The sequence below is a fragment of the Colossoma macropomum genome, unplaced genomic scaffold (assembly GCF_904425465.1).
Source record: "Colossoma macropomum unplaced genomic scaffold, Colossoma_macropomum, whole genome shotgun sequence".
NCBI lineage: Eukaryota > Metazoa > Chordata > Actinopteri > Characiformes > Serrasalmidae > Colossoma > Colossoma macropomum.
In genome coordinates this window covers 30,233,560-30,301,327 of record NW_023494784.1, presented here as the reverse complement: position 1 = coordinate 30,301,327, position 67,768 = coordinate 30,233,560, and the positions used below count along the sequence as shown (strand labels likewise).

At 36.7% G+C, this 67,768-nt stretch overlaps 3 protein-coding genes and 1 pseudogene across 3 annotated transcripts; all 4 read right to left on the bottom strand.

The window, feature by feature from the left end:
- Positions 1–26,880: 26,880 nt before the first annotated feature.
- LOC118806608 (up-regulator of cell proliferation-like) lies at positions 26,881–38,498 on the bottom strand. The gene is made up of 4 exons (XM_036568088.1): positions 38,388–38,498; positions 36,689–36,760; positions 36,519–36,566; positions 26,881–32,231 (listed from the first exon to the last, which is right to left on the bottom strand). Exons 2-4 carry the CDS (start codon positions 36,714–36,716, stop codon positions 27,556–27,558), a joined length of 4,752 nt encoding a protein of 1,583 aa, XP_036423981.1. The 5' UTR covers positions 36,717–36,760; positions 38,388–38,498; the 3' UTR covers positions 26,881–27,555.
- A 3,268-nt stretch (positions 38,499–41,766) lies between these two features.
- LOC118810661 lies at positions 41,767–43,599 on the bottom strand (annotated as a pseudogene).
- A 49-nt stretch (positions 43,600–43,648) lies between these two features.
- On the bottom strand, positions 43,649–44,640 carry LOC118810274 (up-regulator of cell proliferation-like). The gene is given in 1 exon segment (XM_036573910.1): positions 43,649–44,640. A coding segment is annotated over 1 exon segment (519 nt). The 5' UTR covers positions 44,197–44,640; the 3' UTR covers positions 43,649–43,677.
- An 11,347-nt stretch (positions 44,641–55,987) lies between these two features.
- On the bottom strand, positions 55,988–63,805 carry LOC118810656. Its single transcript, XM_036574605.1, has 5 exons — positions 63,665–63,805; positions 61,901–62,184; positions 59,024–59,093; positions 58,406–58,447; positions 55,988–56,625 (listed from the first exon to the last, which is right to left on the bottom strand). Exons 1-5 carry the CDS (start codon positions 63,803–63,805, stop codon positions 56,362–56,364), a joined length of 801 nt encoding a protein of 266 aa, XP_036430498.1. The 3' UTR covers positions 55,988–56,361.
- Positions 63,806–67,768: the final 3,963 nt, after the last annotated feature.

The following is a 67,768-nucleotide window of genomic DNA, read 5'->3' as shown; positions in this document are numbered from 1 at the left end:
ACATTAGTATACACCAGTATTGCACCATTTCAATGTACAGTTTTTGTACAGTAATATAATTATATAAGTTATAAAAATTAAAGCAATGATGTGTACAGTTGTACACATTTCCATATATGCAATTTGTGAGTCTGGGTAGATAAATGAGATGCAGGGTACACAGGGAATATATATATATATATATATATATATATATATATATATATATATATATATATATATATTCCAGATTATACAAGATATGGATAGGTATGTCCTACAAACCTGACACAGCCCTCTTTGTATGGACTGTTTTGTTCTGTTCTCTTCCCAGGAAAAACATTTGATTGGCATTGTGTAATGGATTCCCAATAAAGACAATGTATCACCTAACACTACTGACAGTCTGTGGCAGCAATAGAATAGAACAGAATAGAATACCTAATTCTATTCTATTCTATTCTATTCTATTCTATTATACTATATCATTTTCTAGAATGGAATATTGTATTCGATACTACTGCATGTCTACTTAGTGTGACAACTGTACAGTTTGAACCCTAAATGAATGTAGATATACAGAACCTCAGTAGTGAAACTATGTAATATTGTCTTAAAAGGTAAGGAACAAGTACGCTCAAACACAGACACACAGTTACAGTACTGTCTTTTTAGGGTTTTGAACTGTGCCTAACTGTAGCTAAATATTACTATATTGCCTACACCTCAATCTGAATGTGACCTTGAAGGGCCCATATTATGGAAAAACAATTTTAAATCACTTTTTTGCAATAAAAGAGTTGGATACAGTATGTAATCATTTCAAAATGTCCATATATGGAAACTAAGTTGCAAAAACAGGCCATTTTAAATTTGTTGTTTCTTTCATATAACAAAAACCAACACATTTACATAAATCCACCTATTCAGCCTACAGCAGTTTAGCTCTGCCCATTCATGCTGAAGTTATAAGGAGTGTTTCAGTCCAGACTGCTTTTTAAATGAGGTGCAATGTAGGGCAGCCAATCAAAACAGAGACTATTTACATATCTCACTCTTGAAAGCAGACTAACAAAACAGCCTGTTTAAGAGATAAAGAGAGGATGAGAAGGGATCATGTAAAATGAATTCTTGTTAATGAATTGTTGTTGGTGCATAAAACATACTAAGTGGACCTCAGGGGAAAAACTGAAATGCAAGAAAAAACTGAAATGCATGAATAAAGAAATAAATTAATAAATGTCCAAAGGGAACGGAACAACACTATGGCTCTAATTCTGTGGTTTGGTAGTTTGATGTTGAAGTGACTGTCAGAAGTATTAAAAATATGAGAGGAAATAAAGTCCTGTTTTTTTTTTTTAAATAAATAAATTGACAGCCATAGCGCATACACACACACACACACACACACACACACACACACACACACACATTCATGCAAGCATATGCGCACTTCAAAACACATCAAGCTCTGCAGTGAATGCAGACATGCATCTAATTCTGCCTCCATGCTGAAGTGCTGAAGAGTACTAGTGCTTATGTAGCATTATTAGGCCCTCAGAGAGAGAGAGTGAGAGAGAGAGAGAGAGAGAGAGAGAGAGAGAGAGAGAGAGATCATTACTCCGTAGGCTGAAGCATTAATATTAATCCAACCTGCAGGCTACTCTCCGTGGCTCAGAGGTCTTCTCTTTCAGCTTTTACTCTTGTTCAAAAGCACTCTCTGTCTCTCTCTCTCTCTCTCTCTCTCTCTCTCTTTTGTGAGGATGTGCAAGCATGTGTATGTTCATGCATTCGTGAGCACTGACATTTCAGAACTAGAGCAGGATTGGTTTGATTATGAATAGGAAACGTCTTCAGTGCAGTGTGTTTCTTCCCTGGATTCAATGTTTCAGTGAGAGGGACATTCTACTCCTGTGCCATGTTTATGCACACAGAGACCTCTAGCACTTGTGATTTCATAGGCTTCTGCATTCTGTTCAGGTGCCAAAGCTCTGCTTCAATATGTGAATATTGCTATATTGAATGGCAGCAATTAAACTGCTGATTTAATCTATAATGATATTACTGAAGCAGTTACTGTGGCCTGTAGCTCAGTGCTTAGGTTAAAGTGTTAAAGTCAGTGTCCATTAGAAACACACACTTACATACAAGACACAGAGTCATTTGTCATGTTATACAGAGTCATCCTGCTCCTGTTCCATGTTGTAGCACATACACAGTGAGCCCTCATGTTGCTGTGTGCTTCTGCTGGCTGTTCAGAGGCAAGAGCTCTGCTGCATGCCTGCAGTGTGTGTTAGTGTGGGGGGATGGTCAAAGTCATCACACGTATTATGTCCTGCCAGAGCTGCTATATGTAAGCAGAATTAGGACCCGTTCACATATATCTGGACATTTTTGAAAACATATTTTTTTCATCCGTTTTCACAAACATTCAACCACGCCATGAAGGTTTTCTGAAAAATATCCATCCACTCGAGAATGCAAAAACGTTCCATTCCACCTTAAATGGTGCAGCAGTTACATTCAGGCACATGTACAGACTTTCTTTTTCTGTTTTCATATTTGTGGTGCTGCAATTATAAATATTTGAAAGGTGTTTTGAAAAGCTCTGTTTTTGGGCACCTAAAATGCTACTTTCATGTGGACAGGAGGCCAAAATGCAGAAAAAATGATGTTCTCAAAAATATTTGGATTCATGTGGACAGGGCGTTGGTCTTTTAATTTAGTATTAGAATAGAAGCAGTTACATTTACTCAATAATAGATTTGTACTTTCCTGAGCATTTTAAAATGCTTTTACTTCTACTTAAGTATATTTGTGAGGAAAGTAACCTACTTTTTATTCAGTTACATTTTACATTTGTCATTAACATTTAGTCACTGATTCTTTTATGGGGGTTTAATTTCCTTATGTGACAGCATCTGCACTACTTTTTGACTGGTCCCCCATCTGACATTTGGGGTTATTATTATTATAATTTAGACCGAGAACACATCAAAAAGAAACAAACTTCAGTTTCATATGCTGATAGATACTGGATGTTACACTGCACTTCTGTAAGTTATTACTCAGTACTTAGTCAGCTTTTTGGCCTCTTGCTTTTGACATTTGTACTTTGACTCAAGTTTTTCTTTTTTTAACTTTTACATACTTACTTCATTTTATATCACCAAAGTAATAATAGTTTTCCTCACGTATTGGAAGAGGTGGAAAATATTTGACTAATTACTTTTTACTCCATACATTTTAATTTAGACCTTAAAAGTGCTCATTCTAAATCTCAAAGGCCAAGAGATTTGGCTTTTTTTCTCCTGGCTTGTACTTTTCTCTCTCCCTCTCTCACTTACTCACTCACTCACTCACTCACATTTAGCAAGCTAAAGATTCTTTGCATTTACCACTCACATGGCTTTTGGTGCTTTGCATCAATGACACTGTGTCCCTGTTATCAAAACATCCAACCAAATTCATATAATTGTAAAATAAATCTGACCACCAATATGACAATTTGCCTTTGTGCAAGAGCTTGTGCCAATGATTAGTCAGCATACCACACACCACCGCATCACCCAAATATATTTTTGGCTCCAAACTTTCACTTTTGAGAAGGATTCTGAGGAAGTACTCATATTCTAACTTCAGTACAGTCTCTATGAATGTTTTCCACCCCTGAGCAAGGTTGTGTAGTAACGGAATACATGTAACACATCTTACATAGTCAGGACACAAAAAAAGTACAGTAATCAGATCACAGGTATGAGGTGAAAGAGGGGTGATTACTAACAGGATTACATTCTAAAGCAAACTCATCAACTTCTACAGAAATTTGCTATTTTAATGGTAAATATGTCACATGAGTTGTGTAGATTTAAAGAGTTTTTAGTTTGGGGGGAAGGGGGGAGACAGTCCTGCTGCCAGGAGAGAATTCTGAAGAGCCTCCCAACGCAGCCGTTCGCAGTTTTATTCAGCCAATATATAGAAATTTTAGTAAGTATTTTATTTTTTGTCAGAACAGAAATTTGCAGCGTTAATGTGTGTAAATGATCATTATTTGTAATTAAGTCGATCAGCTCCCACCTGTTGTTAATGAGGGGTCCTAAAATAAGATTTATACCAGATTGATCTTTTGACTTCGACATGATAAACAGGTTTTTTTTACAAGGAAAATAAGGAAAAATCCAAGGGGAGCAGTATAGCACTATATTACATTTAATCCAGTGTACTGGATCATACTACACTGATTTTGGTCTAAGAGCTTTTAGTCTAAGAGCGCCAGTTTTTTTTTTTTTTCCTGGGAAGCAAATCTTGACTTCTGAACTTCAAGGTTTGAGTATACATGTCTAAACTGAAACAAATTATACTGTTATACAAATTTGTCATCTATATGTTTGAAATGCATTGAAATTTCCACATATTGCTCCACTTAGGTTTGGCCGTTTCACTAAATGTAAGATAAGTGACAATTTCTGTGATATTTTTAATTTCACAGAAATTTAAGTCAATATTTAAGTCACCTTTCTTTCATTCTGATTCACAAAACAGTGTAGTACTTGTGTTTGGCATACATCAAGTTAAATTCTTGTTGAAAAGTCTTGTTGAAATAATTTTTTCTCTTTTCTTTAAGTAATCCAAAACTAATGGAAAGTAATCTGATTACATAACTTTAATACAGTAATCCTTTGGATTAAGTCACACTAATGTTTTTACCAGGTAATCATTAATCTGTAACGGAACACTTTTTTTTAAATTAACCCTGCCAAACCTTCCCCTGAGTACGGATTTAGGCTACTACCTAATAAACAGTTTCATTCATAGAGTGTGTGTTTTTGTGGAGGGCAGGTTTGTGCATAGTGTGTGTTACTGTGTGTGGGGTGAGAATGTGTGTTGTTTGGCATCAGAACGCTGAGAGCCTCTCATCTGTCCTCTTCATCTCCATCTCCTCCTCTGCATTTGTGTGGTGATGTTTGAAGCATGTCTGAGTCTCAGGCAGAGAGTGTAAAGGTTAAAGGTAAAGGTGCAGTGGGAAAGTCTATTGATCTTCCTCAGCTGAAATGCCAACCACACACACACACACACACACACACACACTCAACAACAAAAAACATTGTAGACTGTCATATATCGTCACTGTCAGGACAAAACCCTGTCTCCATTTTTGCTGTATTTACATTTTTCTACATACTTTTAAAACTACAGATGTACTTTACATTGTGTAAAAATTTCATGATAAATGGACCAACAGTAATGATCCAAAATTACTTGGAATAAAATCTTTTAAAAATTTGACATTAATTTACACTAAAAGTTAAGAACATTTTTCTTTCTCCTCTAAAGTTTCCATTTTGAGGAAACAAGGTTTTGTTCTGAAAGTGGTATAATATATGTGGGAGGACAATCACAGAAACACCCAACATGAAACTTAAACTGAAATGTCCTGCCTTTTACTCCACTACTTTCTGTGCCAAGTGTGTCATTACTCATTACTCTGAAGTGGGAGACAACATAATTTTCTTTCAAACTGAAGCAAACCAACAGGGGCCCTGAAAAATTATTAGAACATTAGGTCATTTTTGTCAACACTAAATTATTAAACTTATCATCAATGATAGTGTGTTTTATTTACAATGCATTTATAAAACTAATTGTTTCTGTTACTGTTCTTTTTTTTGGCAAGCATAAATATCCAATGAGCTTCAGTATCCTAGTAGCCCTGTCTTCTCATCTCCATACCCCTACCAATGAACCAGCCTTACTCCCAACTGAAAATGGAGGTGAGCAGCATTGTGTTGAAAGACATGTCAGTTGGCACCTCGCTAATAATGTCTGACAACAGCAGTGAAAAGCACTAGCTTGGCTTCTTAGTTGATAGCCAGCTGGCTATTTAAAACAATAGCATGAGGCTTTAAAATTAGCTAATGTTAGTGTGATAATCCCTCAATATAAAACCTAGTGACAGTATAGCAACAGTAAAAAAAAAATTCACACAGATCTCCTGCTACAGGGTGTTATATTTTCAGGGTTGGGCGTGGCCTTAGTGGTGGGGTAGTGGGGTGGTGGGGCTAAGTGTAATATTTTTAATGGAATCCAAAATACGTAGCAGCACCCCTCGTTGGCTGATTTGTCCATATAGAAGCCAGAAAGCTAGCTGTAGTCATACAGCTACAAAAGTTAACTGTAAGTTTGTTTTTGATTGATATCATTTTTTAATAAGCAAAATATTTTGCTTATTTGCAAATTAGGTTTATCATATCTGCAGCCATGAAGGTCTTCATTCATCAAAAATAATAGTAAAGTTATTTTATGATTGCTATAATAACTCAGGGTACTTTTTGGTATTTGAGGACATTTAAATGTAAGTACCTTTGTACTTTAACTCCAGTAGAAAAATAAATAGAGGACTTCTACTTTTACTTGAGTAATATTTTACAAAAGGTACCTATGACTGTACTCAAGTACACTACAGACAGTAAATTAAACATGTTTCCTTGTACTTAGTAAGATCTGAAAACCCATTGATAAGAAATACATTTAACCTAGAAGTCAATGGGCAGGTGCTGATGCTATTTTAAATGTGTTTATTTTAAATGTGATTGAAATATCTACCTCTTAAGAAGTACCACCACTCTTTTACCTTTATAATTATCATTTGTTTTTCTCCTTTTTTTTCTTCTCTATGTTCTTCAATGCACATTTAGAAGTGTTTGTGAAGTGATACTGGAACATTGTGCCTCTATTTCTTTTATATTTTATGGAACTGGAGATCATCTGTACTTCTATATAACTACCTTTGTGTTCATGAAAGCACTCTTGAGTATGTTTTACAGCTGTATGAAAGCATTGTCATCTTGGGAACATAGAAACATCACGATGGAACAGTGTTTGAATCATACACTACACATGGTCACATAAAATGACCTCACATTTTTGGCCTTTATACGACTGTGTGGAGAAGACCCTAGACCTAATAACTCCCATGACTGCACCATTACAGATCCACCACCATGCTTAACAGATGGCAAAAGGCATTCTGAGTTCAAGGAATTCTTTGGCTTTCTCCAAACATAAAGCTTTCTACATGTAGGCAGAAAGGGTGAAAGATGACTCATCAGACTTTATTACTCTTTTCCATTGCTCAGGGGTCTAGGTGGCTTTGTGCGTCAGCCTTGGATACAAGTCGTTTCTAAATGGCAGTCCTGCCATAAATTCCTGCTTTGTGAAAGCTCACGATATACACCTTTGCTAAAACTGGCTCTCCCACTGCTTTTTCTTTGCAGACTCAAATTGTCTGTGGCATGTGTTTTCAAATTACCATTGGCATATTTAATAATTCTTCATGTTGCCTCACGTTGCTTTGGAAACTTCCATATCAAAGTTCAGATGTGTTTTTTCTTTAATGTTTCCTTTATATTGTCCACCTAAAAAGAATGTCAGCTTCTCTGGAAGCTTTCCATCATTCAGCCAATGTGTTCCCAACCCTGAGCCAACATTTACCCAACCCTAAGTCAGTGTTTATCAGCTTTTCATGATTAATTGAATTCTTTGGAATGAGATGGGTTTATGTTTATGCTTGACATTATCTGCTTTGAACAACAGAGAGAGCTAAGAGAATTTTTTTAAGATATGATTTGCATGTGAGTATTCAGCAGGCATTTGTACCGGCTCATTTATATATGCAGAAGCAGAACTAATCTCTCTTTCTGTCTCTCTCATCCATCCCATCTTTGATCAAAGAACATCAATTAATAATTTCTAAGCATGTCAGAGAGAGCGAGACAGACAGACAGAGAGAGAGAGGGAGAGAGAGAGAAAGAGAGAAAGAGAAAGGAAAAGACAAAAGAGGAAGGATAAAGAGACGACTACACCTAATCAATTATTTCTGCTCTTTTTTTAGGGTTGAACTTTTTTGGTGTTAATTTTTGCATCCTCATTTTCTGTGTAAGAACTTTATAGCATCAACAAAGGTGCACATTTTAGCTCCCACCTGACTGCAGACCCAGACAAATACATAAGTGGCTCATTCGGATGTTTTCTTGTTAGTGAGTCTGGTGCAGTTCAACCTACTTTACGGTGGGCAGCAGGGCTGAGTTATTCCACTCTGTCTGGCCCTTCCCTCTTTTTTTAGGGCATGTCTAAGAACCTTTTTCCTTTTTTCTACACAGAGCAACCAGAGAGAAAAAGAAATGGCAGATGATGAGAGAAAAAAGGTGTTGTTACGGTTTATTGTCTTTGACAAAAGATTAGATAAGGTAGGTCAAGAAACAGCAGGACGTCAAATATAGGGCTCTATGAAATAACATACTACTCTATTTTATAATTCCCTTTCAACTTGCAGGAAACAGGTACGTAATTAATGGAGGACGCTTGCCAGTTAGACGCTGAAATCAGGAGGATTTGAATAAAACTTGCTCTGCTGCTGCTGCAGATCAAAGCTCTTTCATGTCTGACAGATGCATTATCTCTCCATCAGAAAAATGAGCCTCAAACTACTGCTTCACAACAGTCTTTCATCTCAACGGTCTATATACGGTCTGGGCCAACTCCCCAGAGAGGATGTATGTACTGTACCTAATGTAGCATGCTGTTATTTAAAGGTTTCTATTGCTCCCCTGAATATTGCAGACAAATAGAACAAGAGTTCTTCTGTCTGTCTCCTTTCATACCTAGCGACAGAAAACACAGACCTTTCTTTCATAGGCTGGGAGAGGACAGGAAAAAGAGGGAAGAGGAGAAGATGGGAGAAGGGAGGAAAGGAAAAGAGAAGAGTAGAAGATAGGGTGTGATAGAACACATACTGGAGAGGAGCCTGGTCCTCTAATGATTGATCCAAGATGCAGATGTAGGAAGAAGTTAATTGGCATGATTTGATTTTGACACAAATGTAGGAAGAAGTTAATCGGCATTATTTAATTACTTTTTCCCATAATTAAAAAATATGATGACAATCACCGTCCTTGCAGGGAAAGACTCTCCAAAATTACCCTCCATCACCAAGTTGCATGTGCCTCTTGCCTAAATGAAATAATATATTATTAGGATTCTGTGTGATTGGGTATTTATAAAGCTTTACCTTGTAATTATATTTTTCTGGTTTGAATATCGTGAAACTAAACCTCTGGAGGACCCTGGCGAGCTTTATGCTATAATTAAATTCATAATGAAAGCATAACTCACATCGTGCCGTGAGTATGAGCACTACTTTCATGTCGATCACAGTGATCTAATTATAGCTGGATTCTGGAGACTAAAGAGCCTCGACTGGCCCTGCAGCAAACACTTTTGGGATTTGCAGAACATTGGAATGGAGATTAAAAGAAGAGACTTTTTTATGCTGTTGTTTTGTTTCTTTTCTAGTGATAATAATGTGAACTAAACTCAATCTGCACTGGTAAAAACTGATTCTTCTGACCTGGTCTCGCACAAAGGCTGAAAATTCTGAAGGAGAAGTTCACTTCAGAACTTTTGGCTAGTCTGTGGATGACAGAGCTCTGGGATCAAGCCTCTAGAATGCTCTGAGCTGGAGAGTGATTTCACATTGGCACAGTGAACAATTCTGTCAGTCAGCCAGTCACATATTAGACTTCTATATGAAGTGCTTTGTTGCTTTCAGAGCCCTCATAATGTTGATTTTCTTAGTATTTTTAGTACCTCAGACATAGCAGGGTCAGGTCTGCCCTTGTAATTTATGATTTTCTTCATTAATACAAACATAAACTCGTCTTTTAGAGCTTAACACACTTTTTCAAAGTGAAGGGGGATAAATCATCTAGACAAACTGTAACTGTAGTTTGTGTGCTTCATCCTGACATTTCTGTGCATGTGTAAGCTTCAGAAACTCAGCTGACAGTGTAAAGTAGTGCTGCAGGCAAAGTACAGAGAGACAGCTGCGCTTTACACACACACATACACATGTAGAGAAAGTCTTGTAATAGTTTTAAGATTTTTCAGTTGAAAGGAGTAGATAAATACAGCCTGAATATCATTGATGCCCTAAAAAAACCTGCATATCTCTACAATAGCAACTTTATATGACATAGAAAAAAGTTTTCACTAATGTATGCTAATGTAATGAGATTTTGTTCCAAATAATGTTGGATTAATTCTATTCACCCATTCTTCATAAAATCTGGAGTTACAAAGTCTTGATATGAAAGCTATGATATACAGATTAGCTAAATGCCTAAACCTATACCCAACTATGAGCATAGGCCATGCTTTGAATTGAACATTGTGGTAGTAGGAGTGATTGTGGAACTGTTGGATGGAGGAAAGAATTCTGAGAACTAGTGATGGTGAAAAGAATAAGAAAAATTTGGGAATAAAGTTCTATGCACTTGAGAAAATTCTTTATTAAAGATAAGTATTTATCTATGCTACAAGTTTTCATTTGCCCCATAAAACATAATAAATATAATAAATGCAATTAACTTTAATGTGAATAGCTGTTAGATGGTCAATTTAGATGAGATAATGTGTTCATTTCCACATCTATCCTTAAGGAAGCCCTGTGTCAGCTATCATATAATACCTACTTTGGCTACTTAATACTCCTTTATGGTAGAGCTCCACTTTGTAAGATTTAGGGATCTGGAGACCTCTCTGGTGGAAATGTGCAATTGCACGCAATGTGCAGAAGAACATTTTGTAACCTCATTAGCTTTTCAGATGGAAAGAGTACTCAAAGTGAACTCAGTCAAAACTTGGTGATGTCTTTGGAGCATGTAAGTTAACTATTCTTCTGTATAATGTTGATTTTGCATTTGAGACCTAAACATCAACATCAATTTTTGAGTCTATGCTTGTGACATAAGACGTATGACGTGGTCTAAAAAAAGGTGCAAAATCAGATGTGACACCTCTGACATTTAAATTGTTATTTCAAGCTTTACAGAGTTCACACTGACACTCAGTAATCCTACTTACTTACTACAATGCAGCTTTAAATTAGGTGTGCTGGTGATGGAATTAAAAAAAATCCATGGAGGAGAGGACAAATCTGGAACCAAACTTTACTCTTCTAACTAGCTCAAAAGATATCAACTACTAAAAAAAAAAAAGAAAAAAGCAAGAAATTTTGTCAGTTTTTATTGTATTTATGTTTGTTTTCAATGGTTTGCAGCAGTTAGCAGAAAGTAGCAGGGAAAATAACGGAGTATTTTGATAAGAAACATATGGGTATCATGTTATATGTAAGTGCCTTTCTTGAAATTCTTGAAAATTGGCCACTCAGAAATTGTTTTTTTTCTGTGACATCAAGGTAAATATAGCAAAGGTGCTCTCCTATTGGTTAGGTTACTTCAAAAACTGAAAAGTCCTAATGTGCTAGATTATCTATCAGCATAATTAAGAAGTGACAGAGGAGTCAACCAATCAGGTTTTGTTTTCCAATAGGTGGAACCAATTTCTTAAAAAAATGTCATTCTAGGTCTGGAAATCTTGGGCAGGAAGTCCCAGTCTGCAGGCAAATTGGGTTTGTTTCTTAAACCAGATCTTCTGAGACGACTGTCCGCACTGTTATTTGCAAGTGATCAGATCAGACATGTGTGGCCAAACATCACCAACTGATCTGCATGGACTGCTGTGGTAATGATGCAGGCTGGCGATGTGGATTTCAAACTTGGATGCAGTAGAGATGGAGGTCTTTCATCTCTCTCCAAACTCTTCAAAATTCTCTTGCATAAGCACTCTTTTTGAATCCCAGTGCTTCTGTCACTCTGGATTTGATATCATCGTTGTTTGCTGTGTTGTGAATAACACAAAAGACACTTTCAAATCTGATTTGAGTGTCCACAGCATCCAGATTAAGAAAAGTCGGTAAAAATCTGATTGGAATCACATTTCAAACCATCTCCAAATGTGGTCTGCATCCAAATTTTTGTGGGTTTTTTTTTTTTGCTGTCCAGACTATCAAAAATCCATCTAGATAGAATCTGGATATGCCAAAAATTGGATATGGGCTGGCAGTCTGAACATAGCCCTGGATACATGACTTAACTGTGAATATGAGTGGCAGCTTAATCATTGGGTTTTTTAGAAACAGAAAATAGCGGTTGCAGCTCTATACTAGGCCTCTCTACTGAAAGAGTCACTGTTAAACTGTTACAGTGTAAAATGAATTATAATATGTCTGTCACGGGCTTCATGTCATGATAGTGTGTGGACGTGGGCCACTTCTGGCACAGATATGGCTTTGCTGGCCCACTGTTGGCACTGGCAACCTTGCACTGGCAAACAGCATCCCCCAGTTCTTTTCGTATTGGACAGGCTTAAGTTATCTCCCTAAACTGAGAAAATTTGCTTTGTGAGATACTCCCCTGCATGAAATTACATTACTGAAACTATTACATTACCACCTCTGGTAAAACTGATCCAGCTCAAATAAGGCTTTAAATAACTCCTTTATTTTAGGCTAATATACTAGCATAGTAACAAAAAGAGAAGAAGAAGAAGAAGAAGAAGAAGAAGAAGAAGAAGAACTGCAACAACAACAACAGGTCTTGACTAATATTGTGTTGTTAAAAACTGTTGACCTGGGCCAGGCCTGTATCTCCTAACTGCAATGTGAATTAAATTAAATTGCATTTTAAAAGAAAAAGTAAATATGAGATATATATCCTGACTATCCTGTACATCCTTTATCATTATCATCAAAGTTAAGATGCAGTCCCAGTTCCCGTTCTTTTTTACTGACAGAGCCAGTGGGGAGCACCTACCTTCAAAAAATAAAACTGGGATATTGTTAACTTTAATTATATGAATTTCAGTGTTCAGTGTTCCACTGACTAAAAATATAAGAGCTTGTTGGCTTAAATGTATTCTTTACATGGAACTGATGTAAGTCAGTCAGGTTAAAGTGATTAAAGATGTCAACAGGTCTGCTTTTCTGTCTGCTCATGTGCGCATGCATGAACAGAAAGTGACAGGATCACTATGCTGGAGGCAAAGAAACGGTGGGCTTTTCTTTCCCCTCCGTCCTGTCAGGAGCTAAACAGGTAAGTGTCTCTTACGTTACAGTGTTGGTATTGTAAGATTATTATTTGTTAGTAAGGTAAACCTCTGTGGTAGAAGCATGAAGTAATTTCTTTGCTGTAAATATATTACCTTAATGTGACATTCGCTAGCTGGCTTAGTTAGCTAGCTTAACTAACTTATTTTTATGCTGTTTGTGTAGCTAACTAGCGCAAAGCTGTTACTGATGGCGCATGAGCACGTTAGCTAGCTAGCGGGTTAGTTTGCGGTTAACGTGTTAGCACATTAGCTAGCGGGTTGGTTCACGGTTAGAGTGTTAGCACATTAGCTAGCGGGTTGGTTTCTGGTTAGCTTGTTAGCACGTTAGCTAGTGCGTAAGTTTGTGGTTAGCGTCTTAGCACGTTAGCCAGCAGGTTGGTTTCTGGTTAGCTTGTTAGCACTTTAGCCAGCGGGTTGGTTCACGGTTAGAGTGTTAGCACTTTAGCCAGTGGGTTGGTTAATGGTTAGAGTGTTAGCACATTAGCTTGTAGGTTAGTTTCGGGTTAGCTTGTTAGCACGTTAGCTGGTGCGTAAGTTCGTGGTTAGCGTGTTAGCACTTTAGCTAGCGGGTTGGTTTCTGGTTAGCTTGTTAGCACGTTAGCTAGCGGGTTGGTTTCTGGTTAGAGTGTTAGCACTTTAGCCAGCGGGTTGGTTCATGGTTAGAGTGTTAGCACGTTAGCTAGTAGGTTAGTTTCTGGTTAGCTTGTTAGCACGTTAACTAGCGCGTAAGTTCGTGGTTAGCGTGTTAGCACGTTATCTAGCGGGTTGGTTTCTGGTTAGCTTGTTAGTACGTTAGCTAGCGGGTTGTTTTGCGGTTAGCATGTTAGCACGTTAGCTAGCAGGTTGGTTCACGGTTAGAGTGTTAGCACGTTAGCTAGTAGGTTAGTTTCTGGTTAGCTTGTTAGCACTTTAGCTAGCGCGTAAGTTCGCGGTTAGTGTGTTAGCACGTTAGCTCGTGGTTAGCGCATTAGCTCAGAGGGAGGACATAAGGTTCTTTGGCTCAGAGAAAAAGGTCTTTCATCCATTTTTTAAGGAAACCTGATTTAATAAAAAAAAGTAAATGTCCTGTCATTTTATTTGTTGTTAGATTTATGTTGAAAATGAAGGTAAATGCAAGACTAATTTACAGTGATCACTATTGCTGAATACATTTTGAAGAAACCCAATATTGTACTTTTAAATGTGTAGGCCAGTCATGATGGGAGGTTGTAGGCTGGTGGTAAATTGATAAATGGACTAGTTTTTAAAAAGGCTGAGAATCAATAGCCACATAGTAGCCAACTCTGGGACAATTCCAGTGTGGACTGCTTACAAATCTGGGCCACTTGTGCAGTTCAGATTAGGCCCAGTTGTGCATTTAATTTTTGGCATGACTTATGGAATTACTCTGGTGTGTATGTGGCCCTGATCTGGCAACCATGGGTGGACTGTCCAAGCTCCGTCAATCCATGCAGCAAGTGGGCCACAGAAAAATTGGAGGGGATTTGCTATCTGAAAAAAGTCTGGTGCTGATCTGTTCCAGATACGGCTTACATCTTGTGGTCAGTTTCTGGCCCAGATTAGGCCCAGTTGTATGTTTCACTTTTGGCTGATGTGTGGCCCAGATCTGATACATATGTGGCCCACATCTACCAAGCGTGAGTGGTCCACCCTAGTGCCGTCAATCCATGTGGCAAGTGGGCTGGATGAAAATGGGGGGAGGGGTGTGGGCCAGACCTGGGCCAGAATAATTTTGCCATCTGAAATCAGTCTGGTGTGGATCTGTTCCAAATATGGCCCACATCTTGTGGTCAGCTTCTTGCCCAGATTAGGCCCAGTTGTGTGGTTCACTTTTGGCTCTTGTAGTCCTAATTCCGGTATGTATGTGGCCCACATCTAGCAGTCGAAGCGGTCCGCCCAAGTGCCGTCAATCCATGTGGCAAGTGGGCCGGATGAAAATGGGGGGTGGGATGTGGGCCAGATCTAGGCCAGAATAATTTTGCTATCTGGATTAGGAAACTCAAATGCCTTTTTTTAATCTACAGCTGCCAAATGTTCTGTCCAGCCTTAAATGGAGCAGCAGTTACGTTCTGATGCTACCGAATTTTCTCTCACTGTAAATGGTGCAGCAGTTACATTCTGGTGCCAAATAATTTTCCTTTCTACCCTAAATGCTGCAGCAGTGCCTAAATACCCCAGAATGTAAGTACTGCACCGTTTAAGATATAACGAAAGATTCGAATAAGAAGATAACTTCTTTTTAGAAAGTGTTCATGAGACTTGTCATTAGCTTAGTGCTAGCAGATTACTACAATCGGAATGCTAACAGAATTTAGCATTAACATTGAGGTGGGTTTTTTCCTCATGTTTTGACTTTTATGCCTCAAAGTGAAGGCCTAGCTCTAATAGTCATGGTTTGCCACTGGTATTGTGTATACTTTTGAAGTGTGTCAGCAACTAAGTAGCTTAATTCACCAATTAGAAAGGGTATCTGGATGGTTTTCATACAGTGTAGTCTGTAGATCCGTTTAGTTCAAACCTGCATATAATATGCTGCCCCTCCCTTACCTAACAGTATGTCTGATCCTGCCAATCAGGAACTTCTGAAGAAGTGAATTAGCTGGAGCCAGTGTTGCAGATTATGGTTGGAACTAGACATTCCAGGATGAGGGTTGGAGACCACAGCTTTAGATGCATAGATTGGGTGTTCTAATTGGTGGCTGAGTGGTTGAGTGTTTGATTTGGAGCTGTGTTGTGATGTGATGAGATGTATTCTGTTGATGTTTCTGATAATAAACTCTGGATGTATGTTGGAGCTCCTGGAGTTGGATTCTGGGTGTCTCCTCCTCTCACTCTCTGCTCATTAATGATAAATGAAAGGCCAGACTCAGCAGGGCATTCAGTGGATAGACTGATCTCACTGGATGGGGTGCAGTATTAGCCCAGGGGAAAACACCTCTCAAAGGGAGAGAGAATATGGGGGAAGGGTGGTGGGCTGAAAGGCTAGGGTAGTGAGTTAAAAAAAAAAAACTTATAGTCTACCATCTGATACTTTACATTACATACATACATATATATTTTGAATTTATTCCCATGTAGTAGTTCATTGGCTGCAACCTAAAATGAAATTGGATCTAAACAAAAAATAAAAGGCTCAGGCCTCAGATGGCCTCTTTGCTACAGAACTGATGCTTGTTTAACTGATCATAGCTACCAGAGCTGTCATCACAGCTGTGATGTTATTAGCGATGACACATTCTCTCTCGTGTTATTATGCTTTTATACAACAATAAAAGTAAAGCAAAAGAAATGCTGAATATTGAATGAAATATACTATATTATTGGCAGTTTCTTCCACCAAAGATGTAGTAGCCTTTTGCATTATGGATAGAGCCATAAAATTGTCACATTTTCAGGTTCAGCTTTGTCAGTGTTGTTTTGTTTCTGCCATTTTGTAAAGCATTTCACAGCCCATCTTTTTTGCTGTACGGTATTCTGTTTGTTTCTGGCTAGTAGCAGTTCTGTTACAGCTTCTGACTATAGGTCTTACACAGGCTTGACTGCCCATTTTGGGCTGTGATCCTTAATCCACTCCCACCCTTGTTTAGCATTTGTCTCGCCACTGGCATTCCCACACAACCGCACTGACACAGAGAAACAGCCACCAAAACAAACGTGTGACAGAGCTAAAACAATTTCCTTGGAAAAAATGCAGTTAGAATTTATACATTTTATTTGGTAAATAACTTAATGTTGTATGATGTAGGGAAGGTTTTATTATATATATATATATATATATATATATATATATATATATATATATATATATATATATTGAGTTTGCATCATTGATGCATAAGTGATGATATTCATAAATGCTGATATTTTCTGCAGCTTATTTGTTGCCCGTCTGTTTGCTTCCATGTGCAGCCAATAATGCTCAAGCCCACCCTCCCAGCAAGTTATAATACCTGCCTGCATGAGCCTGCAGCCTGTTGCTTGCATAAACAAGGTGCCTAAAACTTTATCCTTGCTGCAAATTTTTTTTACAGATATGTGGGACCCGTGGGTGAACTCGCCTTTTACAGACCTCTACTGCCAATCGGGTTAGGGGCAATAACAGGTTTGGAATCTTTGAAAATATTATCTTACACAATCATTCTTGTGTATGTTATCTAATGTTATCAGCTTGGGTAGAATGCTTCTCAATCAGATTGAGCTTTGCAACTAACAAAGTACACACGCACATACAGCTACATACAGAGCTAGTTTGTGAAACTCACAATAACCAAAAAGCTACTCATATAAATGATAATATAAATGCTCTTTCTGCAGTCTGTGTGTTAGGAGTAGGAGTGTTATGGTTGTTTTCATTTGAGGTCATTTGAAGACTTTGGTGTGTGTGCCGATGGTGTTTGTTATTCAGCTCAGATGGATGCATCATTGCCAGTGAGACAGCTCTGTTCTGGGGACTCAGTAACTACTGCTGGCTTTAACAGGCAAAAAGCTGTTCTAGAGAAAATCCTCTTTGTTTTCTCAAGCCACTATTGCTATTAAACTTGGTCAGAAATAGCATTCAGAACCCCAATTAGAACAAACATCTTGCACAGACAGAAATACACACACAGACCAAACAAAAACATATATTTTTAGATTCTTTTGAGTTTTATTATTTTAGTCCTCAATTTACAGTCCTTCTAAAATGGCTTTTTTTCAAGGAAACACTTTTTATGGTAGGATTTCATCACTGAAATTCATGTTTATCAAACTAATAACTGTGGTAATCTTGGAAAAAAAAAAAAAACTTGCTAAAATTATCATAAGCAATGTAATCAGCATAAATAAGTGTTATATTTATTCAGTGCACCTGTTAATTAGCTTTGCTCTTTGCAGGGAAAAGCATTAGTGAGTCATTAAATTATGATTAAGGGCAGAGTAATGCCTGTTGCAGTGTAATAATGGCAACACACACACTACAATTAACTGTAGTTCAAAGCTAAAAGGTCTCAGCCACACATGAGTCAAAGTAATTTACAAATAAGTGGCTCCTCATGGAAAGAAAAGAAGACAAATGCTTACTGTATCATGATGCATTGCACTTGCTGAATTGAAAAACCAGAAGCTAAATGTGGAACTGATTTCTCTTAACAGAGCAGATTTACCCCTCATAAGCACATTTCCCCTTAGTGCTGGATTGGTTAATTAACTGTTTCTGTGATCAGCCTCTCCTTCACATGAGGCACTAGTCTGGACTGCCGAGATGAAAGCAAGTTTAAATAAGAGCTTTCAGTATGAGCTTCATTCAGTTCAAACAAACTGAAGAGCCAGCAGGCCGTAGTCCTTCATGAGAGAGAGGAGAGAGAGAGAGAGAGAGCAAAAGGGGAGGATAGATATAGACCAAGAAGGAGAAGACAGAGAGAGAGAGAGAGAGAGAGAGAGAGAGAGAGAGGACAGCAGACAGCTCACAGTTCTAAATGGTAGGCTTCAGGCAAAAATCTTAAGTTAAAAGAACAAATGTTGGAATTCATAAACCACAGACCAAAAGAACCCCCCTGGGAGGGAGGGTGAGGAGGGAGAGGGAGAGGGAGAGAAGGAGAGAGAGAAGGGGAGGTAGAGAGAAGGGGGAGAGAAACACAGTGCAAAGAAAAAAGAGTAAAGGAGTAAATAAAGTTATAGAGTGAAAGAGATATGCGAGAGAGCAAAGAAGTGTGAGACAGAAGCAGGAGGAGTAAAAGAAAGAATGAAAGAGAAACAGCAAGAAAAGGAGTAAAAGAAAGGATGAGAGAGAGAGAAAGAGATTTGCTGATAGCTGCAGCTGTGTATCTGTGGACCTTTTAGTGCAATAGGGACTTTAGTGCAACATGGGACTGTAATTGATGCAGTACTGTTAAACTGTTGAATATTGTTTGAACTATGGGTGAATCTTAAACACTGTCCTACAATTATTTACCATTCAGCATATTGCAACAAAACCTTGTTTTCTGAAACTATAGCTTTAAAGAAGAATGAACAAATACCTAAAACTCAATAACTCAGCCATTTTACATTGTCACATAGTTACTGAATAACAAGCCACAGGATTTAATAAGTCTAGGATTTTAAGAAGCTAAATTTAATGTAAGCTATTAAACAAGATTTTATCAGATTGCTCTCGGCCCATTTTCATTCTCTTCTGCTCCCAATACACCCAATGCAACTAATGAATTAATTAACAGGCCCTTCCTGAAGTGGACGGGGTGTGTTAGAGCAGGGAAAACACTATAACATGCAGGGCAGGGGTATTCCATGATCAGGAATGAGAACCGCCGTGCTAGATCAGTGAGTGAAGGAGAGAAGGGGAGGAGAATTGTGGTGCCAAGGCACAATCAATAGTAAAATAAACATAAATACATAGACAGAAATGTGTGGAAACCCACTGAGATTATAGCTAAAGGCAAAAAAGGTGGAAAAACAGTATTTTGGACCTAAATATCGATCTCACTCAGAACAGACAGACAGACACACACATGGAAATTAGATTCTCCAGCTTCACATGTGAACACTCCATCCTGAAGTCCTGAATGAGGGGATTTCCTTGGAATATACATCATAAACTGACCTTCTGCAAATTTCAACAAGGCCAATACATATAAACATACTCAGAACTTCTAAAACACTGGAAATCACTTGCGCCACACTAATTCGACTAATTCGATGCTCTGTCTTATGTTACCATGGGTGGTGCTCAGCAGGGGCTTACAGGGCTTAAACCCTGAATATTTCTAGCAAAGTCCTAAATAATTTTTCCAATTTACCTTTGGTTTATCAGCATTTTTGTCATCTATGAGCTGAGCTGCTTTTTACTCATTCCACCCTCTACAGCATGCAAGATGCTACTTGCAGTAATGTTAACATACACTGACATCACAGACATAACTAGGTATTTGGAAAAGAAAAAAAGTCAATTCCCAGAGATGGCCCCAGAGCAAAATGCTATTTCAGGTATGCACAATTTTACAGTGATAGTTGCCGTTGTAGTAATAGAGTTAAAGCTGCATGATGTAACATTAGTAGTTATATATTAGCCAGCTAATATTTTAATGGCATAATGGCACACTATATATGTCTGTATGAATTTCATGTTCTCAGAATAGTTAAAATGTGTGATGCTAGGAGGCTGATAGCTGATGTAACAGAACCGGCGTTTGGTGCTGTCCTCCGAGCACGTTCAGTTGTCTAATGACATTCTGTTAGGTCTCAGAGGAAGCCTGCGGTAGCTTTCGCCCTCCTAGCACTGGTAGTGGGTGGAACTGGATGTGTCTAAATTGGGGAAAAAATTGGGAAAAAAAAAGGAAAGCAGTCACCTTAAATGAAAAATATAAACAAAAACGACCTTCTCTATGGATTTGGCCTGTTTCGTCCCCACCGTACTGTTGCAACCGACAGTACAACATATTGCTGGCATGATTTAAAAAGCTCTTATTTATTTAGCTCATAATTTACATAGCTTGAATTTTCAAACCAGCAGCAAGAAATGCCCAGCCTAGCGCTAACTTGATGAAGGCTAACATGGGAGGATGTAACATAGGAGGAGGGTAGACACTTCTAACCACTAGTTAACTTCAAAGCCCACCTCCTCAAAAGCAGTTTAGTGCAGCTATAATGATAACAAAATTAAAAACAACAGCAACTACACCAATCCCTTTTTAAACGGGGAGTGTGGCGGCTCCCGAGAGCCACTTTGCATGGCCACACCCCTCACAGCACACAGTTCCTCACAGCAATGCATCCAATGGTGGATGCCACAATATATTGTATAATAATACATACAATAATATCATAACTGTCAGCCAAGAACTTCATGTAATCTCCAAAATGGTAACTTTACAGGAGAAGGAAAATATTCTTAACTTTTAATAGAAGTGTAATCATTAGCATTTCTATTGGTCCATTTATCATGATGTTTTTGGCAAAATGTAAAGAGCAGCTGGTATTTTCAAATGATGTCAAAAATGGAAAAAGGCCAAACAAAGGAGATATGAAATTTTTTTCTGACAGAAGTGATGTATTACTTAATAATGTGTTGCTAGTCTGTCTTTCATTAGGCTAGTAAGAGAGCATTGCTTTCTAGTACTAATCATGTAATCTATAATCAAGTAGAAGTATTACTATAGTATTTGAGTTTCCCAATAAGAAAATGTTTTAAAATATTATGTAATATAATGTCCTATTATTTTATAATGTTATACAATATAATGTCTGCATTGTGTAAGCACTGATATGTAATATGTCCCACATGTACTATATATATATATATATATATATATATATATATATATATATATATATATATATATATATATATATATATTCTGATATTGTACCTGTTTTATGTGTTCTTTGTGGCATTTTGTAAAACACACACACACATACCTCTCAAACAAACACACACACACCCCAGATGCAGAGCTAGGATTTCAGGATTTGAAGGAGAATCTGGTCAAGGTCAAATGCAGAAAATTACAGCAGTAATCCCCTGGCATCATGCTGAGGAGCTGCCGGGGATTTTTATTTCTGTAGAAGCTGAAACAGAAACAGTGCAAGAGTTTAGCTCACCCCCCCAGGAGTCTGCACTAAAGCACAGACCGGATTTACAGTGGAGTGATGCCGGCATAGCTGAGACACGTTTATGCTGCTGGCTAATCACTGGGTCAATCCACTACACACGTTTCACTCATACAGGATGGGCGGGCACGCATTGAGTGAAAAGGTCGTTTACAAGATGCAGTGTCAGGTGGTTTGAATTGAGGAAGCAGTGAAAAACTTAAGCAAAGTAAAGTAGTAATGACCTGCTGCCACCAGGTGGTGTGTTATTCAACAGGAAAGTGTTTCTGTGTTTGTTGTGGGTGATGACAGGGCTCACAACAGACACATATACTTACCCCTGCTGCTTCTGGAATGAGAGGATGGAAGAGAGACAGAGAGATTTGGGGTTTGGAAATTATGTATTATGTATAACTGTATAACAGATTATGCATATGATACATCTCAACTTCGTTTATCATTTTACACTTTAAAGTAACACAATGCAACTTTACATAAAGTAAAAAGCTATTGTCATATTTGACAAGATGTAAAAAATTACTGATGAATTTACCAAAATTATAATAAAATCTCATTTTATTAAAATACATTAAAAGCAAGAATGATATTTTTTCCCTTTAACCACTTTGGAGATAAAAGGTTTTATAACAGTGATGACTGGGGGGTAAGCAACATGGCAAAAATATCACATCACAGTACTTTTTTCCTGATACATGATACAGATCACAATAATATTTAGAGCACAGTATTGCCACATTTAAAAACTGCCTTGTTTGGGACTGACATGTTTGGAAAAGCATATTGTTTATTACAATAAGACAATTCATCACAATAACAATAAAATATCATCACATTGCCCACCTCTAACCCATGACCCAGAAGGATAAGCGGCTAAGAAAATGTGCGTGCATGTGTGTGTGTGCGTGTGTGTGTGTGTGTGCCCACCTCTAATGATAAAATCATAATATACATATATATATGTAATGTGTACATAGGATATAATTAATACTTTTGGTGAAACAAATACAGAGTAAAATCAGAGACCACCCTTAATTTATTTCATTTTAGTCAAAAAAGTCAAAGGTACAAATAAGAAGATATTTCTGAGAAGATTAGATATAAGAGAATCCTCTTGCATAAGAAAGGGGAAAGTCAAAAGGAAATAAGTGAAAAAACAAGAATTTCCAAACTCCAAAAAAAAGCACATGAATATCCCTAAGCCTTTTCAGGTTGGACAGCCTGTCAGTTCTGTCAAGGCCAGTGTGAAAAGGTTTTTGCAATATTTTCTTGTTACAAATATGAAATAACTTACAAGCAGCTATCATTACTAGGTATGTGCACAGGAACACAGTTAACTGAGGTGCCATTTTCAAATACTACATTTGGTTTGGCTGAGTACTTAAAGCTGTCTATGTATGGATTTTCCTAAAATTAATAGGATTTGTACTTATGGAACCAGAGATGCTGAAAAAGTGATTGGTCACTGTCTAGCTTAATAGAACAGAGTCCAGTATAAGACTGCACCACTATTTTAGGTACTAGAGCAATGAGCAGTGGCATTGAACTCCCAGGTAGCAAAACTATGACCATGCCATTGGTTGCTCTCAATGATGCTAAAGGTCAAGAAACAAATTATTCATTGTAAGGGGGGTGGGGGGACACATACTTTTTCACATGGGCTGCTCACATGAGTATCACTTCATTCACATGGATAAAATAAAAAAAAGTCTTTTTTAAAGTTGTTTAAGTTATTGTCTAATATTACCTTTTCCTTAAAGATTTAAAAGCATTCACTGTTACAGTTTTGCAGAAATATAGAGGGTCAGAAAGGGGGCTGAGCCACAGCTTTGTGTGAAACACTTTCCTGTGTTTTCTGCTGGTTTCAAGTGTCAGCACTCCCTCTCCAAATCAGAAATGTGTGGCTCCAGGGCTGTGAGTGAACCCTCACCTCATCTCTGAATTTGACTCAGGGATGTTTATGTTCACTCCATGTGCCACATTCTCATTTCTTTTACAAGCTTGACTGATGTTTTACGCAATTTTTTAGATCTCTGTAGACACATAAATAGCAAATACCAATCTCCATAAACATGATGTATTGGACTCTAAGCTACAGCTTGTTCCTGTCCTTGTACCACAATAGTCTATTCAGTCTGTACACTTCACTCCTGTTCTGACTTTAATATAACACAGCAGACTAGAAAATGACTGTGATGTAATAATGAATCTACAGCTGTATTCTCTATGGCACCACCTTCAAAACAACACTAACTCGTTCACACATCCTGTGATCTGTAATCTGCATGTAGTTAAATAAATGATAAATGCATGTTGGCAATATATTTCCTTAACAGTGTGACTTTGAAATACAATATTTTGTTTGTAGCTTGGCTATAAAGAATAATTAAATGAGCTTAAAGATTTTTAAACAATTTATTTAAAAAATCATAGTAGTAAATGTAAGCTGAAAGTGTATTAATACTGCCAATTGAACAATTTGAAATATAGGTTTTGTCAAGTTAGGAGCAGTTATGTAGCTAGCAATTGCTAATGTTTGCTAAGTTTGGTAGCTTGGTAACCAGCTAGCTGAGTGATCATCTCTACAAAATAGCGAACTGATGGTCTAACTAAAGGCTTATTTAAATAATTAATCATTGATCAACTAATATGAACATCTATGGAAGTTTTCAATTACTAGAAAATTACTAACTTCCTTAACTAGCTGGCGTTAGTAAGCCTGCTAACAGACTAATATCCATCTTATTACCAAAATGACCTAATCTGTAAAGCAGCAAGCTAAGTACAACGGTAGCATGAGAAAACTAGCTAGCCAGCTAAAATACATACATACATACATCATCATCATCATCATCTAAACCGCTTATCCTTCTGGGTCGCGGTGGGGTGCTGGAGCCTATCCCAGCTGTCATTGGGTGGAAGGCAGGATACACCCTGGACAGGCCGCCAGCCCATCACAGGGCAGACAGACAGACATACACATTCACACACTCACACCTAGGGGCAATTCAGCATGTCCAATCAGCCTGACTGCATGTTTTTGGACTGTGGGAGGAAACCGGAGTACCCGGAGGAAACCCCGGCAGACATGGGGAGAACATACAAACTCCACACAGAAACAACCCTGGTCGCCCAGCCGGGAATCGAACCCAGGCCATTCTTGCTGTGAGGCAACAGCGCTACCCACTGCGCCACCGTGCCGCCCACCCAGCTAAAATAATATAATTTTAAACATTTAATTTTAGAAATATTAAGAGTAACTGCAGTAAGAGACAGTGAAGCAGAAGTACAAACAGCACAGAGAGAGGAACAACAGCTAAATACACACATACAGCTGCACAGGTAGATTTTTTTTTTGTTTATGTCCTACAATGAATACATATTAAGAAATGAACATGTTGGAGCTTCCTGTTTTTTCCTACTGCTTTACCCTTTACATTATATGTAGCACAATATATTTATCCTATCATCTTACTGTAATGTATAATAGTACAGTTAGGTCCCCCACAATAACAAATTTTCATACAGATGTAGTAAAATAGATTTATACTATGAAATTAACTTCTTCTGGTGCTTATATCTTTTTTTATATTTTATCATAATTTTCATCAATTTAATCAATATGCTTATGATATTAATGTGTCTTATGTTAACTTGGCAAATGTTAAACAATGTATTACACAAAATGGCCATTTTTATACCTACTTAAATTTCATATATGTATACAAATATTATTGTTTCAAAATATTTACAATATTGATATTTGATATGATGTTGATGATTGAACTGTGGTGAAGTTTCCATTCCAATGTTTACTGTAATATACAATTCTAAACTAAATTATTAAATTTTAAATACATTTTTAAACTATTGTTTTCTGGATTTACTGCTGCTAAAAAGACAGTCCTACAAAACTGGATTACCCCTGGACTTCACTTGGAATCATTCTGGGCTGTTAATTTACTTAACATAGCAAAACTTGAATGCATGGCTGTGCGACTTAACCATGCTAAGCACATGATTGTTGAAATGTAGCAAACTTTTTTGTTGCGTATTTTGGATTTCCTGCAAGGTATACGTTGAATATGGACATTTCATCCCTTATTTAATTTTGTGATGTACCTATGATCATTATTGCTGTCTATGTCTCTGGTTGTCTGTTGCCCCCTATCCCCTTGTTGTTTGTTGTTTTGTGCAATAAAAATTCTTGATCACAAACTTTAAATACATTTTAAGGAAAGTGTGGACCAACACGATTGACTTGAGTTAAAATGTGAGCATGCCTGAATGAACTGGTCAGGATGCCATTTAATTTTCATATACCCTTTGCACAACTCATGTTATAGATACTACTACTGCAAAAATAACAGCTACTGCTACTACCACTACTGCTACTACTAGTACTTTATAAGTGTCTTTATAATACAGGGTGATTCAAAAAGATCCATCCAATTTCAAAATGATTTCTTTCGTTTGTAAATCATTGCAGAACAATGCAGTAAATTGTAAATGGTTGAAGTGAGCATAAACTTTATTATGTCATTTTAAAAGTGCTCAGTATGGGCCCTCTCCAGCTGTACGGACAACATCAACACCATAGTCAAATTCATCCCATACTCAATTGAGCATGTGGGGTGTCACTGTACTCACGGCTCTTTCAGTGCGATTTCGGAGATCATCCAGTGTGGTTGGGAGTGGCACATAAACAGAATACTTAACGTATCCCCACAAAAAAAGTCACATGGTGTGAGATCTGGTGATGCTGGTGACCTTTTTCTTGGAACTGTTGGTACCAATGACGAATGCTTTGTAAAAATATGACGCTTTAAAATCAGATTAATCTTTTTGAATCACCCTGTATAATGAGTGTCTTTATAATATAATTGTAATGACCAATATTCACGTTTTTAAATTAGGGTTTAGAGAACCCTTTCATGCCATATGTGCTTTAGATTAGATCTTATATGTGAATGGATGTCTCGTGAGTCCATCATCTATGATGTTGTGTTAGCTATAACCAGGTAGTAATGCTTCACAAAAAAAAAAAAACCTGCTGGAAACCCTTTCTGTCAATGTTATATTCATAATACATTATACAGGCAGGTATAATGTGTTATACACCCAACATAACAGAATTACATACGCAATTATAATCACTCATATGTTTTGTTACATGCACAACACATTATGAAGTAGCAATATGTGACAAGTTTTATTAGGTCTTGTATTAAAGTGCATTAAAATGTAATAAACATACAAATATCAAGTGTTAAAAAATTTGAATAAATAAAAGTATGATCAAATAACACATTATCAGTGATTGTTTTATCAGTTTTATTTTTGAAACCCTTTCATATATGCTAACAATCAGCTAAACTAACAACCAGTTTTTATTTATGAATTGATACATTCATGATTTATACATTTTTGTGTATTGTGATACTTTTACATAATATATCCAGAATAATGTTTTAAAATGATTAAATACAAATGTAACAATTTAATTATCACCACAAGCACACATGAAACTGCCTAAATAAAAGTTAAAAACCTTTGTTGAAGTGTTTGGTCTGTTTAATCTCTTGCAATGCAACACACAAAGTGATATTTTTTTTTTTTTTGCAACTGGCAATTATACATTTCTGAATATCCTTTCTGATGTTAATCATTTTCCTACATATTACTAGCATAGTATGTAGGAACTGGTTAAGATTGGTTAAGATTTTCGAAATTCGGTTAGTGACAGTCCTTACACACCATTTAATCTAACATTTGCTGTAAATATCATTTAGTATGATCTGTTTTAAATTTTGAGACAAAGAATAAAGGTAATCCATCTGGTTTACTTGAGCAAAGCCATGAGTCATGAAATTGAATCTTAGCATTTTTCCATTCTTCTGCATTGGTATGGATTTTGTATCTGTTTTCACATATGGTAATGCATTTTTATTTTTATGCAGCAAAAGCATTAATTTTAGTGACAGTTTTGTCTCATGTAATATTGAAGGCAGATTTCAGACTAATAAGAGCCTGGTCCTTAGTAAGTCTGTTCCATGCTTCTGGATATACAGCTGGCTTTGCTTTATACCTTTCAGCAAATTCGTTATTAAATGTTACCAGCACAAATTTCCAGTAGTCTGAGGCCTCTATAGAACTGTCTGGTGGGATAGTCCAGTTTGGGTAGTAGGTATGGTATTGTTTGTAAGGATGAGGTTCAAAATTTGTCTCATGATTTAGAAAGGCCCCATTGCCATGTACACTAGATGTACAAATTTCTTCACATAGGATGTTAGTCTCCAAATCTCTGTATGTGCCAAGCCCTTGTGGTCGATGCACAGCTGCATGGTGGTTCTGATGTTTCTTTGTTCCTGCATCACATGGAACTTTGCAGAAGGGACACTGCTTCCCACAACCAAAGACCCTCTTGAACAGCTCATCTTGGGGTTTCACTAGCACACTGTTTAGTGTCTCAACGATATCGGATGACCTTGAGATCTCCTCTGCTAGCTGCCTTTTCATGTCATCTAAACACTCACAGAGACTTTTGGTAAATGAACTACAACAACTTGTGTTCTGAAAAAGGACTCCTTCCACAGCATCCCTGGGCACTGAAATGATTTTGCTGAGAGCTGTGCAAAAATTCTGTATCAACTTTCTGGTGCTTTCTGCATCATCGGACAAAGGAAGTCCATCCTCTCCATGCTTTGAAGCTTCCACTGCTTTCATGATCTTTTCAAATACATTGTCCAGCTTTTTCATTTTTAATTTTTGCAAGGATATATCTTCGGAGAAGCATTGAATAATGTGATTATATATCCAATCCTTGACATAACTCTTGTAATGCAGAATGTAATGCAGAAAGTCAGTGAAATCCAGTTGTTCCAGCATATCTTTCTGAATGTTGTATTGGAACAGAAACCGTGTACTATACTCAGTCGGCGAGTTGGCCAAAACTGCATCAACAATGTCTGTTCCAAGGGATTGATTGATGTACTCAGTCACTGCTGGTTTGAGACAGAGCTGAGTGAAGTCTTGTGCTTTTCTTTGGCACTGATCCCTCTTTTTGTACAAATCAATGAAATCAGAAAGATACTGGCTCTTGAATTTCTCCAAGTTTTTTAAAGGATCTTGAGCAGTGAGAAATTTCCTGTGCATCTCACGGAATTTTCGAGAAGCAATGCCACAAATGTGCAGTTTTAGGTCTACCTCAAACTTGATATTGACTTTGGTGCCTGCTTGTTTGAGGTGCATATCAATTTCCTCAAATATGTCTTTTGTAAATACGTCTTGGTAGTCCATTTTAGACTTTGTCAACTCTTCAATCATTCTACAGCAATTCAGAATGACATCATTTGCAAGAATCTCCACATCTTGCTTTGCATTTTGTCTGGTGAAAAAATTTCTAAGTCTGGTTAAGAATTTTACATGTTTGTCTTTCACCTGGAACTGCTGTAGACCATATTGTGTCAAGTTTTGAACTTTCTGTAAGTCCTCACTGACATTGCGATTCATTAAATTGGATCTCATTTGCTTGAAAACATCAGCTGGAATATCCCTTTCTTTAAAGCTAGAGATGTTTTCCAATTCTCTTCTCCACATGCTCTCAAAGTCAGCCTTGAGATCCTCATCAGACAGTTCATCTTTCTGATATTTGTAATTTTGCAGCAGCTGCAGGACTTGGAACTCAATCATTGCAGCTTGCTGTCTGTGAATCTCCTCTACTTTCTGTTTGTTTCTTCTCATCTCAAGAGCAGCCTCTAATCGCTTCCTCACTTCATCCTTCATTTCATTCTCAAGATTTTTGATGCTCTTAGCAAAATCAGTTTTGTATTTCACCACCAAGTGCACATAGCGGTCTTTCCTTTTGTAGTAGTCTTTTAATTTTTCAGTCATTTCTTTTGTTTGAGAGGCAATCTCTTTCTTTGCTTCCTCTCTAAGTGGATCAACAACCTCATTAATTGACTGCATACAACTGGTTTCGGTGTTTGATATTTTAACTGTTGCATTTGTAAGCCAAGACTGGATGTGTTTTCTGAAACACCACTCCCATTCTGTAACCTCTTTGCAAAGACTGTCATAGGCATGGGCCACCAGAGTGTTTCTGAAGCTAAAGATGAAGTTTTCAAATTTCACTGCCTTCCATAAGCTACTCATCCATTGCAGAAACTCTGGAATCTGAAAAGGTTGTTCTTCTTTTCTTGCTTTAAGAATTTCCACTAGGTTTTGCTTGAAATCAAAAACAGCCACACTGTAACCTGTGTTAACTGGAGCCATTGGTGGTGTGCCATGCCATAAGCCTGGTATATACCAGTTATTCTTTTTCACATCATAATCCAAAACATCAGTGAATTCATTCACTTTATGCTGCTTTTCCATCCCAGCTGCGATTTTTGTCATCTCATTTAGATGGTCCAGGAGCTGTTTCCGCTCTGTCATGTTTTTGTTATATGCTGATACACCAGCAACATTCTGGTGAACAAAATGACAGACTGTTTTTTTACCAATTTCCTTCATTCGTAAAAAAGCATGAACTGCTATTTGTAGGACATCCTTCATCTCAGTAGAGTTCTCCATTGCAATATTGATGATGGTTACATCACTAAGACCAATCACTAATGTGGCTAGTTCATTGTCATGCTCATAACTGTCTTCAAGTAGGGCCAGAGCAGGTGATTTCAAACCCTCTGTATCAATTAAAAGGACAAAGTCACACTGTAATTCTTCTTTTAGGTCCTCACCAAGAGGAAGAAAAAGCATGGATGCTCCACGAGTGCATCGACCACTACTGACTGCAAACTGGACACCGAACATAGTGTTGAGCAGTGTTGATTTGCCTGAGCTCTGAACCCCTAACACTGTCAGGACCAACAGACGACTCTTCTGCCCAACCTTCCTGTGCAGTTCCATGAGAACATCACTTATCCATTTTTGAGGGATATTTGATGCCTCTCCATCAAGTAGCTCAAGAGGAAACCCAGCCAGAAGCAGCTCAGCAGCCAGAACAGGGAGATGGCTAGTTTCTTCAGATAATTTGCTTGAACCAAGTGAAGCAGTCTCATAGATCAGCCCCATTTCTCTCATGTAATGTTCAATTCCAAGAGCACTATCAAGAAGGCTCTGGTCCAAGCAGGCAATGCCTTCCCTATCTCCCTTTCGTTCACACTCTTTATATTTGTGTCGAAGTTCTGACAAGTGCTTGCGTGATTTACTGTCCAACTTCAATCCCATCCATCTGAGGAAGAAGGCTCTCTCGCTGTAATCAGACGTTGACAAAGCCCTTATGAAGACAGTCATTGCTTTTGTCATCCTGTACTTGCTTTGTTTGTTCCAAATTTCATCTTTTTCTTTCAGAAGCTGAACCTTGTATTCTTCCAAGCTTAGCTGTCCTGAATTTTGTAATCTGCATTCCTCTTTTTCAATCTGAGCCAATCTTTTCCAGTTTTCACCTTGCAGTGGTAGCTGTCTCTTCTTGTAATCTACTACCTGAAGTATTCCAAAACCTTTTATGATATCCTCAGCTGCACTCTCTGCTGATACAGAGGCTTTGCTCTGATATTCATCAATTACAACACCTAATTCTTGAGCAACATTCTTCATAGACTCAATTTTAGACCTTTCAGATGATATGGAGCTCTCACCAAGCAATTTTTTCATAGCAGAAGTGATGATCTTTGAGAAACGAGCCAAATTGGCTTTTTGGCTTTTCTTAATTATGTACTCTCTTTCCAACTTCAGAGTACCAATTGCTGTTTCAACAGATGTCTTAACATTCTCCTTCATTTCTCTCTGAGAGTTTACCACAAGAAAGATTTTGGACTTAGTTTTCTCTAAGGAAGCAAATAATATTTGCTCTTCTTGTTCAACACTGTCCAGGAACACAAAGATAGCTGCTGATACCTGAGTAAGAAAACTGAATTGTGTTTCAAAAGTGCAAATATCTCCTCTTAAATTAGCAATAGCCACTGGCTCGGGGAATGCATCAATGCTATTGTTTCCACAAGGCAGATTCCAGCATATTTCAACCAGGCCATTAGCAATCAACCTCTGAGCAGACCCTCCGATCATTTCTCGATGTAAAAAGAAATCATGATGTTGCTGTGACTGACTGAGAACTTCATTTAAAACTTGAGACTTGGACAAGCTGCAGTTACGTAATCTCACAAATGACACCAGAGGAATGTTTGCATGAACTACATTTTCTTCAACAAATCCTTTATATTCAGTCATCGAATGGGGACGCCACTCTTTCAGGATACCTCTTAGAGCCCACAACTTAAGAGTGCACTGACCATGTACTTCTTGGGGTATCAGAAAGGGTACTGCAAACTGACACATTGACATTTTAAGTGTTATTTCTTGCTGGAGGAAACTGTCAGCACAGGCAAAGAGAGCAATGCTGAGATCTAGAAGATTGAGACAACCTTCACAGTCCTCCTCAGCAGATGAGTCTTCTGTTTCATCATTTTCACAAAATGTAGATAATAAAGACCTTGAATTTGAATTAACCATCAGTAACTTTCTTAGGAAAGCCCATGGTATTGCTTGCAGTGAGTTGGGCTCTTCGTCTGACACACTAGCGCTGTTGATCTCTAGTAAAAATCTTAGAGTCAGCTTATTTGGGTAGTATTTTTCGAGTCCCAGTGTCCTCAAGAGTGCTTGAAGAGAGTCTGAAAACAAAGAGGTATATTGTATTGTTATTCTCATTTGCAAAATATAAAGCATGCTTTATCAAATACACATGTTTAAATTATTTATACAAATCCAGTCCCAAAAAAAGTTGGGACAGTATGGAAAATGCTAATAAAAACAAAAAGCAGTAATTAGTAAATTCTGTTTGCAATTGTTGATGCAGTGAAGAAAGGCATTTATTGACAATGGATTGTCACAGTATTCCTGAGCCCATGTGGTGATATCCATCAGAAAAATCCTGGTTTTTAACGCATGCTGTCTGAGGGATCGAAGGTCACAAGCATTCTGCTGTGGTATTTGGCCTTGCTTTTTATGCACAGAGTTTTTTCTGGATTCCCTCATTCTTTTGATGTTATTATGAACTGGGTAATGTTAAATACCTAAAATCCTTGAAAGCACTTTTTGAGTAACATTGGGCCATTTTTTAGAAGAAATATCTTCTTAAAACCCACTGTTCTGGACAGATTCTGACATTCACCAGTGCTTTCTTATTTAGGATTTGTTCTTAGGTAAAACAGAATTTATGCACAATCAAGAGCCCAAAAGTGTGAACAATTGTGTGGTTTAAGAACACATCATGAATCTGATGTAGACTTTTCCTTAGGAACTTTCTCAAGAACAAATTTAAGAAAAAACTTAGGAAGTCAATGATGAATGAGGCCCAATGTTCTTAAACAGTTAAACTATTTGCTGATGCATTTTTGGCAAAGTGATGTGCCTCAACTCAACCTTGCTTATGAAGTCTTTCCTGGATTATCCTTTTATATCCAAGCATGATTACATCACCACTTTTAAAATGTTTTCAGAACGTTCAACAATGTTCCTTGTCTTAAATTGCCCTGTCACAACTTTTTTGTTTGGCTTGCATCAGTTTCAGAATAAATGTATATTTACTAATATTGATAGGATAAAACATTAAAAATCCTGTCTTTGTACTGCTTTTGTTTAAATGCAGATCAAATTGGATTTACAAATTGCTGCTTTCTGTTTTTATTTGTATTTCACATACTGTCCCAACCTTTTTGGAATTGGGTTTGTACAATTTTGTTTGTGTTTTGTGATGAACAAAACTCACACCTTCCTTAAGTCATATGTAATTCACAAGCAGAAGTAAAATATGTTGTTTCATGGAGAGTTTGAAGATTTCTTTGTTTTTTTGTTTTTTTGTTATTCAGACAATGATATAATAAGCATTATATTATTAGCTAATTACTCTATAAGGCGTTTATAAGTCAGCTGAAATTAATTTAGAGTGAAACCAAATACTAAGACATGCCATGACACAGGTTAAAAAGCCAAAAGAATTGTCATGGGAAAAAAAAAAATACTGTATGTTCTATAGCTTCATGTGTTTTCCTGCATGTAATTACTAACATGCTTTTCTCTGCAGCACACTTGCAGCTTATTATTCATTCCTTTTTTGCTTCTACAAGCAGCCAGTAATCGTCCAAACCCGCCCCACTCAACCAGCCATAACATCTGCCCACTCAAGCCCGGAACCCTCTTGGCTGTTTCCCCGCAAAGACTATCGTGCCTCAATATGAATCCCACCCACAAATTATTTAGCAGATCACATGGGACCCACGGCTGAACCTTGCGCAGACCTCTGTACCAGGGACTGGTAGTCAGGAGTAATGGCATCATTGAGGTGGCGGTAATCCCCACATGGCTGACATCAGAGTTGGGCACTTTGTGTAGAGGAGAAGCCCAAGGACTATTCATTTTTGACATCTGGAATCAACGGGGTCACCAGTGTAGTGTTTGTAGAAATACGCAGAGAATTGAAAGGCGTTACTTTCGTTTTCTCTCACAACAGCTAAACAGCGCAGCATTATGTCATCATTCCACAAGTGACACAGCATAAACTTAAAATAACAATTACGTTCTATGGCAGTGGGTAAACTATACAATATTACTTATGTTTTTCCCACTGCAGCAAAATTGTATTTTGACATTACTTTTGTGCCGTAGTTTATGCAGTGAGTGAAATACACACACGCTGTTAAAAATGAGAGGTCAGCTCAACTCAAAATGATATCGTAACTGATTTCATGTTTTTTCTTATGTTGACTCAACTTGAGGACACAAGAGTTCACACAACTCAAACTTCTTAGTTGAGTCAAAAGTTCTCTTAATTTTTTAGTTCTGCATCTCAGTTAGGTAAAAAAACAAACTTTTATACTCAGTTTTCCCATTAGCCAGGACTCTTTCCATCACGCAATTCTGCTAGGCATTTTTCCTTAATCTTTGAGTCTGAAACAAGTCAGCATGCATTCTTCAGCTAATTTTAAGCAATTTCAACACTAAACAGCAAAAAATGATGGTTACTGTAATATATTCTTTTAATGACAGCATGTTAGTAATCTTAGTAAGTTAATTAGTAATGGCTGTATATTAAACTGATTTTTTTTAACCTTTCCAAATAAAATACAAAATCCATGGTACATGGATAACAATGACAGTCATAATGGAATAAACAAAGAGTAGTCCAACTACATATGAAAAGAATTTTCAAAGTATTATTAAACTTAATAAAAAAATAAAATAATTAAAATAATAAACATTTGGAGTTATTTTTTTATGATTTTTGGGAGCACTGAGAACAGCAAAAACTTGCTCAGCAAACTAAAAACAATCACTTGTTTTAATTGAATTTAGATGACAACAGAAACCAAAACCACTGAGCCAAATAAAATTTACAGAAAAGACAACAAAATGATGGTGAATGTACAAAGCTGACATTGGCTTCTTCTAACTCTGTTCCACCTTAACTGTTAGAATCCTATGGTAATTTTGCATAATTTTTGGTATTTTGGTTAATTACAATTGCAATTATAAAGTATTTACATGAGACAGTCACATGCCTATGCTGTTATTTTCAGGAGACCCTGGACTACTCAGATATGCCATTATTTCATATGCATATGTAAACAGAATCTTGATATCTCTATGCATTTGGCTAATTTTTGGTCAAAATCACCTGAAAAAGTTTGTAAATTTTTGCTTATGCAGATCTTGCAAACAAGTGTCACCTCCGATACCTTTTCAGAAATTGTTAGTCTGGAGTGTCTGTGAGCTGCAAGTGCTAGATTTTTGACGGTGGTTCATTATATTGCCTATTATAGAATAAAAATAAATAATAAGCATAAGACGACCATGTTTTTACATTGATTTTCTGTCCTCTTGGACTCATGCTGAGTGCTAAAACTGATACACAGTTGAATGTTTCTAGTCAACTGTTTTTAATACTCAAAATCAATGTAAATTGAAAGACAACTAAATATGATTAATTTTATAATAATATTTATCATATTTATTGTTATTTGACTGTAAAAAAAAGTGTTTTAGTGCCTGTTTGATTTTGAGTAAAAGATTGCACTCAGTCTAGTGGATGGGAACACCACTCCCTATCATGTTATTCTACCTCTTCCCTCACTCTCAGTGCAGAAACAGTGCAGAGCATGTGGAGAGCACATGGTCTCATATGTGCCTCAGTCTGATTGTTTGTGTGGTTATTAACCGTATTTAGCTGTAGATTTCTCACTATTAGCACTGAACTCAGAGTTAGAGTCAATCAGAGCATTGTTTGAGACACGAGGAGCAGTTTCAGATCGTACACATGCATTTGGGGATGTGAGTGGGGCATTTAAATGGAAATAAATGTAGGATCTGAATGGTGCTTTTCTGAATTGGATTACTGACTGAATCTTCACTGAAACTCAAGAACATCAGGACACACAAGGTACGTCCGATCACTGTGATGGGTGAATTGCGTTGCCCTATGAAGGCTAATGCAAAAAGCTGATATCAGTGGATTTGACTGTTTTTAGTGCTGAATTTCTGGCTGTTGTTTGGTTAGAGCTGGGTTTTCTCACTCTGGTTAGTGAGGGCAGGGTCTGCTGAGTGTTCTGATGTGTGAATCATGTTGCTATTTTTAACCCTTTGTTATACTAGTATGAAGACTATAAACAGATTGAAAACGTTGTTTTTTTGTGATTTTGTTTAGTGCTGCACTTTATCGTAATTACTGTTTTGATTTCTTTTAATCCTTTATTTTAGTTGCTATTTTATTTTATCTTCAGCTTTTTAATTTAAAACTGTCACTGCATGTTATTGTAGCACTATTTAAATTTCTTTTAATTTCTTATTTTATTTGCTATTTGCTTTTTATCTTAAGCTCTTGATTTTTTTTATTTTTTTATTTTGATTTATATGACACCTAAATGTTTTCATGATGCTATAATGTTGCTAGCTTGGTAACTCACCACTGGGCTGTCCTGAGTCCTGTGTAGATCCTGATCCACTGTTGTGCACTATGAGCAAAATACAAAACATATCATTATTTAAAATTGCATATTGCTAATCAAAAACCAAATAGTTAATGGAATGAATGCACAGTCACACACGCAATTATACTGACAAGGCTAATACATACTTTCACTGTTGTCCATGTAAGAGGCCATGTTTTTTTCTACTTTATCTTGTATTGATCACTTTTCAGAAATATCTGCACACAGAAGAACACAGCACCATAATGTAGTACAATACTGGAAGATACATAATATATATTCTGACACATGTTCTCCACAAGCAAGAGAAATGTATCATATGGCTCTGTTATTCAACTCTATTCCAGGAAAGCCACAGATTACAGCCCATTTAAACCTGATATTCACCCCATAAATGGCCAAAGTTTTATTACACAATTCTATAACCTCAGAATAGCTCAAACAGTTTGTATTGAAGTCCCTGTAGATACATAATAATAGGCCTTAGTATGTAATAAACCTGCATTTTTAAGGGGTTAAAATATGCCTCCTGGACTTTGGCACAGAATGTAATGTTAGCTAATAAAAAGACATAGTTAACTAGTCTTAACCCAGATTGTAAAGCCATATTCAAGCTGAATTAGTTTTACAAAAGGAGGTTCGGTAGTGTAATCTGTAAAGAATTTGACTGGCTTATTTGTACAGGCTAATGTTTCTGTGTAGTTTCCCAAATTACCCCAAATAGCCTGGATAGAAACATCATAGCTTGGGTATTCACATCAGATTAAAATTAAATAGTTCCAAACAAACAACAAATACTAACTTCTGGTTAACACCCAGTACAATAGTGTTAGGCTAGTAAAGTGGATTATTCCAGTTTAACAAATTACACCCAAAAAGAACAAAAATCGCTCTACCCTGTGAGAGGTAATTTCAGTTATTTCATTTTTATTCCCCTTCTAATTAGCCATCACCAAAACAGTTGTAGGTCCAGTTTTGAACTAGAGGATAAAGAATTGTGCCAAGTCAAACTCTACTTTTGTGGTTAGCCTAGTATCTTAGTTACCAAAAACAGTGGCTTCATTGCATGCTACCAGGATTTATAATTATATTACCACGAGGTTGATTCAAGGACTACTATTACCTACAGATCTCTGGATTTAAGAAATTATAGAAGATAATTTTCTCTGTAATTATTACTTAGCGGGCTGTTAAAAACTATAGATGTTGCAGATTTGTACTTGATTAAAATCACAGATCTTGTCAGTAATCATTCAAATTACAGCACCTGCCCAGGAAAAACTAACCCAGCTTGAATAGGGCTGAAGTGTTAGCCCTGTAAACTGGTGATAAATAATTTATCTTCTTATAAATAACCTGTGTATTCTTTTAAATAGCTTGCCTATTTACTATTTTATCTAGCTAAACAGTGTTCTTCAGTTGGTGGAAGACACAAAATAGTAAGACATTCATTTTTTCATTTTTAAACTTTCCTTTCAAAAGTGTCACTTTAATAACACATTTCCTAAAACCACTTCAGTCTTCTTTAGGGTGAAATGGGCTATTCCCAATATGTCCATAGTTTGAGCCCTCTGACTACTATTCACATATTAATAATAATAGGGAGAAAACATGCAAGACATTTTGAAATGATGGACTAATCAGAGGTGCTGTGCACTTTCAACTTGACATTCAAATTACTTTCTTTTTTTCTCAGGGCAAAATTTTATTCATGACATTTTCCTATTCTGTAAAACAACTTTTTTTTATCATACAACAGAAATGTTTTAACTTCTGAAAGAAACAGCAACATTTCTAAATTTTACATGAAAGTGTAGAAAATTGTAAAGGCTCATAATTGCTTACCAAAGTAGGTCCATAAATAACAGGCAGGATGACTATTCTCACAGACAATTCTCATTTTGATATCTCTGCTTTTTCTGATGCTGGAGCGCCTGCTTTCCTCATGTTATGTTACTTGCTTTCAGCATTTATACTTCAAAACCAAAAGTAAAACAACTAGTTATTCATTCATAGGCCTATTCTTAAGGGAGATAATATTGGGAGGGGAACGCTTTGATAGCAGATAGTATGATTTCCCAGAAATTCATTAATAATTACTGGAATTGTGGAGTCTGTTCCTCTGTTAGAAGACAATAATGTACAGCTACGCTCGAGCTTGGACACTGTAGGACTAGGTACAACTTTTAAGGAGAAAATGGGAATAAATTGAATGGAATCAAAGGCAGAGTTCACTTAGGCTACAGTCAACATAGAGAGGAAATAAAAAACTAATAAAAGAAGGGCAAAGTTCACTTATCAGTTCCCAACAACACACCTTTAACTAACACAGTCCTTGGGTCAGAGAGACAAAAGAAAATAATTGAGTGATATCTGTCAGTAGCAGGAACTGTCAACTACCACCACAGCAAATTTCAGTTTCACTTTATATTTACACTCACAGATGTTCTGAATGCCATTGGGTATGACATTGTCGGCATAGGTAATTCTCTTGATGAGAAACGTGTATTCAGGGCAAACTATAAAAACAGCCAAGAACCTGTACAGCCTTTCATCTGCTATAAGCAGGTCTGACACAGAACTGAAATCTCAACAGATAACCTTGATGTAAAGCTAAGGTTAAGTCAATGAAGTCATATGTTACATGCCAAATAAATTTAAAAAACCTCTGAATTCATTAAAAAGCATAAAACAGTGCATATAACGTATTTTCAGTCAGATCACTTCTACTGCCCCTTTTTCAGTCATTTTTCCTCTTTCTGTTTGTTTTATCACATTTTATTGTCATGTCACTGTATTTTATATTGTACCAAATTTTCTTGTCTTTCTTTTCAATATTTCTGTATTATTATTATTATTATTTTTATTCTTTTCCCTTCTGACACAACCTGAAAGAACACTCCACTCTTCGCTTCAGTTTGCATTTGTGAAAGTTAGATTCTGTCACCGGGTTGTAACAGAATTAGGGGGTTTGTCCATTCCTGATTTTGTCCGTTGAGTATTTGCATTTTATTTGTTTGCTGGCAGTTTCTGTGTGTAGGTGATTGGATCTTTGTATTGTAAACTGGCCTTTGTGGTTTTATTGCCCTCCCTAATGTGAGAGAAATTAAATTGTTGCAGTGTTGGTAGTGGTTTTAGTTCACTACAACATTTTTGCTTTTTGTTTACTTCTAAAAAGGTGATTAGAAGCTTTGTTTCAGGTAATGGTGGAGGAACCAAGTCTGGCAGCGACAGAGAACACTGGTGTTGCCTGGGGTAGGTCTGCTCTTCTGACGGAGGCCAATGGCAGTAGGGCTTTGACTGCCTAGCGCAAATATGCAGCTATATTGTTCTATATTTTATATTGTTTTTCATTTTATATTATTCTTATATTATTTATATTATAATTCTTATTTTTCTGCTAGATTTTTTTAACATAACTCCACAAACACACTCAACACACCACACACACACACTTTTAAGATAGCAGGAGATTTTAGGTAGCATTGTATTTGAGGTGGCATGGATTTAAGGTGCCAGATGTGAGGTAGCAGGAGATTTAAGGTGGCAGTGAACCATACCAACCACCAACTTAGCAGCACCATAGAAACCACCAAGCATCCACTTAGCAGCATGATAGCAACCACCTAGCAACCGCGTTGGAACACCATAGCAACCCCCTGGGATACCACAGCAACACCCTAGCAACCACCTAGCACTATATCTAGTATTTGTAGATATAATAGTCTTCAAGTTCAATAGTTACTATTGAAACAGTAATAGTGTAATGTTATACACTATATTGCCAAAAGTATTCGCTTGTCTGCCTTCACACGCATATGAACTTGAGTGACATCCCATTCCTAATCCATAGGGTTTAATATGATGTCAGCCCACCCTTTGCAGCTATAACAGCTTCAACTCTTCTGGGAAGGCTTTCCACAAGGTTTAGGTGTGTGTTTATGGGAATGTTTGACCATTCTTCCAGAAGCGCATTTGTGAGATCAGACACTGATGTTGGACAAGAAGGCCTGGCTCGCAGTCTCCGCTCTAATTCATCCCAAAGGTGTTCTGTCAGATTAAGGTCAGGACTCTGTGCAGGCCAGTCAAGTTCTTCCACACAAAACTCGCTCATCCATGTCTTTATGGACCTTGCTTTGTGCACTGGTGCGCAGTCATGTTGGAACAGGAAGGGGCCATCCCCAAACTGTTCCCACAAAGTTGGGAGCATGAAATTGTCCAAAATCTCTTGGTCTGCTGAAGCATTAAGAATTCCTTTCACTGGAACTAAGGGGCCGAGCCCAACTCCTGAAAAACAACCCCACACCATAATCACCCCTCCACCAAACTTTACACTTGGCACAGTGCAGTCATGTACCGTTCCCCTGGCAACCACCAAACCCAGACCCGTCCATCGGATTGCCAGATGGAGAAGCGTGACTTGTCACTCCAGAGAACACGTCTCCACTGCTCTAGAGTCCAGTGGTGGCGTGCTTTACACTACTGCATTCGATGCTTTGCATTGCGTTTGGTGATGTAAGGCTTGGATACAGCTGCTCGGCCATGGAAACCCATTCCATGAAGCTCTCTATGCACTGTTCTTGAGATAATCTGAAGATCATATGAAGTTTGGAGGTCTGTAGCGATTGACTCTGCAGAAAGTTGGCAACCTCTGCGCACTATGCGCCTCAGCATCCGCTGACCCCACTCTGTCGTTTTACGTGGCCTACCACTTCATGGCTGAGTTGCTGTCGTTCCCAATTGCTTTCACTTTGTTATAATACCACTGACAGTTGACTGTGGAATATTTAGTAGCGAGGAAATTTAGAAAATAGATGGGCTGAACACACTGATCAAGTTTCAGTGCGACATCGAGAGCTGCTGCATTTTAGCGCTCATAGAGACGTGGCTGTCTGCGGCAATACCAAACAAAGCATCACACCAGCTGGCTTCTCCACTTACCTTTAGTACAGAACTCTGGACTCTGGTAAGGGTAGAGCTTCTTTTCTCTTGGAGAACAAAACAGATTCGCTGAACACGCTGATCAAGTTTCAGTGCAATATTGAGAGCTGCTGCGTTTTAGTGTCCGCAAATTTTCATTCTCCATGTATTCATTGATTTTGTGGTGGCTAAAACTTGAGTGTAATTCCTTTAACATTTCAGAGGGAATGTCCCTCTCTTTCAAGCCTGAAATATTCACGTTGAATGCTTTGTTCCATATGCTCTCAAAATCAGCCCTCAAATCATCATCAGACAACTCACCTGCAGGACTTGGTCCTCCATCATAGTAGCTTGTTTCTTGTGAAGTTTTGCCATATTAGTTCGCAGCTGAAAAAAAAGCAGCATCTAATTTGTTTCTTATTATGTTTTTCATTTCTGTCTGCAGGCTCTGGATGCTTTTGATAAAGTCAACTTTGTACCTCTCCACCAAACCTACATGCTGATCTTTCCTTTTGTAGTATGTTTTCAATATTTATATAGTTGCACTTTTAAGTCAGGAGTAGATGTGCCTTTTGAAAGACCACTCCCATTCTGAAAATTGTTTGCAAAGGCTATTATAGGCATGGGCAACCTGTATGTTTTGAAAGCTGAAAATGAAGGTCTCAAACTTCACTGCCTTCCACATGCCTCTCGTCCAAACCAGGAATTGTGGGATGTTGAAGAATGGTTGACCATTTATTTCTTTCAGGAGTTTTAACATTTTTTTTTTCAATCGAAAACAGCAACACTGTAGCCTGTATTAACAGGTGCCATTGCAGGAGTGTCATACCATAAACCTAGTATATACCAGTGATTAACTTGTTATATGCTGATACACCAGCAATATTTTGGTGAACAAAGTGACAAATTGGTTTTTTACCAAGTTCCCTCATTCGTAAAAAAGCATGCTGCTATCTGCAAAATATCTTTCATCTCTGTGAAATTCTCCATTGCAACATTGATGATGGTTACATCACTAAGGCCAATCACGAATGTGGCTAGTTGATTGTCATGCTCATAACTGTTATCAAGTTGGGCGAGATCTGCTGATTTCAAACCCTCTGTATCGATTAAGAGGATATAGTCACATGACAGCTCTGTCCTGAGGTCCTCTCCCACTAGAAGTAAGAGCATGTAAGCTCCACGAGTGCACCGACCACTGCTAACTGCAAACTGGACTCCAAACATGGTGTTGAGCAGTGTTGATTTGCCTGTACTTTGAACCCCTAACACTGTCAGGACCAACAGACGACTCTTCTGCCCAACCATCTGGTGAAGCTCCATCAGAACATCATTTATCCAATTTTCTGGAATACTGGATGCATCTCCTTCCAGCAGTTCAAGAGGAAACCCTTCCTGCAGGAGCTCAGCAGCCACTGTGGGGAGTTTATCCAGTTTTTAGCTTGAACCAAGTGAAGCCTCATAAATATGTCCCATCTCTCTCAAGTAATGTTCTAAGCCAAGAGAGCTGTCCAGAAGTTGCTGGTCTATTTTGGCCAAGGAGTCTCTGTCTTTTCATTGACAGTATTCTTTCAAAGCATGTCGAAGGGATGACAGGTGCTTATGTGAACGCATGTCCAGCTTGTACCCCATCCATTTGAGAAAGAAAGCCCTCTCAATGGAGTCATTATTTGTCACTGCATTTATAAACTCTGACATTCCTGATGTGATCTTGTACTTACTTTGTGTCTTATAAATTTTGTTTCCTCCTGAAGTTGGGCTTTGTATTCCTCCAGCTTTGTATCTCCTGCAGTTTGTAACCTGCATTCCTCTTTTTCTATCTGAGACAGTTTTTTTTCCAGTTTTCACCTTGCAGTGGCAGCTGGTTCTTCTTATAGACAGCAATTTCACGAACTCCAATGCCTTTCATAATATTCTGTGCTGCTTGCTCTGCTGAGCTGGAGGCTTTGCTGTTAAGTTCATCCATAGATATTCCAAATTCACAAGCAATCTTTGACATGGACTCAATATCTAAGGACGGAGAGTGCTCACTAAGGGATTTCTTAATGGTAGAACAGATCATGTCTGCAAGCTTTGCCATATTGACATTCTGACTTTTCACAATGATGTCCTCTTTGGTCAACTTGAGGGCATCCATCGCTGCTTGAATTGATGACTTCACATCTGGATTTGTGTCTCTCTGATAATTCACAACAAAGAATAATTTTGAATTCATTTATTGTGAAGAGACAAACATCTTTTGCTCCCTTTCTTCAAACTTGTCCAGGAACACAAAAATTGCATTTGACACTTGAGTAAGGAAAGCAAACTGTGTTTCAAAAGCACCAACATCCCCTCTTAAATTAGCAATGGCCACTGGCTCAGGGAAGATGTCAATGGTCATGTTCCCACCTGGCAGATACCAGCACATTTAAACCATACCGTTAGCAGTCTTCCTGGGGCGACATCCTCCTTTCATGTCTTGGTGACAAAAGAAATCATGGTGCTGCTGGGATTTACTAAGTAAGTGGTTTATAACTAGGGACTTTGACAAGCTGCAATTTCTTAGCCTGACAAACAACACCAGAGGTATTTTTGCACAAACTGCACTCTCTTCAACAAACCCTTTACTTTCAGACATTGAATGGGGACGCCACTCTTTCAGGATACCTCTTAGAGCCCATAACATAAGAGTGCACTGATTCTGTCTACCACAGGGTAACAGAAAGGGCACTGCAAATTGGCACATGGACATCTTAATATTAAATTTATTTGTTAAACACTGAGAAAACACATTCTAATAATATTAATAATATTAATAATCATAAAAATTGGGAGCATTTTGCTATGGAGAAAAAAGAAACATAACCTAATTTTGAAGAAATTTTTTTCCTGTGCTTCAAAAACAAAATTGTCTGCTGTTCAGGCTCAGTGGAAAAATTTTGTACATGTTAGGTGTCAAGCAATAGTAACACTTATATTCACAGCCTGCAAACCATATAAATTCACTGATACCTCTAGTATGTTCTGGCCATACAAAGCTCCTGATGATGCAGTTGGTGTGGATGAGATTAAGGACAAAATGTATCATTGTTAATGCATTTTTAAGTTACACTCCATCTGCAAAAATTAGAACAAATGAAGATATGATTATTGTAGCTCTATGCTTTTTAAATCTTGCTTTGTAAGTAACATTTGAGCATGACATACTTATTGTCCAAAGTTATTAGAATACATTTCCTGTATCCCAGCCTTATATGGCTGTAAAACTCCAAAATAGTGAGAAAACCATATTTCATATGTGTAAACCCGATGACCTGACACTATGTAGCTGCTTTAAGACAGATTGCGTTCACTTGATTGTCCGCAGCACAATAATGAGATAACAGGCTCCGACAACAGGTTTAGGTTCACTTAGGTGAGACTGAGGACGGTTGCAACATGTTAATTTATTTGTACAATAATATTATAGTATTTTTTTTTTATTTATTAATATTATAGTATTATTTTTGTATTTATTAATATTTATCACTTCCCTGATTGTCCTTCACTCATCCCTGATTACATTTGAGGCTCATTCCAAAATACTGAACCCCTTTGTTAGTAACTTTCTTGCTCACTCTTGGCATAGCCTACTGAAAACAAATACAGTACAGTTTCTACTTTTAGATGATTTATTCACTGTAAGGCACCCCTCATGCACACACATGCACACACACATGTATAAGAAAATATAAACATAATTTTGGAAATAATTTTGTTTATCATTGGCCTCTGAAGGTCTTATAATATATTTGCCTGTTCTGTTCATCATAAGCAATAAAGTAGCTAAAGTGTGCCTATACTAAAATAGAAATGTTGAAAAATACTGTTGTGTGGTCTGTTTAGATATGGCTGCTTAGACTGGGGACAGATGCAACTGCTGTCCCTGTCCTATCACTCATGACAGAGCTTCATGTGCTGGCTAGACACACTGACCCTGAAACATTATAGCCATGTCACTTAGAAGTCAACAAAACAATGATTCAAACTCATGTAAGTTTTGATTAATTCATACAAAAAAGGACAGTATGACAAAAATACAGCTCATGAAAAAACTACTTTCATTCCTCCAAAACAGGTTTTTCAGTTAATGCAGCATCAGATGTTGAAAGTGTCTTCTGTCTTACTGGTGTGGGGAGGGTCTAACTGAGTATGTGCATTATGAGTGTCATCACTCTAGCATGTTTTAAATTAGAGGAATAAGACTTGTCTGCCCTAGTCTCCCCTACCCTGCTGCACACCTAGTCTCTCACTCACCTTTGAGTTGTCAACACCTTTAAAAAAAAATAAATGTCCAACCACAAACCTGCAGCACTCTATCAGCAGTCTATCTATATGCTATATCTCTGAGTGTTTAGTTATAGTCTGTTTTCTCCTTATCAGGATGTGATATACACATGTAATAATATTAATGTATTCTCGAGGCTTGTCTGTATAGTTGATATTGGATGTGCGGCACTCATTAAAGCTTCGCTATACCCCTGACTCTGTGTAGGGTTATACATTATATCATTATCCTCTTATATGGTGGCAGATTACAGAACATTTAAGATGCAAATAAATGCTGAGAACACAACAGCATTAAGGGAGAACACAAATATATGAATGGAGAACACAAAAAATTAAGAGAGAATGCAAATACAAAAGAGAGAACACAAACACAAAAGGGAGAATGCAAATAAAAAAGTGAGAATTCAAATGCAAAAGAGAGAACACAAATACAAAAAGGAGAATGCAAATTCAAAAGAGAGAATGCAAAAACGCAAAGAATAGAGAATCCAAATACTTAAAGGGAGAACACAAAACCATTAACAGAGAACAAAAATGCAAAATAGAGAATACAAATGCAAAAGGGAGAACATTCAGAATTCAGTATTCATTATACAGTTACTTTTTACATTTTTAGGAAAGTACTTTTAGAAAAGCTTCCCAGTAAATAAAAAAAAAGAAACAATACTGATACTTGTTTTTAAATTAGCACACTGCTAATTTAAAAGCTTGAGTAGACAGATAAATCAATGTGTTGATCAGTTATTAATTACAGTGTCACTGAGCTCTGCTAAAGCCTGAAGAGACTGATAAATCAATGTGATCAGTTATTAATCTCAGTGTTACTGAGCTCTGCTAAAGCCTGAGTAGACAGATAAATCAATATGATGATAAGTTATTAATCTCAGTGTTACTGAGCTCTGCTAAAGCCTGAGTAGACTGATAAATCAATATGATGATCAGTTATTAATCTCAGTGTTACTGAGCTCTGCTAAAGCCTGAGTAGACTGATAAATCAATATGATGATCAGTTATTAATCTCAGTGTTACTGAGCTCTGCTAAAGCCTGAGTAGACTGATAAATCAATATGATGATCAGTTATTAATCTCAGTGTTACTGAGCTCTGCTAAAGCCTGAGTAGGCTGATAAGTCAATGCGATCATCAATTATTAATCTCTTTGTTACTGAGCTCTTTTGAGGGATGATCAATCTAATGTTCTCTTCAGTAGTGGACATGTTTGCAAGTGATACATTTAGCATCAGTTCAGGTGACTGAGGGAGCAGAAGTGGACTAAAGCAGGTGATGAGAAAGAAAAAAAAAGTTGCAAATTTCTAATCTTCATTTTAATGAAAAGTGAATTTTCCACAAAGATTACAGGACTAAAACTGCTAACTGTAAATCAGATTAAAAAAGAGAGAGAAAAAATACTGTTTTCCCCATGTGCTTTTTCAATTTGTATTTTTATATAATGTAACATCACTGAATACATTTAGTGAAACTGTTTTTTTATTAATTGTTGTATAGTTTTGAATGAAGTGTTTAATTTTGCAAAAGATCCAAGGTGTTCCACTGCTTGTGTTTGTGGCTGGGTGAACTATGTGTAGTGTTTGGACAAAATGAGCCCTGTTTTCAAAATCGTGCATAAGCAATCATAAAACTGTAATAAAGCAAGTCATGAGAGGCTGTGTGTCACTGTGATTTTATCAAGTGGAAGAATGTTCTTATGCATGATGCAAAGTGATACCATACAATACTGTGCTCTAAAGGAACTACGTTTCTTGGTGGAATGCTTGTTTATGTTGATTATTAAAGCTTGTTTGGTTGATGGACTATTCTCAGTCCAGCAGTGACACTGAGATGTTTAAAAACTCCAGCAGTACTGATGTGTCTCATCCACTCATACCAGCGTAACACACACTAATACACCACCACCTCAGTGGATCATTCTAAGAGGTGCTGAGAATGATCCACCACCCAAATAATACCTGCTCTGTGATGGTATGAAAAAGTATGCTCTTCAGTGGTCAGGACCCCCAAAGTATGCAGAGAACCAGATGGACTACAGTCTGTAATTGTAGAACTACAAAGTGCACCTATATGGTAAGTGGAGCTTATAAAATGTACAAAAAGTATAGAAATAAGGAAGTGTATTTAATAAATGGCCAATATATTACAGTATCCAGTAGAACAGTCAGGTTAACCCCTCATTTTTAGAATAGAAAACATCAGTCGTTTATGGAGGAGCATGCGTCAGTGTTGTTTCTTCTGAACAGTAGTTATTCTTTAAACACACGGTAACTCATTATTAATGAACAAGGTGTAACTGTTCTTCATAAGAATATAATAATGGAACAGCATTATAAAATGAAACACATGGAGACTTATCACTAATGAACAACATGTTAGTGTATCTTTATTTATGAGATGATAATAATGACGAACAGCATTAGAGAGTGAAACACATAACTCATTACTAATAAACAAGGTGTAATTGTGCTGTTCGTTAGGAGATAATAATGATCTGAAAGAGTGTTATAAAGTGAAACACATGGAAATACAAATCATCTGTAAAAAGACTTTAGGAGAAGAAAATTAAATTAAAGTAAATTGTTTATTAAGTCCTTTTTATTTGTTTACAATCAGCGTTTGAAAATATCTAATTGGCTGTATCATTTAAAATAACATGCTCAAACAAAATGAAATTCAAGTTACTGTGACACTTCCCGGTTCTCAGTCGGGCTCTCACTGCATTACAATCTCTTAGTTTATCATGTGACTCCACCAATCAATCATCCGTCAACCAGCAGATCCCGGTCACCTGAGTACTGACTTTGTCTGTTTCAAGCTGGCTTATTGTCTCTGTCTTGAAAGTCTGTACAGAGCTGTTCTCTTGTTTTGCTGGATATCCTGTTATAACCTTGTTTTGTTTCTCTTTATCAACTCTCAGATTTTCCCCTTTGGCTCAGATTACCTTTGTATTGGCTTTTTGGTTTCGACCCTCACTTGTGTATCTACTTTGCAGTAATTTAAGGTGGCTGATGCATCATTTAAGGTAGAAAGGAAATTTGAATGAGAAGCTAAAGATACATTCACTTCCTCATTGACATTCTCTTTCTTATTCTGGCTGTTAACATCTGATCTAAGCCATGCAGATGCTCTTGAATAAACAGATTCTCAACTCTTGGGCTTTCCCAAGGAAACGGCAGGGTGCAACACCATCTCTGAGCATGAACTGTCCCAAAGGAGTCTAATAAACAGTTCTCTCAGCAAAGTGAGACAGCTACGATGGCATTTACTCCAAAATTAGGAACCTCTACCTGTTGGACTGACTGGATCCATTTTGATCTTAACATATTTTTGTCTGGAGTTGTGGCATTGAGGAACACAGCAAAACAGCAAAACGCTGGACTGCGCCATTTGTTTTGATTTGACTGGAAACAATATTACCTGCTAACAAAAAGTGAAGTGAAAAAGGTCTATTGTTGTTTCATTTTACAGTCTAATTTGACAACTTAAATGTGATGTCCAACAGTGATAACTATTTTCTTACTAGAACACTAGAACACAACTAAGTGTGGGGAGGCATATGAAAATACAACAAACTAGACAAACGTACTCTAATATTGCTGTATTCTGTTTGCAGACCTGATTTTCACAATATAAATGTAATATATATTCAAGTCCATTTTTCTTGTTGCAAGAATAGACTTAATTCTAATAAATATTCTATTAAAGAATTACAGTGATAATGTAATATCATACATATTCTTTATGAAACCAACGACAATGATTTTTACCTAATCCATAAAATGTATTATTATTATTATTATTATTATTATTATTATAAATTATCCAGAAGCTGAAAACTATGCCCTACCTTCATATTTTCCTTGTGTTTTTTGCAGCCAGCTTGTCAAAGGAGCAACCCAACCATAAATATCAAAATTGTCTCAAAATAAAAACATCTCAATAATCGTAATATTTTTCTTTTCTTTTTTCACTTTTCAGATAGGGGTCAGACTTTGAATCAATGTAAGAGATCGGATTACAGAGGTAATTCGAGTTGTCTGTTTGACCTTAAATGATGCAGCAGTTACATTGGATGCCTGTAAATGTGCCAGAATGAAACTATTGCACCATTTAAGGTAGAAAAGAAAATTCAAATAATGAATTTAGCTGCAGATATAGAAAGCAGCAGATGGTAAATATAGGCAGTAAAATATAAATATACATATAAATATACATACTTTTCCTTTTTATGACTACAAACTGTGTTTGTATTTTTCAGTGAAAGAACCAAATTCTTCAATTGTCAGTTAATTAGCTAACTAGCATTAGCTAGCTAAACCTAATGAGACTAGCATAGAATGAATTTAAAGTTAACAAACTGTCTTCCTTTTTATTTTAGCTTATTCAAGTCTTTTCCATTTGCCATTTGCCTCTTTCAATTGTTGCACAGACAACAGTTATTTATTTTTTTTTATTCAGCACATTCAATATTTGGTGTTTTTACAGTTGCTCTCTCCTTCCCTCAGTTTCTCTCTCCACATTTTAGCAGTTAAAGAGAAGAAGGGACAGGCTCCATTTAAAGGCAAATCATTGTCATAGCTTTTAATTTCCTCAAGTATTTTTAATACCATTATATATATATATATATATATATATATATATATATATATATATATATATATATATATATATATATATATATATATATATATTATGGCAAGCCAAACAGGAAATATTTAATGAACATTGATATATATGGAATGTACATTTATATATATTGAATGAATTTTGATATGTATGGAATGAACACTGATCTATGTAGAATGAACATTGATATATATTGATATCAAATATATATAATTATATATCAAAGTTCATTGTATATATATCAAAGTTCATATATATATATATACATATATATATATATATATATATATATATATATATATATATATATATATATATATATACACACACACTGATCAGGCATAACATCCATACGGTAACTCAGGGGTCGGCAACATGCAGCTCTTTTACAGCCCTTATGCGGCTCCACAGCAGAATTAGATTTTCAGGTAATAAGTAATCTTCCTTTACAGTAAAATAAAGCTCTGCTGATCGTTCTAACATAGTTTTAACAATAGATGGTCTTAAACACTGCTAAGTCACCACCCTATAACCCTGAAGGTTGGCGTGCAGACTGCAGGTCACATAACCTAGCAACGTAGACCATCTTGCCTAGCTAGTTGCTAATGAAAAGGCAAAGTGAGAGATTTAAGATGAACATTTGGAGGCTAATAGACTAATTTGTATTTATAATCACTCCAGCCGGTTTCCTGGTACGTTAAATCTGCAATGAGAAACTGTCAAACACTAAAAAGTTGCGAAGCTGAAGTCAGCTTCTCTTTTGAATTTCCTTGTTTCACCTTAAATGGTGCTGCATTTACATTCTGGCACCTCAGGCAGAATTTAAGGTGGAACGGGAAAATTCGAACAAGAAGCTGGAGAATGGGAAGTGACTTCAGTCTCGTAAAACAGTCGAATGTTGAGAGACATTTTACAAGAAACTGTTCTACTTATGGAAAAGTTTCCTGGCGGAGATGTGAAGAAATCCATTTGTGTCCTTGTTATGTGCTGTCAACAAAGACACAAATGGATGAGTGAGAAATCTGAGCGGCACCCTCTGCATTACTGTCTGGGCGCTGCACTTCCACACTTCGAAGTTCTGGCTTTTGTGTTCCATCAACATTACTTTATCAGTTAAAATTTAGAAAATCAATTTTTGACATTTGTGAATCGCGATGCATCTAACAATTGATTTTCCCCCACCACTCATCATGCAGTGATAGCTTCAAACAGCTGAAAACACTGTCAAGATAGGTTGTGTTTAATGTGAGAATAAATTCACGCTAGGCTTTAAATCCAGAATCTTACCTTTTTGCTTTTGCCAAAAAAAAAAGTTTTTATGCAACTTTGCTATTTTGTTTACAGAGTTTTACATTAAAATTATATTGATGTATCACATTTGAAGATATTCAAATGACTTTAATATACCAACGTTGAGGACACGTTGATACCTTAATGTCATAGTAAAACTGAAATAATGTTGAGATACAAAAGTTGAAGACAGGTTGACAACATGTCATAATGACTTTGAAATATTATTATTATCCTTTTGCTAGCCACTGTGTACTGCCCATTCAAGTCCATTAAGGGCCCACCATGGGCTAAATGATGTGGGCCCAGTGTGGATTGACCCACAGTGGGCCCATATGAGGGTTATCCGTGGGCTAGCCCAGTGCTGTACTGCCCACTTAAGTCCAGTAAGGACCCATAGTGGGCTAACTGATGTGGGTCCAGTGTAGCTTGACCCACAATGGGCCACTGTCAGGTTTTCTGTGCGTTGGCCTAGCACTGTTCTGCCCTCCAAAATCCATTAAGGGCCTACAGTGGGCAAAATTATGTGGACCCAGTGTGAAGTGACCCACCGTGGGCCTGTGTCTGGTTATCTGTGGCCTAGCCCAGTGGTGTACTGCCCACCCAAATCCATTAAGGGCCCACTGTGCAGTGCAACTTCTCACTCACATAATGCTAACATTCCCTTACAGGCCTTCATTTACTGTTAGCAATGCTAGCATAATTGCATAATGATTTATTATAATAGCAGTGATCAGTAATTTATTTGAAACTAACATTTGTGAACTTTGTAAATGTTGATGAGTCGGTGCTGCTGCTGCTGAAGAGAAGTGTCCTCTTAGAAGAGCTTACCTGATGTCAAGGTTGGATATGATTGGCTTACAACTTTATGAGGTTTGATTTGATTGGCCAAGCCAGGCATTATGCTTTTCTCCAATGCTCCAAACAATGGAGAACTGCCATCTCCCATTATTTTAGGAAATTTCTGATTCCCAGCACTTCACTTGCAAAAACCTCCCTTGCAAAAACAGGAACAGCAATGCTATCATAACAAGAGTCCCATGCAATTCTACGGTTAACCCCTTAAATGGCCAGGGCACCCAATGTGCCCAAAGTTTTATTACATACTTCTTTAGCCTATAAACAAGCAGTAGAAAATGAGTTTATGAAAAATGTTTAAGGTTACTACTTATTTCATTTGCACCAAAATAAAATATATCCAAAGAAATGTTTAAAATTATTGTTTATTTTGGATTTTATGAATCGTATCTACCAAGATATGTTGCCTCATTAAGGTGTAGAAAGAGCCAGAAAGGTAAACATTTTTATGTTTTATTTGATGATCAGAAGTGATACATTCTTGTTTTCTCAGGTCATTGCATCACATAGTTTTTAACTTGATTTGATCATTTCTCTCAAAGTATAGGCTTACTACAACCTTGAAATTTTTGGTTGCTATTCACTTGATAGAACAGAATTGATAGGGCTGAAGGTTGTAGTAGGCCTATGATAGAATCAATATGAAAAGTGGTATGTGTGAGGTAAATAATAGGAAAACAAGAACTGTGCTGCCCTGCAGGAAAATACACTGAGCAAGTACTTTATCAGGAACACCTGTACACCCACTTAATCAAGCAATTATCTAATCAACGAGTTGTGTAACAGCAGTGCATAAAATCATGCAGATATGGGCCAGCAGCTTCAGGTTATGCTTACATCAATCATCAAAATCGCTGGATTGCCACAGCCTATTTAAGTATTGTTGCCGACCATGTGCATCCTTTCATGGCTACAATTAACTGTCTTCTAGTGGCCACTTCCAGCATGATAATGCACCATGTCACAAATGTAATCTCAAACTGGTTTTAATGAACATGACAATGAGTTCAGAGTTCTTGAAAAATCCGCAGGATTTGCATGATGTAATCTTATCAATATGGACCAGAATCTCAAAGGAATGTTCACAACGTCTTGTTATATCCATGCTATTAAGAATTGAAGCTGTTTTGAGAGCAAAGGTAGGCCCTACTGTGTATTAGTACAGTGTTCCTAATAAAGTGCTCAGTAAGTGTATAAGGTTATATTGTCATTATGTACATACCTGTTTTTAAATTCTTTTTTTTTATGCACAACAGACCAAATATAGTGACTATTAAGATACAGCAGAACAAAACAATAAATACCTGTGCATGATAATATCTGTTTATGCAGTGAATATTGACATGTTTTCCTTTTTGAAATTAAATTTTGAATACTACACATTGACCAACATTTTACACCTAATCTGGCAATGTATTTCAGGGGATACATTTTTTTTTAAAGTAGCTGACACCATTAGACCATTTTTTCATCAGCATATTAAGACAATAGTCATCATTAGTTTGATAAATTTGTGTTATTGTTTTATTAAAAATAACTATGAATAATATATAATTACTTATCACCTGATCAGTAAGTCCTACACCACTGGCAGCCATGATGATTTGTGAGCAAGCTGACTAAACAATGACATATAACCAGAACCAGGTCATGTGACCTACATACAGATAAGACTTGATAAATGATAATTTAATTGGGTGAAAACCTTCAGTCATGCCCCCTACAGGATGTTAAATATTTTGTATCTCCTGGTGCACGTTGCCTGTTTTAGGGTTAACCTAAGAATAGTTTGCTTCGAAGTCCCTGTATTTACTGAATAATAAGCTTTAGTATGTTGTAAGCCTGGGATTTTAAGGGGTTCAATTAAGTTGATTTCATTCAATTGATCACTAAAATGTTTATTTAACACTCTATGCATTTATACTCATATGACAATAAAATATAATAATAATAATAATAATAATAATATGAACAACAACAACTTCTACAACAGGAGAGGTGAGATTGAGACAATATTACGATTTTTTTCAGAATATAAAAATGAAAAGAAAGATAATAATCATTCATTATACATAACGTATATTTATGAATATTATATTCATGACACATTTTGCAAAATATTGTGAGTATATGTATGATATACCATGTGAAAATATTATGAATAATTATAATATTATAGTCTTATAGTCTATAATTTGGCATAGCAACTTTTGGATGTAATTGATGGTAAGATTATTCTCTCTCCCTTCTTATTCAGAATCATCACCTAAAGTCAACCGAATATAAACCGAACAGCATACATCCATTTTTATTATTAAATGTAAACATTCCAATCTGCCAAGTAAAGCCATCATGAAAAAGATCAATTAGATTGTCAATGAACAGATTTTATTAAGAATAAAACATTATTATTATTATTAGTAGTAGTAGTGGTAGTAGTAGTAGTAGTATTAGTATTAGTATTAGTATCATCTAAGGTGTTCTTTTATGACAGTCTTAGGTTTTATTATTAGGTGTTTTACAACAGTTAGTTCCGGCCATGCAATTGATTGGTTGAGTAGCGTTCTAACCGTGCTGTTATTTCGCCATAACATCACGGGTTTTTCACAAACAATGTATCACTCTGCTGAGATGCCGTTGCTAAGCAACAACTTTGACAGCTGTAGGAGACGCTCAAGCCATTTGAACGTTTTTACTTCTTACTTTGCGCGAAAACAGAAAATGGATACTTTTAAGATCACATTTGACTGCCAGTTGGTCTGTGTAAGGAGCTGGAGAACGAACTGCCGGCTGTGCAGCCTGTGAGGAGCTCGTTACTCTGACGCAGCAACAAGCTGCTTGTTAACGTGTTCTTTTATGATGTTCATTCTACTGTTTGTTTTTAAAACAATAAGAATAACAATGCTTTATTAAACCTTGTGCTACTGGTTATGTTCTAGTATCACTGCATGCTAACGTGAGCAAAGACAGGCAGCAAAACTTAATGCTTTAGATTTAAAACAAAAAGATGAAAAAATGTACTAGAAGAACATACAGTGATCAGTCTAAGGTCTCAGACCTTTTTCTCTCAGTAGCAATTTTTATTTTCATTTTATTTGAGTATGTTATTTTCAATGTAGCCAGTTGGATATTTTCAAATTCTGATTGTACACAAATAAAAAAGGATTCATAAACAATTTATTTATTCTTACTTTTTCTAATATTATGTTCCCTAAATCCTTTCTTGGATGATTTTAATTTCCATGTGTTTCACTTCATAACACTCTTTTTGATCATTATTAACTCCTAAATAAAGACAAAGTAACATCTCAGTCATTAGTAATGAATGTGTTTCACTTTATAATACTGTTCTAGATCATTATTATCTCGTTATAAAGAACACAGTAACACCTCTGTCATTGGTAATGAATTACCATGTGTTTCACATTATAATACTGTTCCATATCATTATTAATTCCTAAGGAAGGACACAGTAATAACCTGCTCATTAATAATGAATTACCATGTGTTTCACTTCATAATGTTGTTTCAAAACATTTTTTAACTCTTTCTAAAAATGGATGCAGTAACACCTCATTCATTATCTAACATATATTGAATACATAATCAATTGGTAATATTTAGAAGAACTGGAGGTAGGCCACATACACAGCCACATATTTCTGTGAGCCATTTCTTTGATTGACCGTGCACTCAAGAGGACTTTAAAGGGTTACTACTGTTCAGAATAAATGACACACATGCTCACAGAAAAAAAAAATATGTTTTGATGGCAGCAACTGTTGCTCAAAACCTGTATACACTTACATGCCAAAAGTCATGGGACAGCAGTATGTAATTTGATTATAAAGTGGCATTATCTCACGGGGACAGCTTGAGAATGCCCACACTTGTTTAAGTCGTGAGGTGTTATCTTGTGAGTGAGGCTGAACACTGGCCAGTGTGCTCATGGCAAGGCAACATGTGTTCGATAGAGGCACGATAGTGGGTGCCAGACGGATGGGAAATTCCATTTCTGAAGTTGTGCAGGCATTTGACATTCCTCGATCCACAGCGTCACGTGTGTCCTGGGAGTACATCATAGAAGGTATTACTACTCACAGTGGACAGCGCAGTGGCCACCCAAGGGTGCTTAATGATCATGACCAGCAGCGTCTGGCTAGAATTGTCCATGTGAACAGACATGTGACTCTGGCAGAAATCACATCCACATTCCCGCACGGTACCAATTGTTTCAGGCTGATGGTAGGGTTTGTGTGTGGCGCAGACCCCATGAAGCCATGGACCCCAGTTGTCAACAAGGCATTGTGCAGGCTGGTGGTGATTCCATACTGGTGTGGGCTGTGTTCTCATAGCATGGGCTGGGTCCATTGGTCTGCCTAAACACGTCATTGACCGTTTCACTGCTTGGTGACCATTTGCAGCCCTTCATGGACTTTATGTACCCCCACAATGGTGGGATATTCCAGCAGGATAACGCATTGTGCAATCAGGCCCAAGTTATTCAGAATAGGTTGGAGGAGCATTCTGGAGAGTTCTGACAAATGATGCAGCCTGCACATTTGCCCCAATCAAGCATTTATGGGATGTTATGGAGAGGTCCATTCGCACCAGAGATCCTGCACCTACAAACACCACAGTGCTGTGGGTGGCTACCCAGACAGCATGGCTCAACATCCCTCCAGACGTCTTTTGTCCACTTGTGGAATCGAAGCCACGTTGAGTTGCTACGCCAGGCTAGACGGGGTCCTACACGATACTAATTCCTGTTCTGTGACTTTTGGCATGTCAGTATGAATCGTTAAGCATTAATGGTGCCATCACACCCATGGTCCATGGAAAAAAATTTCAGATTTTGATATGTCAGACCACAGAATACTTTTCCTTTTTGCCTCAGTCCATCTTAAATGAGCTCGAGCCCAGGGAAGGTGGCGATGTTTCTGAATCCTGTTTATTATATATGGTTTCCTCTTTGCATGGTAGAGTTTTAATTTGCATTTCTGGATGCAGTGATGAACTGCGTTCACAGACACATGCAGTGATTTCCACGACAGAATCATGTCTGTTTTTAATGCAGTGCTGCCTGGGGGACCGAAGTTTAGGGCCATCCAATATTGGTTTTCTGCCTTGTTCCTTGCGTACAGAGATTCCTCTGGTTTCTTTAAATTATATCATCTAATGCAAATTATGAAATTATGAAGTTCTTTGCTCTTTTACATGAGAAATGTTAGTCTTGAATTGTTGCGCTATTTATATAGTTTTTCATAGAGTGACAAACCCACTCCATCGTTATTTTGAAAGACTCAGCATTTCTGGGATGTTATTTTAATAACCAATCATGTTACTAACCTGTTGCAAATTGACCTAAAAAGTTGTGAGAAGTTCCACCATGTTTTTTTTTTGTTTGTATTACAGAACTTTACCAGTTTTTTTTTAAACTGGCATCAAACTCAAAAACTATCATTTCTCAGTTTCAACATTTGATATGCCATCTTTGTACTACTTTGAATTAAACATAGTATTTAAATGATTTGCACATCATTGCATTCTGTTTTTATTTACATTTTGCACAGTGTCCCTACTTTTTTGGAAACAGGGTTATACAGTATGATCCAATCACTCAAACTGACTAAAATGGCCTTATCCGCAAGAGGCTGAAGTGGCTGAACAAGCAGGGGAACGGCTACTTTCTACTTGTTTAATCAGTTGGTTTCCATCCCAGACAATTGAACATGTGCTCCTGCTTTGTTGACATAAAACGTGCACCAGCCCTTTGCAGATTAGAATAGAAATCCCTGTGCTGTATAGGCAGTGTCGTTGATAATTGTTATGCCAAGATTAACTCACCTGTGAGTTGCCACTGTGTAGACCCTGATCCACAGTCTTGCACTATAAATAGTTTTCAACAAGCATTTAATTATTAACCAACTTGGCATCACTAAAATCTAAAAAATATAATGTTGATGTGAAAACATTTCGCTGTTGTCAGAAGAAACCTTGTATCTCCAAAATGATTATATTACAGTAGAAGGAAAAAAAAACTACTTTACTTTTAATGTAAATCAATGGAACCAGACCTTTTCCTAAGTATTTTTGGGCTATTTTTGGGTTTCTTTTTGTCCATTCTTCATGAAATTTACACACAATGTAAAGGGCCACAGGCATTTTCAAATTGTCAAAAACTGAAACTACAAAAATGGAGATATGAGGTTTTCTTCCGACCGCAATGATTTCCTTGTCAGAAAAGTTTTGTATTGTAGTTTACTTGGCTAACTGTTAGTTTTATTTAATTGGAATGAATGTTGAGTGAGTTTATGAAAACTGTAAATCATAAAGGAGCCTGAAATGACTAGCATTAGACCAATTAACTAGTAAAACATATAGAAAATATAAAATTATAACTAACAGCAATAACAGTGTTTGTTTAAATAAGAGTACAGAGAGAGTACAGATTACAGCTCATACACTCAAGATCTGCGAAGAAGGCCATGTCTCTTCAATGTCAGGTCCTGATGTCGTTGTAACCTTTACACATCTGTTGACAGAAAAAGTAGTAAAAGTATAAATAAAGACACAGTTTGCAGATTTTACATATCAGAATCTATGTCCTCATCAGCAGGACCAGGGAGAGGACATAGAAAAAAGACTCTTAAAAAGACAAAATGGATTTACTACATGGACTGTGTTAAACCTAAAGGACAGTATGAGGAATTGCATCTTGCCTGCCATGGATGTATACATTTGTGTAAGTTAACAAAAAAAACATTTTCATTTCTAACTTAATTTTAAAAAGTTTGACGTTTGGGTGATAGATAATACTGTCTGACTAAATTTAAATTCTTTTAAAGTATTACCTGATTAACTGCTATATTATGGTGGCAAAACCTCCTCTCACTGCTGTTCATATCGGCTATGCTAACTGGAAAAAAATCTGCATTTAATATTCCTTTACTGAGTCTAGAATTGTGACATAAAATTTAAATAATACTAGAGAATTATTATTAATTTTAAGCTTCTTGTACAACAAATGGTTAAAAACACAGCCTGACTTCTTGCTTTTATGTTGCAGAGAAGGAGAATTTAGATCTCATGAAGTATGATGGTCATCTGATGTTTATGAATTACTGCAGTTTGAGTGTGTGACTGTTTTCGCACTATTGAAAATTTCTTTTTAAAACATTTTCCTGTTATCATGTTATTCAGTAAATTTAAATAAAGAAATTAATAGAAAGTTTTGTTTGTTTTAGGAGAGTTGGCATTTAAAGAAATGACGCTCGCTGTAGACGATGCAGGGTGGTTTTCACAATGTTATAGTAATAGATTTTCTAAGGGCTATTAGCGTCATGTTGAATTTTTGTGAGACTTTCAATGATGTGTTAGTCTTAATTCAGCCTGTAAAAATTCAACCAACATTACAATAGAACTTGGATTCACTGAACTTAACTCTGACACTTTAATGGTGACTTAACATGGATTCAGTGATGGTTTGCAAAGCTAAGCTTATCACAGTGCAAACATTTTTAACGTTGCAGCTCTCACTGAGCACAATCTCACGAAAGTTTTTAACATTTGGGAAATGGCAGTGAGTTTGACTGTCTGTTCATGTCAATAGATCAGCAGTCCCTGCAGTTTAGGGAGAGTTTTTTTTTTTGTTTTTGTTTTTTTTTTTTGATGTAAGCAATGTTAGGAATTGTTTTATTTTCTAATTTCTGTTCTTTTTCCTTGGTTTGGTTGATTATTCATAAGTAATTTTTTGTCAAAAAGTGGTGGTTCCTCACCCCAGTAAAATTAGCCAGATATTCATTTATATAATTTAGATAGCTTGTGGTGGTCATTGTACCCTTGCACAGGACATTTAATATAATTAATAGCATCAATGGAATGTCTAACAACAAAAATCTGATTGGCTAAGCCACATTTGAAGCTATTGTAAAATACTGTTTATCCACACTGCAGGAAAAAATAAAGACACAAGCAGGCAATCTAAGGTAGATCTGTACAAATGTGGTCTTTAATGTGTTTGATGGCAGCGAACATAAAAAGCTATAGCTTGTACCATAGAATTTCAGGTATATCTGCAGACAGAATAGCACAGCATCATAATTTGATGCAAAGAATCTTACTGAGAGATATGAAATATAATATTCTGACTAATATTTTCTAGAACAGAAATGAATTATATGTATTTCTCTATTATTCAAATTCTTCCTGAGACAGCAACAAACCCAGCCCATTTACCTCTAGGATTAACGATTTGACAAATTTTATGACATACTGTATGCTTTCCTATATTCTGTAAAACATTTAATTATACAGAAGAAATGTTTGAACATCTGAAGAAAACAGGAAAACTGAAAAGACCTATATTTGCTTACCAGAATAGGTCCATAAAAAACAGGCAGAATGAGTTCTCTTTTACATATCTCTGCTTTATCTGATGCTGGAGGTCCTGTTTTCCTACTGTTATGTTTCCTGTTTACACTCAGTATTTATGCTTCAAAACTGAAAGCTAACTTTACAGGGAGAAAAGGGAGGAGGGGGCTATGCCAAGTAGGATTTCCCAGAAATGCCTTGGTAATTACTGGAAATGGTGAGAGTTTATTCTTTTGTTTGAAGATAATGATGTACAGCCCTGCTCAAGTTTGAAGACTGTACAATCAAATAAGTGAAGCATTCATATTATTTTAGTTCCACCACTATGGTGGAGTGTTACTAAGCTGTGAGCATGATAATTTACACTGTAACAGCAGAGTCTGACTAGACGGTGAGCTTACTGAGCCCATCTAGTATTAAATAATTTGTCACATTTTTGTGACATGCACTTTCCTATATTCTGTAAAACATTTTAATTACACAAAAGAAATGTTAGAAATTCTAAAGAAAACAGCAAAATTGAAAAGCCCTGTATTTGCTTACCAAAGTATATCCATAAATAACATGCAGGATGAGCTGTTATGTAGATATGTTATATTTTCTATTTGCATTCAGTATTTATATTTCAAAACTGAAAGCTAACTTTACAGAAAGTAAAGGGAGGAGGGGGCTACACCAAGTATGATTTCTCAGAAAAGTCTTGGTAATTATTAGAACTGGTGAGAGTTTATTCTGTTGTTAGAAAATTACAATGTACAGTCCTGCTCAAGCTTGGACACTGTACAATCAAAAAAGTCATATATTCAAATGACTTTATTCAAATATCTACATGAATAAAATTTATTAACATAACTGAGATTAGATTAAGATTGTATTTTATGTTATTTGGAAATAATGCACACATTTTAATCAAGTAAATTCAAAGTATTGTTTATTCTAGTGTAGAGCTTGGTAGCAGACGTTTCTCACCTGGGCTGTTGTAAGGCACAGATTAGAGCAGGGGGTTGGGTACTGGAGTGTGCAGGTAGGGGGGTTGAGCTGACAGCAGGGAAACCAGTGGGGGTGGGAAACCAGTGGAGGGTGGCTATGAAGTGAGAGTTGTGAAGAAGGAGAGGGAGCAAGGCAGTGCACTGGTAGTCCAGAGGAGGGGGGGTTGCAGCAGCGGGGACTTTGCACTTTGACAGAAGAGACTGACTAGGCTGTGAGATATGGACTTGCAGAGTAAGACTAGGCCATGGTTTGGGGACTTTGAACTGTGACAGCAGAGTAAGTTTAGGCTGTGAGTTTGGGACTTTACACTGTGACAGCAGATTTTGACTAGGCTATGACTCAGGCACTATGCACTGTGAATGCAGAGTAGGACCAGGCCGTGAGTCGACACTTTGCACTGTGACAGCAGAATCTGACTAGTATGTGAGTTGGGGACTTTTACTGCGGAGTTTGACTAGGCAATGAGTCGCGGACTTTGTACTGTGACAGCAGAGCAACACTAGGCTATGAGTTGAGGACTTCTCATATTTAAAAAAAATATATATATGGACATACATTTCAAATACATTAAAATACATGCCGATTTTAAAATGTTCTTTTTTAATGGGGAATGCTATGGGGAAATATTGCACAAAGAAATGTACCATACAAAATAAATATATGAAAATGTATAATATATTTGAAAATGTATGAAAAGAGCCAACATCCTTGTCTAATGCACTTTACTGTTTGGAATACCTCCTGAAATGAATTTATATTCCAGTGTCTTTATTTTTAGTATTAGCAAATGAACTTTTAACATGGAATCAAGTGTTGTAGATACTGATACAGCATGAGAATGGAATTCAATGATCAGTCTTTTACATTTTGTGTGAGTACTATCTTACTGCATATGTACCACGATAAATTCAATACCTTTCATTCAAATTACGTATGTTTAGTTATAGCTGTAACCTTTAGTAAAACTATATCAAACTGAAAATAAAACAAATACAGTAACACATTTTTAAAAATGCATTGATTGGCCATTTTCATGCAGTGCAAAAATATATTTGATAAATACATTTGAAATATTTTTTTTGTGTATGAGTTTGCACCATGGCAGCAGAGTTTTACTAGATTGTGAGTTGAGTACTATGTATTGTGACAGCAGAATAAGACAAATGAGGACACCGATGCTATATTTCATGAACGTGCTGCAAACACAGAAAATGCTTTCATCACAATGACTACATCAGAGCTACACTTTACAAACTCACAAAAAAAAAAATACAAACAGGCAACTTCAGAAATGCTGCCAATCACAACACAACGGAAGTGAGCAATAACACAATGGACATGTTTCTGGAAGACCAAAAAGGGGATGGGATATCTATGACGCAAGATCATTGACAAAAGTCCACAGGCACTCAGACACTCACATCCTAGGTTCATGGTTAACCTGGCAGGCTAGTCACTCACCAAACAAACAACACAAAGCAAACAAACCAAAACAAAACCAATGCGACGCTGCCCACTTTTCAGTGGCTTCTACCTAGACTTTTCTTCACTGGTGCTTTCAGCTCTTCACTCCGTCTGCTCTGCTGCTGCTCATCCCTCTCTCTCTGTTCCCTCTCAGCTCTTTTAAAAGGCGCTCCCGCTTTAAAAGGAGCACCCGAGCCGAGAGGGAACAAGAGCTGGTTGCTTTGCCACCCTGTCACCGCCCCCACGGTGGAGCTCGGGACTCACTCCTTGCTCTCATGCCTCTCGTGGCCGGCACCGTTGTCCTCCTCCTCCTGCCGTCACTCGCGTCCCTTGGCGGAGCTCAGGCTTTGCGCTCCATCCCCCATCCACTTGCGGCTCTCCCTGCCGTCCTCGCCAGGGTTCGTCACAGCTCGGTGTCATCGGGCCTGAAGCCTAGAAAGACCAGCCAGGAGCTAGCTGCAGTAGTCAGGCCTTGAGATGAAAAAGACTGAACTAGCACCTGGGTGGCCTTATGAGAGGGAAAGGGTCAAATCCTCCAGATTGTAGAGGAGAAACCTGCATAACCAAGTCAGGTTTACAATATGAGCTTAGAACCATACCTGGTTATCCAGAATCACACCAAGTTTTCTTGCATCTTCAGACGAAATGGCAAAGGACCTCTCAAATGAGGTGGCAAGACCACGTTAAGGACCTGTAGTTCCAGGGATGAATAACTGGTCTGTCTTGCTAAGACTGAGCTTCAGGGGGAGCTGCCATTCATGAAGAGCTATCAGTCATACATGCCGAGATGTGACTGGAAACCTGAGTATCAAAAGGTGGGAAGGAAAGCATTAGTTGGATGTCATCAGCATAGCAGTGGTAGGAGAAGCCATGAGGGTAACACTTTACAATACTGTTTCATAGTTAATAAGTAACTAATCAGGAACTAAGCAGGAACAAATAAATAGTTCTGCATTAATGCTTGAGAAACTACTCTTAACTACCAAGGTCTACTAGTTAACTACTCAGTAGGTAATAATGAATTAATGATTAGGGTAGTTCACTATTAACTAAACAATAACTACTGAGTCTTATAGAGAATTACTTAGTACCTATGGTTTCTTAGAATAATTACTCATAATTTACAGATCAATTCAACATTAGTTGCTCAATAGCTGTGTCTGACAAGGTTCCTGCTGAACTACTAACTGATGTAGTGTATTCCAACACTTCTACCAGTAGTGAAATACACTACACAGTGTGCAGTCTCTACAATATAATGGATTATACCCTCCATTTCTACTCACAGAAACAAGTATCCTCAGAGAAGACTGGGGTATCACACCACACTGTAATGACTGGTGTCCCTCATGTGTTTGTTTTGATCAGAAACCTTAAAAGGCTAATGTACATCTTCATATTTGTCAGTGTGAACCAATTTAAACATCAGCCTACAAATGGGGCAATTGCTAAAATACTTCAGTATTCAGTAGACCAGTCTGCTTACCTCTCATCTTTAGAAAAGAAAACATCACTCTTTTCTGCATGGGCACATGTGCCAGTGTTTCTTCTGAACAGTAGTTCTCTTTTAATGTCCTCTTAATCATGATCAGGAACAGTATTATAAAGTGAAACAATGATAACTCACTATTAATGAACTAGGAGTTAATAATGATCAGGAACAGTATTATGAAGTAAAACACATGGTAACTCATTAATTAATTAGAAGTTAATCATGATCAGGAACAGTATTATAAAGTGAAACACATGGTAACTCACTATTAATTAACTAGGAGTTAATGATGATGATCAGGAACAGTATTATGAATTGAACTACATTAGAAAGAAAAAAACCCTAAAGAAATGGTGTACTGTAGTACAAAAAATATTAATAGTAAAGAAATTTTGAAAGAAGTAAGAGTGAATAGGTTATTGAGTCCTTTTCATTTGTGAACAGTCCAAATGTGAAAACATCCCTGGGTTAGCTATCTTAGCTCAGATTAGTTAGCAAGTCAGCTAACTGTGTCTCTAGATTAGTGCTGCAATCTGAATAAACCCTTGAATCTGAGTCAAAAGTCACACATTAGTGGCCGGGCGGTCTGCCATGAGTCTGATTCACTCATCATACATCAGGAGATACAGCGAGTCACAATTAAAATATGAACAGAATTATCAAACTAATCTAGTGAGAACACAGGATTAACTGCTCTCCTTTTCCAGCACTAGCAAAAACCTCATGGGCACTCAACAGAAACACCAAAGCTATCATAATAAGAGTCCTCTGCAACTATATTGTTAAAAGTTCACTTAATTCAGAAGAACTCTAAAATGTTTATCTTAAATGTCAACACATATGTATTTGTACTACTACTACTACTACAATAATATAATAATAATAATAATAATAATAATAATAATAATTATTATTATTATTATTATTATTATTATTATTATTACTATTATCAGTAGTTATAGTAGTAGATTGTGGTGATAGAAGTTAAATGAGTGCATATTTGAAGTACTTCAATGAAAAAATACAGAACATTTTTTACCTACATTTTTGGAACCAGGCCTTTTTAGAGAAGACCACCTGACACTTGGCCCACAGACAATTTGATTTTAGGACCCTTTATTTTATATTTTATTTCAAATAAAGTCTAATTGATCTTTCCATGATAGCTTATCTGGGCAGATCAGTATGTTTTCCTTTAATAATAAAAATGGATGTATGTTGTTTGGTTTATATTTAGTTCACCTTAGGTGGTGATTCCGAAGAGATTTTTGAGAAGAAGGGACAGGGAATAATCTTCCTTCAAAGTTATAATGCAGAATTAGACTAGTATTATAATATAATACTTTTTCACAATATTTTCAGTCTATAAATTATTTAATGTTTAGTTTTACAAAATATGTTATGAATATAATATTCATCTATATATAATGTATATTGAATAATAAGGAACTTTTTAGTGGTTTCAGTGGTTTTTCTCCCCTTTCTTTTCACTTTTAAATTCTGATAAATCTTGTCTTAGTCTCAATCTTGTCTTGGTCTCACCACTCCTGTTGTTTTTTTTTTTTTGTAGTAGTAATAGAAGTATATATAAATAGAGCATCTGACATTTAAAATAAGAAACATTTTAGAGTTCTATTGAATTAAAAAAACTACATTTAACAATAGAGTTGGACAGGACTCTTATTATGATAGCTTTGGTATTTCTGTTGAGCGCCCATGAGGTTTTGCCATTGCTGGAAAAGGAGAGCTGTTAATCTTGTGTTCTCACTAGATTAGTTTGATAATTCTGTTCATATTTTAATTGTGACTCGCTGTATCTCCTGATGTATGATGAGTGAATCAGACTCATGACAGACCCCTGGGCCAATGTGAGACTTTTGATTCAGATTCAAGGGTTTATTCAGATTGCAGCACTAATCTAGAGACACAGTTAGCTGACTTGCTAACTAATCTGAGCTAAGTAGGTACGGTCCTCTTGTACAATGTATGTTTTGCCATGTTGTTTCAGAATTATAAGCATATGTTAGTGCTTTATTAAACCTAAAGCTGCTGCTGATGTTCCGTTATGAGTGCATGCTAGCTAGTTAGCTAGTTAATTTAGCTAATGTGAGCTAAGCTAATAGGCAGTAAAACTTTGTGCCTCAGATACAAAACAGAAATATGTGTAACTAATGTACTAGCAGAATATACTGTGATTGGTCTCAGCTGTCAGACTTTCTCCTTCAGTAGTAATAACAGATTTAGATTTTTTTTGTTTGGGTGTTTTCAGTGATATAGCTAGCTAACCTAGGGATATTTTCAGATTTGGACTGTTCACAAATAAAAAAGGACTCAATAAACAACTTATTCACTCTTACTTTTTTCAAAATTTCTTTACTATTAATATTTTTTGTACTACAGTGCATCATTTCTGTAGGGGTTTTTACGGTAACACTTTACATTAAGGGTCGCTAATCAATCATTAAATATATAATAATCAACTATTAGTTTCCCATTATTTAGTTATTAGTTAACTCTTCATTAAGCATTAGCTATTACTTAGTAATTGATTAAGCACTTATCAATTAGTAATTAAGTACACTATTAGTTGATAAGTTAGTTTGTCGTTAGTTTGTGGCTTACTTACTCATTATCTGTGTGCTAATTGCTGCTTATTACATTGTTAATTAACTAATAAGTATTTTTCTTCATATAAAGAAGTAACGTGATAACTTACTAGCACTTATGTGTTAATCCCGCTAATTATCTGTTAATTAACTTTCCATCACCTCCATATATTCAGTTGCTTCACTTTTCTCACTTTGGTTCATTAAAGATGCTTATGGTCACATCTGACTGTAAGATGAGCGCACACAAATTCATGGACGGTTTTGTTATTCATCACGTTCATC

What these genes read in the sequence shown, in the direction of transcription:
- LOC118806608 (XM_036568088.1), bottom strand. Translation starts at nt 36,716, where the DNA reads ATGGCCTCTTACATGGACAACAGTGAAA. An exon ending in TTACATGGACAACAGTGAAA is followed by an intron (nt 36,567 to 36,688) that starts GTATGTATTAGC and finishes TTTTGCTCATAG; the next exon opens with TGCACAACAGTGGATCAGGA. An exon ending in GGACTCAGGACAGCCCAGTG is followed by an intron (nt 32,232 to 36,518) that starts GTGAGTTACCAA and finishes CTTTGTTTTCAG; the next exon opens with ACTCTCTTCAAGCACTCTTG.
- LOC118810656 (XM_036574605.1), bottom strand. Translation starts at nt 63,805, where the DNA reads ATGACACCGAGCTGTGACGAACCCTGGCGAGGACGGCAGGGAGAGCCG. An exon ending in AACGGTGCCGGCCACGAGAG is followed by an intron (nt 62,185 to 63,664) that starts GCATGAGAGCAA and finishes CTGCTGTCACAG; the next exon opens with TTCAAAGTCCCCAAACCATG. An exon ending in CTTCTTCGCAGATCTTGAGT is followed by an intron (nt 58,448 to 59,023) that starts GTATGAGCTGTA and finishes AACTATTTATAG; the next exon opens with TGCAAGACTGTGGATCAGGG.